Here is a 71732-nt window from a genome sequence, read left to right as displayed (position 1 = left end):
CGTCATTGATGAGGGACCCTCCACAGAAGTGGTACCCTGAGTTCAGGGACACCTGGTAGGGGACAGAGTTGACAGGGCAAGTGTAGCCTCCTACAATCTTGTCATCGTCGTTGTAGTGGAAGGCGGCTAAAAAAAAATATTTTTTTATATTTAATGAGAATAGTCCAGGTTGGGTTTTTCAACGCAAATTAATAGCACCTTTACCTTTATGGATAAAAACTACAAAAGAGGTACTGCAATATAGTTACATAGTTAGTCAGGTTGAAAAAAGTCACAAGTCCATCTAGTTCAACCACGAAAAGGGGAAAAAAAATAAAAATCATACAATCCCATATACACAATCCTATACCGACAGTTGATCCATATGAAGGAAAAAAAACCCCAGAAAATCATGACCTGATTTGATCCAGCAGGGGAAAAAATTCCTTCCTGATCCTCCGAGAGGCAATCGGATATTCCCTGGGTTACCTTTACCTATAGATATTAGTATCCAGTTATATTATGTACATTGAAGGAGAAGTATAGCCAAAGCTTGTCTGGCTGTACTTCTCCTATGGATCATAGGAGTGCAGTTCGTTTTGCACTCCTTTGACCCGTCACAGAAGTCGGTCCAGGCACCGCGCCATTGTGACAATAAAGTCTGGATCCGCCAGGTGCCTGGACTGACACCCGGCTCAGCCTCTCAGCGAGCCGCTGAGAGGCGGAGCCGTTGAGAGGCGGAGCCGGATACTCTGCCCCCTCCACAGCTCAGCACTTCAGTGAGCGAGGAGGGGGCAGAGCAGAGAGCTGTGACTGACAGCTCAGGGAGCTGTCAGAACTGAGCAATCGGCAGTGTTTCGATCGCTCTGTTCTCAGTGCAGAAAATTAATCTGCAAAAAAACACAAAAAAAACTTCTCTTGGAAAGAATCCAGGCCTTTTTTGTAAAGCAAGCTACTGAGCTGGCCAACTCTGGAGGGAGTCTATTCTACATTTTCACAGCTCTTACTGTGAAGAAACCTTTCCGTATTTGGAGATGAAATCTCCTTTCCTCCAGACTTAAAGAGTGCCCCTTTGTCCGACGTAAAGAGTGCCCCTTTGTCGTCTGTGATGACCTTAAAGTTAATAACTCAACACCAAGTTCACTATATTCCCCCTCACTATGTATTCATACATGTTGATCATTTCCCCCCTTAATCTCCTTTTCTGAAGAGATAATAAAATCAGTTCCTCATAGCTGAGCTCCTTCATGTCTCGTATCAGTTTGTTTGCTCTTCTCTGCACTTTCTCCAGTTCCCTGATATTCTTTTTGCATATTGGTGCCCAAAACTGAACTGCATCTTTCAGATGAGGTCTTACTAATGATTTGTACACGGGGATAATGATATCTCTCTCTCTGGAGTCCATACCTCTCTTAAGACAAGAAAGGACTTTGCTCGCTTTGGAAACCGCAGCTTGACATTGCATGTATGCTATTATTAAGCTTATGATACACCAAAACCCCCAAATCCTTCTGCACCATTTATTCCCCCAGTTGTACTCCCCCTAGTATGTATGATGCATGCATATTCTTAGCCCTCAAGTGCATAACTTTACATTTATCAAAACGAAACCTCATTTTCCACATAGTTGCCCAATTAAACAGTGCATTGAGGTTGGCTTGTAAGTTAGAGACATCTTGTAGCACAGTTTCTTGTAAGTTTCTACAACAAACTTCTCTATCCCCAATGGCCCTCCAGATTTTGTGACATACAAAGAACTAGATATAACCAATCTGGGCCAATGTAAGGTAAAAAACATCCCCGGAGTTCAGTTTCAAAACTGAACTTCAGCCAAAATTAACAAACAATAGCCAATTAAAAGATAAAATAATTAAACCCGCTTTTGCTGCAATATTCAGTTCAACGCATACATTTCCCTGTAGAACTTTTTTCTGCCCCTAGAGGCCCTTAGTCTAATGGCCAGCATCATTCAACCCACTTAATTTGAGCCCAGGTTCTCTTGTACTCACCCCCAGGCTATGACTGGACAGTAAAAAGAAAAGCAGCATAGTGATAGGCTCATCTCTCCGTCCCTCAGCATGTTTCTTGCAAGCACATGAACTGACTGGGCCCTTCTACTTCTTTCTCCCACATTCTAGCTCTGCTGTGCAGAGACTGCAAGAGGCTGATATCAGGTCAGCTTCAGGTACTTACATTACTAGTTTTTAAAAATACTTGTAACCATGTATTAATCATGACATAGCTTCATCAATCTTTGTCTTTTATATCTGCCTAGAGAAGAAGGCTAACTTCATTAAGTAAGAATTATTCACCATGTCCAAAGTGTTAAATTTATATCATGTTATTATGTAGTCATTAAAAGTAAAGGTTTCAGTTGAAAACCTACCAGCAAGGCCAAGGAGTGAGAGGAGCAGAAGACACTTCATGGTGAGAGAGTGAGAATTTCTGGGGTCCACAGGAAACTTTTATACCACAAATATCCATTATCATGTGGTGACACCTGGAAGTTCCCATGCCACCATGCCAACTGAATGGAGGAAAATTTGGCAGATATTGGCATTTACTCATGGTGGACATTATCAGTAACCTTGTTTCACTTCCAGCATCTCCTAAATCATATTATTCTGACACCTGATGCCTGCTGAAGGTCAATGGTTCTCAAAGTAGTGAAGGATGGATAAAGATGACAGACCCACATAATCACAGGCCTTACCCAGCAGAACAATTAAAGAGGGAGTATAATCTAAAATAAATGAAAGGACGGGCTACTTCTAGCACCAGAATTTTTATCCTGTAAACATGCATGTTTCTCTGCTTACTTTTTCATTGTATAGGCAATAAAATCAGTCCTATGGACTACAGAACAGCTCCCCGCTATGTTATTGAATGCCCTGAGCTAACAAGGAGGGGAAAAGGGCATGGTTTAAATGGGCTGGGGAAGCGAAATAAAGGATTTAATGGGATTTAAAGGGTTGTTGGTGGTCGTAAGTGGAAAGTGGGCAGGATATTACATGAGGATGGGAGAACCAATGTAAGCGAGGCAGCCATTTGCAAAGAAAGTTTAACCCCCCCATACACTTTTTGGTTTAGTCATGATATGTGGTATTATCTTACCGAGTTGAGTGATTGTTTTATGTAATTACATAGTGGGCGAGGTTGAAAAAAGACACAAGTCCATCAAGTCCAACCTATGTGTGTGATTTTATGTCAGTATTACATTGAATATCCCTGTATGTTGTGGTCGTTCAGGTGCTAATCTAATAGTTTAAATTCAAATTGATGTGAGGGTTAATGAAGAATTCCAGGTATGATTATTTTCACTTAATTACATTGGCCCTCGTACATAGAGTTGATTAACATTCTCAATGGCAGTCACCCGTTTTCTAAATGCATGACAACATTATTCTGAGGTCACACGTACACACACACACGTAGGCAAAGGCTACCTACCTCATTTTGCTGTGGTTAGCTTGAGATGCCAAAATTCATTTTTTAAATGATACAACATACCAGTTCAGAGGAAAAACATCCAAGATATTAAGAAAAGAAAGTCATTTTCCATTATTATATCTTTTATATTATTTTATTATATATTATTTTTAATATGTTATATCATTTTATATTGTTTTATATTATTTTTGTATGGGGGGGGGGGGGTCCATTCTGTCCTTTTGCCCACTTATAAATCCAGCAATGCCTCCTGAATGGCTGGCAGTGACTACTTAGACACACTCTGAAAAATGATTCACCGCAGAGAGATTTTTTTCCCATGGGCTGCTGTGAACCTAGCCTTAGTTATGGAGAAGAGGAGAAGAGAACGTCTTCTGTAGACCTAACACACTTCCTGTCCTGGGATGACAATGCTTCTCCTCCATAGATACGGTGCAGAGAATGATTGTGGTCACCCTAGGATAGAAAGTTTGTTACTGGAAGAATCACCAGGTAAAAATAAAGAAATAAACAGCTTGAATAAAGCCAACACATTTAAGAACTGGTAAGCCCAATTATGTTATAGGGAGCATCCAGAGACAATAAATGTAAGAGGTGGAAGAAGGGGCCACTTGGGGTAGAATAAGCTATTGCACAACGATCCCTTGGGTAGCAGCTTGCCATGTATCCCAGATATTGTAAAATTTACAAAGTGTGCCCCCTGTCCATACATATGTTTTTTAAAGGTGAGATTTTTATAGACTTTGGCAAACCATTCTCAAACGAAGGGGGAGAGAATGAGACCCATTTAAGCACCATCAACCTGTTTGGCAGCCCAATAGTAATTTTGGTCACAGATGGGTCTAGATTGGCTGAATCAAAGTATTCTAAAATACATGTAAGGGGCAAGTTTCTAATAAGTATACCAAGGACTGAATTAATTTGTGTAATCACATAGCCCCGATATTATAACAATTTCTCCAAATGTATGAGGTCACCTGGAACCTCTCTGAATTTGTTGCTATTGGGAATGTCTCTGACCTCTATCTTGTATAAAAAGGCTGGGGTTCTATAAACCCTATGAAAAAATAAAGAATTGCACCAATCTGTGAGAGGAAGATATAGGAACACATGGTAAAGATTGTAAAATATAATTCTACAGGTCAACAGGTATGGTACCCAAGTCTTTCCCCCACTTTTGTTTACAGTTCACGTTAAAGTTACCAGAGAGTGTAGGTGAATATAAAGTGTTGACATACACAATATTACCAAAAGTATTGGGACGCCTGCCTTTACGCGCACATGAACTTCAATGACATCCCAGTCTTCGTCCATAGTGTTCAATATTGAGTTGGCTTTCCTTTGCAGCAATAACAGCTTCAACTCATCTGGGAAGACTGTCCACAAAGTTTAAGAGTGTGTCTATGGGAATGTTCGACCATTTTCCGAGAAGCGCATTTGTGAGGTCAGGCACTGATGTGGACGAGAAGGCCTGGCTTGCAGTCTCAGTTTCATCCCAAAGGTGTTCTATCGGGTTGAGCTCAGGACTCTGTGCAGGTCAGTCAAGTTCCTCCACCCAAACTCGCTCATCCATGTCTTTATGGACCTTGTTTGTGCACTGGTGTGCAGTCATGTTGGAAAATAGAAAGGGCCAACCCCAAACTGTTCTCACAAATTTGGGAACATGAAAATGTCCAAAATGTCTTGGGGACACTTTGTGAGGGGACATCGTTGGATTGAGCGGTGTTAGAAAAGTGTTTGGGGTGAAGGGGATGGGAGATGGACAGACAGATCAAGGTTTTGTTACTTTAAAGTATATGTGAGCCCTCACCTTGCAAAAAAGCCCATTCAGTAAAAAATAGAAACGGGGAGGTGTCAGGACAAGTCTGATCATTGGAGGAGAGAAGGCTGCGTTCCCAAAACAGTCAGAAAACTGACCCATCTGTGCTGTCATGCTTAGTGTGGTCAGTTTTTGATAGCAAAGCAGAGGGATTGGCAGGAACACCAGGAATTTCAGAAGAGTTCATGGTACAGCAGGCACATATGTGTTTATATGAAGAGAATACATTAAAGTGATATTAAAGGCACAATAAAAAAAAAACAAACATGTTATACTTACCTGCTGTGCGTAGTGGTTTTGCACAGAGCAGCCCCGATCCTCCTTTTCATGGGTCCCCCCACCAAGAGAGCCCGCCCCTTGTGTTTTTTTTTTTTAGTGAGTAACCGGCAGCAAGGAAAAACACAGCAGTGGGAAAAGACAGCGGCATGAGAAGAAGGCGGCAAGAGAGACAGCACCGGGAGAGACAGCGGCAGAAGAAGATGGTGGTCAAAGAGACATTTTGGACAATTTCATGCTCCCAACTTTGTAGGAACAGTTTAGGGATGGCCCCATCCTGTTCCAACATGACTGCACACCAGTGCACAAAGCAAGGTCCATAAAGACATGGATGAGCGAGTTTGAGGTGGAGGAACTTGACTGGTCTGCACAGAGTCCTGACCTCAACCCCACAGAACACCTTTGGGTTGAATTAGAGCAGAGACTGTGAGCCAAGCCGTCTTGTCTACATCAGTGCCTGACCTCACAAATGCGCTTCTGGAAGAATGGTCAAACATTCCCAAAGACACACTCCTAAACCTTGTGGACAGCCTTCCCAGAAGAGTTGAAGCTGCTATAACTGCAAAGGGTGAGCCAACTCAATATTGAACCCTACAGACTAAGACTGGGATGCCATTAAAGTTCATGTGTGTGTGTAAAGGCAGGTGTCCCAATACTTTTGGTAAATATCTCAACACCTTACAGTGAATTAAAGAGGAGTTCTGCCCCCCCCCCCGAAAAAATTAAAAGTCAGCAGCTACATGTACTGTAGCTGCCGACTTTTAATATTAGGACACTTACCTGTCCAGGATTCCCGCAATGTTGGCACCCCAGCCGATTTTCGGATCGGCTGTTGGCTGCTGCCGCCGCTATTCCTGGTAAGGGAAACTGGAAGTGAAGCCTTTCGGGGTCCCAGGGCCGCGCTGTGGGCATTAGTTCTGAGGATGTTTCTGAACGTCGACTCAGAATGAGGAAAGGCCCACCTGGCCACTGTACATAAATGGCCGGGTAGACCTTTTCTCAGGAGGTTAATAATAAAACAAATTTTATAATTTTTTTTTTTTTGTGGAAGTCTGGGACACCCTCTGACAGGGGGGCCCGGGGCAGTTGTTCTTTTTGCCCCCTTATAAGTTTGGCACTGCCCAATGGTATTACTTACTGAATGATAGCTCCTCTAACTATCATCAGCTATATTAGGGAAGGGGTGAGGACAGTAGGGACATAATTTGATCAAATATGACCATGTTCACATTTAGTCAATGTCATTGCCCAAATATGATGAATGACCATATTTGGGCAGTGGTGTCACTGCTATCCTTGCCCCCTAGGTTAAGTGGCCAGGAATTCCCAGCCAGGTTAGCAATATTCTGGTGTTGGCAGCAGTTGCTAGGGATTCAGCGGGTGCTGACTTGCCAAAATTAAAGTAGAACTATAGGCAAAACTTTTTGTTTTAGTTTTTTTTTTTTTTGGACAGAGTGAGGGAGGGTTATAACCCGCCAGATTTCTTTTGCCATCTGTTTCCCTTGACTTCCTGTCCCAAAGTCAGAGGAAATTCCTGCAAATTAAAGGAATCCGTTGGGGTCCCCCAGGTCACCAGAACTAGTGTCCCCATTGGAAGATTTACGCTCTATTACTTTTCTGGGGACAACCCAAAATTTGGGACTTTCCTTAACTTTCACTTTCATTTTGAATGATAATGGTGAACATAATAAATAAAGAGGTTGAATCACAGCCAGTTCCCCACTTCACATGTGCGAGTCGCACTGCACTTTGTGAATGGACCTTTAACAAGGGGGCCCCCAGATCCCGCCCCCCATGTGAATGGGTATCGGGTAGTAAAATGTAAAAAAAAACAAGAGCCGGTTTTTGACAAGTCCTTAATTGTAAAATAGCTCTGAGCTGTCTTCTCCCTCAGCCGTCTTCTCCTGCTGCTGTCTCTCCTGCCACCATCTTCTCCTCTCGCCGTCTCTCCCGCAGCCATCTTCTCCTGCAGCCGTCTCTTCCACCAACATCTTCTTCTGCCGCTGTCTCTCCCGGTGCTGTCTCTCCTGTCGCCATCTTCTCTTGCCGCCGTCTTTTCCCACTGCTGTGTTCTTCTTTGCTGCCGGTTACTCACTAAAAAAAACAAAAAAAAAAACAAGGGGCAGGCTCTCTCGGTGATGTCTTTGGATGGCCATGCCCCATTGCTAGATAAGAGATGACAGACAGCGAGCGACAACACAACAAGACGGCCACAGAAGATCGGCTTTTTTATTTTATTTTGCAGGTAACCAGCGGCGAGGAAGAACACAGCAGCAGGAGAAGATGGTGGCGGGAGAGACAACAGCAGGAGAAGACGGAAGCAGGACAGACGGCAGCAGGAAAAGATGGCGGCGGGAGAGACGGCGGCAGGAGAGACAGCAGCAGGAGGAGATGGTGGCAGGAGTGACAGTAGCTGGAGAAGACGGCTCGGAGAGAAGACGGCTCAGAGATATTTTATAATAAAGGACTTGTCAAAACCCGGCTCTTGTTTTTTTTTACATTTCACTGCTTTTTGGGGTGAATGGGTAGGGGTATGATGTACCCCTACCCATTCACATGGGAGGGTGGCATCTAGGGGTCCCTTTGTTAAAGGAGGCTTCCAGATTCCGAAATGCCCCCTGACAACCACAGCCCAGGGTTGTCAGGAAGAGGCCCTTGTCCCCATCAACATGGGGACAAAGTGCTTTGGGGTGAGGGGCGCAGTGCCCATCGCCATAAAGGACCCACCCTTCATGTAGAGGGCATGTGGCCTGGTTTGGTTCAGGATGGGGGGCACTCGCTTGTCCCCTCACTTTCCTGACCTCCAGGGTTGTGGGGAAGAGGCCCCCTGCCCGAAAGAACCCCCCATGTTGAGGGCATATGGCCTGGTGTGGTTTCCTGACCCTTCCAGGCTGAATTCTCGGATAGGGGTCTGGTATGGATTTTGGGGGGGCCCCAAGCAATTTTTTAAATTACATTTTGGCGTGGGGGGTGGGTTCCCCTCCAAATCCATACTAGACCTGAAGGTACAAACAAGGCCAAGAATAAATCCAAGGGAAAAACCAAGCTTAACTTACCACCAGCCCGCAGACAGCCAAATAACCTGTCTAACAGTATGCGTTAAAAGCAGGGGTTTAAAATGCATGCGTAAGCAACAGAGCCTCGTCAAGGCACCCTGGTATCTGTGGTACCTAACACTAACTTATGTGCCCACTAACACTAACTGTCCCCACAGTGGAGGCACATGCATTCTGACGGATAGGTGAGAGCAGGTGGACTGAAAGGGAGCCACCCCTTCTTAAAGGTACAGGGGCACACTGAACACCCAGCATATAGCACAATGGATGCTAAGGGGTCACTGCGTTGCCTGACCAAAAAACACGACAGTGATACAAAAAAGACGCCATTTGCTCCCATCTATAGCTGGCTATCGCAGTAAGAAGCATTGGAAGGCTAACAACAAGTACAAACAAGGCCGAGGATAAATCCAAGGGAAAAACCAAGCTTAACTTACCACCAGCCCGCAGACAACCAAATAACCTGTCTAACAGTATGCGTTAAAAGCAGGGGTTTAATCTGCACACATTTGCAAATGCATGCGTAAGCCACAGAGCCTCGTCAAGGCACCCTGGTATCTGTGGTACCTAACACTAACTTATAAGTGTCCCCACAGTGGAGGCACATGCATTCTGATGGATAGGTGAGAGCAGATGGACTGAAGGGGGGCCACCCCTTCTTAAAGGTACAGGGGCACACTGAACACCCAGCATATAGCACAATGGCTGCAAAGGTGTCAGTGCGTTGCCTGACCAAAAAACACGACAGTGATACATAAAAGATGCCACTTGCTCCCATCTATAGCTGGCTATCGCAGTAAAAAGCATTGGAAAGCTAACAACAGGTACAAACAAGGCCTGGTATGGACCTGGGGGGGGGGGGGGGGGCAACACCGTTCTTTTCACGTTTTTCTTTTTTTGCTGGCTTTTTGTTTTTTTTTTGTTTTTTATTTTACATTCAGCTGTCAGTGGGGAATCCCGCTGACAGCTAATGACTCATCGGTTGTTAAGGATGCAGCCAGCCCCTTGCTTAGCAACCAGCTATATACTGTGAGAATAAAAAAATGCAAAGCTTACATCTTAATCAGCAGCATATGCTGACAATAGGCGAATGCCTAATAGCCAATGCCACATGAGCTTGGTTGTTACCATAATATATATATATAACGCCTCAAATGCAAAACATTACTGTATAGAATTAAAAGAATCAAACATTAGTACATGTATTTCCTGGGTATGATTGTGGTCAGCTCAGTAGCATAGTGGTGTGCCCTGCTACCTTCAAAGGTTCAAGCCACGGGTTTAAATCCTACCGATGGTATCACCTGCTGAAAACTTGCATTATATTCCAAAATCACACACTAGTTAACATGCAGGGTGTTTCCTTTTTTGGGTTTAATTCACTTGTGCACTGGCAAAATTGTGTGGTAAGTTGGCTGAGATTTGAACTCATAACCTGAGTGCTTTGTAGACATCAGTGCACACCACTAAACCATTGTGCTAAGTACACTGAGACCTGGATTGTAGTGTAGTGGTTGCAATTGCCGACACCCGGCTATTAAAAAGTCCAGACCAAAACAACGTGCAGCCCTCCCCCCGTCAATACCAGGCCCTTCGATTCTGGTCTGGATTTTAAGGGGAACCCCACGCCAAAATTAGAAATAAAAATGGTGTGGGGACCCCCCCAAAATCCAGACCAGACCCTTATCTGAGCATGCAGCCTGGCAAGCCAGAAAAGGGAGGGAACGAGACTGGTAAGATCGCCGCATGGTGGATCTCTGGACAGGTAAGTGTCCTTATAATAAAAGTCAGGAGCTACAGTATTTGTAGCTGCTGACTTCAATTTTTTTGTACAGGCTGGAACTTCACTTTAAGGTTTATTTTCTAATATTAAGTGAATATGAATTACAACTAGCAAAAGCAGAGACAGAAGAACTGGCATTGTAAGCAAAGATATAAAAGATTTGGAAAAGCTGCCTAAAAAGATTAAGGCCAACCCCGAACACCTGTTTCTTTCACTTTTTTCAGGTTGGCCCAGCATGTGGAAAAATGATGAAATTAGGAAGATGGGGATGTATAAAGGCTGGTATGAGGCTATGGAAGACACAACTGGCTGAACATCATGAAGACCCTTCTACTTCTCTGTGTTCTTGGATTTGCAGGTGAGTTTTACCATTCACTTTTGGTGTACTTTGCAATTCAATTATATTTTCTTTATACTTTACTAGTATTCTACTCCAAGAAATTCCCAGTTCAGTAATGATCTATGTTTGCCTAGAGACTGATTACTAAAATAATAAAATGTTTGCTGTAAGAATTAGTTAATACTTAGTACAAGCAAATTTGTTTCATACATATACACTTGAAACTTTTTTTTTTGTTTTAAAAGGCGCAGCGCTCAGGAACCTTAAGACATATAATATATATGATTAACATAAACATATATTATGACAATATAGGCCTACATTCTTTGTGCAACATATGTTCATTAGTAAAGTGCTCTCAAAATTTTCTAAATTAGCAAAAAGTGCTAATTATATGCTTCAAAATGGTCCATATAGTCGAAAAAGCTTTTTTGTGCAGTTAATATATATATTTTTTTTTTTATTATTATTTATTTATTTATTACAAGTGCTGTACTTATATCTCAGTTTTCACTGCAAAATATCCAGTTCCTCCATACATGATTTTAATACACTATAAACTTTTCCAGTGCTTGTGATTTTCAGGGCCACTCTACTCATCACCTTGTAAAAAGCATACCAGCCATGTATGTGACCCCTTAAATTAATAAGAAGGTCTTAATGCGCTCTTTTGCAAACCTCCGGCTTCACAGGTTAAGTCCAGCGAGGTGCTTGAGATCTCCTGGGCTTTATATCTGATATTTATATCTGATAGCTTTGTAGTTTATGCGGAAGACCGCTATCGCTGTAGTTCCGGCCGACACTGATCCTTCTGAGCTATGCATCTTGAACAGGAGACAATCCATAGACACCCTGGGATCTAAGAGGAGAGATGCACACAATGCAGCTGTGATGCCCTCTCCCCTACTCCTGCACAATCACAGAAGCCTTGGTATTATGTGACCACATTCACAAGATACAAAGGCTTCTGTTAATGGGCAGCAGAGGGGAGGGGCGGGCATAGCTGCTCTGTGTGCTTCTCTCCTCTCAGATCTTGGAGTGTCTCTCCAGCAGATAAGCACAATAAACCTGTCAAATGTAAATAATAGAGATAAGCCCAGGAGGTGTCATGCAGCTTCTTGGAATTAACTCATAGTGTATCTTCACGCGTTTAAAGCGTCTGAATTCCTGGAATTCAGCTTTAACTACAACCCCAAAGATCATAGGCTCTGCTAAGCAGGGCTACGGGACAGGGACAATAGGATTGTCACTCTGTTCTTCTTGGCTTTTTGAAAGATGGTGAGCTGGTAAGACCTGCCCAGTTTAATTAGCCAATCGGGAGAGAGATCTTGCCTGTAAAAAGGACAATTTTATGCCGCCTTATCCCTGGCAGGGTCAGCAAGCCAAGTTGGTAAAATATCAAGATTTTCTCAAGTTATCCTAATAAGGCAACCTAAAACTGTCCTTATTACAGGTGAGAGCTATCACCTGATTGGCTAATTAACCTGCGCAGGCCTTACCAGCTCACTATCATCCACAAAGCCAAGAAGAACAGAGTGGCAATCCTGTGGTTCCTGTCCTGCCTGGGCCTGGTTAGTGGAGACCATGACCCTTGGAGACTGTACTTAAGCTGTCTAACAAAAGAAGAAAGGGGTAAAGGATGATAAAGCTGGCACTTTTGCAAACACATTGGGGTTGATGTACTAAAATTGGAGAGAGCCAAATCTGGTGCAGCTCTGCATAGAAACCAATCAGCTTCCAGTTTATTTTGTCAAAGCTTAATTGAACAAGCTGAAGTTAGAAGCTGACTAGCTACCATGCACAGCTGCACCAGATTTTGCACTCTCAAGTTTTAGTAAATCAACCCCATTGAGACCTTCTTATTAATTTAAGGGGTCACATACATCTAGTGAGTTAGTTTTTCACAAGGTGAGGAGTGGACTGGCACTGAAAATAACAATCAATGGGAAAGGTAATATATTGAAATTGTGTATGGAAGCACTGGAGATTTTACTCTCAAAATTGAGATTAACTGCACAGAAAAGTTTTTTGGACTATACAAACTATTTTGAAGCACATATTTTGCACTTTGAAATGAACATATGTTGCACAAAGAATTTAGGCCTATTATGTCACTGTATAGCCCTGGCCAAAAGTTTTGAGAATGACACAAATATTCATTTTCACAAAGTCTTCTGCCTCAGTCTTGATGATGGCAATTTGCATATACTCCAGAATGTTATGAAGAGTAATCAGATGAATTGCAACTAATTGCAAAGTCCCTCTTTGCCATGAAAATTAGCTCAATCCCAAAAAAACATTTCCACTGCATTTGTGAAGAAAGCTGCAGGGCGCCCAAGAAAGTCCAGCAAGCGCCAGGACCATCTCCTACAGATGATTTAGCTACAGGATTGGGGCACCACCAGTGCAGAGCTTGCTCTGGAAGAGCAGCAGGCAGGTGTAAGTGCATCTGCACGCACAGTGAGGAGAAGACTTTTGGAGGATGGCCTGGTTTCAAGGGCCACAAAGAAGCCACTTCTCTCCAGGAAAAACATCATGGGCAGACTGATATTATGCAAAAGGTACAGGGATTAGACTGCTGAGGACTGGGGTAAAGTAATTTTCTCTGATGAATCCCCTTTCTGATTATTTGGGGCACCCGCAAAAACCTTGTCCATAGAAGAAAAGGTGAGCACTACTATCAGTCCTGTGTCATGCCAACAGTAAAGCATCCTAAAACCATTCGTGTGTGGGGTTGCGTCTCAGCCAAGGGAGTGGACTTACTAATAATTTTGCCTAAGAACACCGCCATGAATAAAGAATGGTACAAAAACATCCTCTGAGAGCAACTTCTCCCAACCATCCAAGAACAGTTTGGTAAAACAAAAGTAATAACTAAATGGATTGGGGGACAAAACAATTTTGGGTCCATAGCCAGGAAACTCCCCAGACCTTTATCCCATTGAGAACTTGTGGTTAATCCTCAAGAGGTAAGTGAAAAAAAAACAAAACACACAAATTCTGACAAACTCCAGGCATTGATTATGCAAGAATGGGCTGCCATCAGTCAAGCATTGATTGACAGCATGCCAGGGCATGAAAAAAAAGGGTCAACACTGCAAATATTGATGCTTTGCATAAACTTATTGTAATTGTCAATAAAATGCCTTTGACACTTATGAAATGCTTGTAACTATACTTCAGTATACCATAGTAACATCTGACAAGAAGACCTAAAAACATTGAAGCAACAGACTTTGTGAAAATTAATAATTGTGTAATTCTCAAAACATTTGGCCACAGCTGTAGGTTCATGTTGATAATTTATATGCGTAAGGTTTGTTTTAAGGTTTCTGAACTTTGCAAAAAAATGTATTACATCACTATTGTCTGGGTAAGGATTATCGTTTCCAAGTAGATAAAAACACAAAATCCCATGAGCTTGAGAGTGGACAGAGTAACAGCTGACATCATTCACATCTTGACTTTCTTGGATATATCTTGGCTTGCTGCCCTCATAAGACTGGGGAAGTCTAGGGTGCACCAACCTAGTGCATTATCCTTAAAACATAACTTTTTTCAAATAGAGGCAGTAAATATTATACTCACAAAATGGCAAATTCATCAAAAGCTCATCATAAAGAAACAGCAACATTCAGTCCACGATTCATCATATAACATGACAGGATAATTTGATATCCAACAGGTTAGCCTGTTGGAAATTGCAAATAACAATCATGTGATTTGCCCATTTGGAGCAAAGGTTTGCTCAAATCACCCATATACTCTCAGCATATAATCAGCTCTCCTTTGTCGTCTCTCTTCTCCGTTCAGTTCTGGGGACCAAAGTTTATACTCCCAAGTATGGAAGAACATGTGACTAACTTCAATTGACAGTTCTGTCATTTGTCTCCATAACCCTGTCTAAGCTATGACTCCAGTGACTCATAGCTTACCTTGGAATTTCCTTTACTTCGGACAGCAGAACGGAGTGGTAGGGGTGATACAGAGAGATGAGCATTTGCTGCTGGTGAGGACTACATTAAAGTAAATTGGTTGTTTTGTCTTACAAAGGCAAGAACAAGTTCACTTTCAGAAGCTGCTTCTGAGATGCTTTAGAATTAAAATTGATTTGTATAAACATGAGCTCCATATGTGGCAGGAGAAAAAAAATGTTTACATCCATTTCTCTCTGAGCTGATGGAGATCACCATTTTTTATGGCTTTAGACCTAGGACTTTTTCCCTGCTGTTACCGCCCCCGGCCGCCAGTGTGAAAGAGCCCTGTGGAGCACGTCAAATGCTCTGAGCTGCTTCTGCATCCAACTCTCTCTGAGCTGCTGGAGTTCACACTGTTTTATGGCATCAAACTTACGAGCAAGTCAAATGCTTTGAGCTGCCTCTACAGTACATCCATCTCTTTCTCTTTGAGTTACTAAAGTTTTATAGCATCAAACTAAGGAGCAAGTTAAATGCTTTGGGCTGCTTCTGAGTTTCTTTGAGCTGTTTTAAGTTGCTTTTGCAGTGACTGGTGGTGGTGGTAGAATCTTCTTTATATTATTGTCCCATAATCCCCTGTATGCTAGGCCTCAAAGAGAAAGGGTTGGAACTGTATGCCCATGAGACTCGAGTATCACCATTTTGAAGATGATATAAGGCACTGGAAACCATTAAGGAAGGCATTTAGGCCATAGCCAAGAGATGACCAGTGTGGTCATGATATTCCTTTTTAAATACCCAGCCTGGGGATAGGTCAGTGACAAAGCTTTATGTAACTTCATTTTATATTTCTTTCCAGCTGCAACCCCTTTCGATGACGATGATAAGATAGTAGGCGGATACGCCTGCCAAGTGCCATACCAGGTCTCTTTGAATTCCGGGTACCACTTTTGCGGAGGATCCCTGATTAATGAGCAATGGGTTGTATCTGCTGCTCACTGCTACAAGTCGTAAGTATAGTGATTTTTCGGAGAGCCTGAGCTACTGTGCTACTGGCCATCCATTTGAGGCCATATATCTGAAGAGATAGTGAAAGCAAGAACTAACCAAAAAAATGTAAAAGAATGTTGGCACAGCCACAACTGGTCTCGACCTTTTCAGCCTAAAAGACATGTATAAGAGCTGCTAATACATTTTCATCTATGTAAACTTTTTCATATCACTAATGAACTTATAAAATGTGCCCAAAGTTCTTAAGTTCCAAAAAGCCAATAAAATGCTCGTCTGCTTTTTTTCCCCTTGTTCAGACGCATTGAAGTCCGAATTGGAGAATATGACATTAGAGCCACAGATGGAACAGAACAGTTCATTCAGTCGGCAAAGATCATCCGTCATCCAAAGTACAACTCTTACACAATTGACAATGACATCATGTTGATTAAGCTGTCTGAGCCAGCCCAGCTTAATGGAGTAGTTCAGCCCATCCCTCTCGCATCTCAATGTGCACCTGATGGTACCATGTGTCTGGTTTCTGGCTGGGGGAACACCATGAACACCGGTAAGTACTGAAGACTACCCTTCTACCACATACTACCAAAGTACCCCATGCATGTACCACATTGCAAAATCTGAAGTCAAAGAGGAGACAATCCTTCAAGAGTTTACTGTGCTGTAATAAATATGGTAGCTACCATTGCTGGTCTTATGAAAATGCTAGGTGCTTGGCTGTCTTTGGATTGTAAAGTTTCTGACTCACTAAGCCCACAAAAGTATCCAGAAAGTAGAGTCAGAGCTGATCTTTCTTTACAGAACTCATACTATCAACATAACAGCATGGCATCTATCATTTCCAGAAGGTTAGGTCTGCAATGGGTGCCTCATGTTGGGTTTAGGTATGAGTACATGTAGGTAACTATGTCATTGATCACCGATAGGCGAAAGCTTGTGAATTTCCGCCAGCAAATTTCCTAAAACTAGACCTCCCAAGAAACATAGATACTGACTGTGCAAACATAGAGTGATTTTTATTGTCAGCTGACAATAAGTGTGTTTATGCTCTTGAGTCAAATTCTCGCTTATTTGTGCAGAGGATTTAAAGATCATTTTTTTTCTCTTCCAGCATCCGACCCAGATCTTCTGCAGTGTGTTAATGTTCCAGTTGTGCCTGCTGCAGACTGCTTGAAGTCCTATCCAGGGCAAATTACAGATAACATGATCTGCTTGGGCTTCCCAGAGGGCGGAAAAGACTCCTGCCAGGTATCAAGTGTGAACCTGATGTCATTAAAAAAAATTGTATAGAAACAGAAATGGAAAGACAGGAGTAGACTTTTTAAAAATAACTTTGGTGAAATACAATATTGTATTTAAAAAATAAGTAATGTACATTTTACACTCATGTAATCATTGGAGAAACAGACCAAAAACTGCTGGAAGGAGGAGGCCACTGCATATGTTTAACTAAGCCCCACCAATCCTCCCAGACAGCCAATATTAGAATGCAGAATGCATGTCTAGATGGATCCCTGAAGCCTTTGTTGTACTTAGTATTGCTTAGAAAACACACTTTTTATGTTTTAGCTACTCTTATACAGAAATTGTTTGCTTGTAGCACTTTGTGTTTTGATACTCCAACAATTACATTGGTGCAGTGCAGCATGAGAACAATAATTGATGGTTCCTTATGCTTAAGCCAATGGGGCTGATTTAGTAAAGGGATAAAAAATACTCACTCAGAAAGGAAATGCTCCCCTTACTTAGCTAATAAAGTGATATTTTGTGCACTTTAAATATCATCAACAATCATGTGCAGGGGAATTCAAGAATAACTAAAGACAAAACTTCTTTATTAGTTTTGGATAGAGTAGAGAGTGAATAGAATGCTTATCAGTTTTTAATGCTGTCTGTGTTCCTGTTGAGGAAATTCACCCTCTTTATTTATCCTGTTTACCATTACCATTCAAAGTGAAATGAAAAAAAAAAAACATTTTGCCTATATAGTGCTACTTTAAATAAAAAAAAAATAGGATTTTGTCTTGCACATGATCAGATAATTTAATGAACACACCTTGACTTTTTTCACTAAGCTAAATGAACATTATCCACTCCCTTAGTAAATAAGACCCACTGAATCAAATACCAATGTGTTGTTGCCAGATCAGGATCAGGACTTTGTAGTTATTAGTCCTGATCTGCAGTTACAATGCAAACTGCAAACTGCCCTATCATAAACAAAAACACTTCAACAGCTTGACAGCTCTACCGATTGTGTTATTTGTTTAGACAAACTAATTGTTTCCACTGAGCAATTCTGGGCAGATCATCAAAGTTATAAGCCCTAATGATGGAGGCCCTTAGGAATTCTGAAACGCGTTGACCATTCTTACCTTTTGCAAAGAGAAATACAATGTATTTGTACAAAAACTTTTAAGCGAGTCCTCTCTTCCTCTACTGTTGTAAATTAATAAGTGGTTATACTGGTGGTAAGGATCTGTTTAAATTGCAAGGTGCTTTAACCACTTGCCGACCGCCGCACGACGATGTACGTCAACAGAGCGGCACGGGCAGGCAAAAGGGCTTACCTGTACGTCCTTGCCTGCCCGCGGCTGGGGGGTCCGATCGGACCCCCCCCCGGTGCCTGCGGCGGTCGGCAAATCTCCCCCGGCGATCGGTGGTGAGGGGGAGGGCATCCATTCGTGGCCCCCCCCCTCGCGATCGCTCCCAGCTAATGGGATCATTTCCCTGCCTCTGTATTGTACACAGAGGCAGAGGAAATGATGTCATCTCTCCTCGGCTCGGTATTTTCCGTTCCGGACCGAGGAGAGAAGACTGTAATGTGAGTGCACCAACACTACACACACACAGTAGAACATGCCAGGCACACAAAACACCCCGATCGCCCCCCGATCCCCCCCCAATCACCCCCCCCTGTCACAAACTGACACCAAGCAGGTTGTTTTTTTTTTGTTTTTTTTTTTTCTGATTACTGTATTGGTGTCAGTTTGTGACAGTTACAGTGTTAGGGCAGTGAGTGTTAGGCCCCCTTTAGGTCTAGGGTACCCCCCTAACCCCCCCTAATAAAGTTTTAACCCCTTGATCACCCCCCATCACCAGTGTCGCTAAGCGATCATTTTTCTGATCGCTGTATTAGTGTCGCTGGTGACGATAGTTAGGGACGTAAATATTTAGGTTCGCCGTCAGCGTTTTATAGCGACAGGGACCCCCATATACTATCTAATAAATGTTTTAACCCCTTGATTGCCCCCTAGTTAACCCTTTCACCACTGATCACCGTATAACCGTTACGGGTGACGCTGGTTAGTTCGTTTATTTTTTATAGTGTCAGGGCACCCGCCGTTTATTACCGAATAAAGGTTTAGCCCCCTGATCGCCCGACGGTGATATGCGTCGCCCCAGGCAGCGTCAGATTAGCGCCAGTACCGCTAACACCCACGCACGCAGCATACGCCCCCCTTAGTGGTATAGTATCTGATCGGATCAATATCTGATCCGATCAGATCTATACTAGCGTCCCCAGCAGTTTAGGGTTCCCAAAAACGCAGTGTTAGCGGGATCAGCCCAGATACCTGCTAGCACCTGCGTTTTGCCCCTCCGCCCGGCCCAGCCCAGCCCACCCAAGTGCAGTATCGATCGATCACTGTCACTTACAAAACACTAAACGCATAACTGCAGCGTTCGCAGAGTCAGGCCTGATCCCTGTGATCGCTAACAGTTTTTTTGGTAGCGTTTTGGTGAACTGGCAAGCACCAGCCCCAGGCAGCGTCAGGTTAGTGCCAGTAGCGCTAACACCCACGCACGCACCGTACACCTCCCTTAGTGGTATAGTATCTGAACTGATCAATATCTGATCCGATCAGATCTATACTGGCGTCCCCAGCAGTTTAGGGTTCCCAAAAACGCAGTGTTAGTGGGATCAGCCCAGATACCTGGTAGCACCTGCGTTTTGCCCCTCCGCCCGGCCCAGCCCACCCAAGTGCAGTATCGATCGAACACTGTCACTTACAAAACACTAAACGCATAACTGCAGCGTTCGCAGAGTCAGGCCTGATCCCTGCGATCGTTAACAGTTTTTTTGGTAGCGTTTTGGTGAACTGGCAAGCGCCAGCGGCCTAGTACACCCCAGTCGTAGTCAAACCAGCACTGCAGTAACACTTGGTGACGTGGCGAGTCCCATAAGTGCAGTTCAAGCTGGTGAGGTGGCAAGCACAAGTAGTGTCCCACTGCCACCAAAAAGACAAACACAGGCCCGTCGTGCCCATAATGCCCTTCCTGCTGCATTCGCCAATCCTAATTGGGAACCCACCACTTCTGCAGCGCCCGTACTTCCCCCATTCACATCCCCAACCAAATGCAGTCGGCTGCATGAGAGGCATTTTTATGTCCTCCCGAGTACCCCTACCCAACGAACCCCCCCAAAAAAGATGTCGTGTCTGCAGCAAGCGCGGATATAGGCGTGACACCCGCTATTATTGTCCCTCCTGTCAATCCTGGTCTTTGCATTGGTGAATGTTTTGAACGCTACCATTCACTAGTTGAGTATTAGCGTAGGGTACAGCATTGCACAGACTAGGCACACTTTCACAGGGTCTCCCAAGATGCCATCGCATTTTGAGAGACCCGAACCTGGAACCGGTTACAGTTATAAAAGTTACAGTTACAAAAAAAGTGTAAAAAAAAAAAAAACACAAACAAAAATATAAAATAAAAAATAATAGTTGTCGTTTTATTGTTCTCTCTCTATTCTCTCTCTCTCTATTCTCTCTATTGTTCTGCTCTTTTTTACTGTATTCTATTCTGCAATGTTTTATTGTTATTATGTTTTATCATGTTTGCTTTTCAGGTATGCAATTTTTTATACTTTACCGTTTACTGTGCTTTATTGTTAACCATTTTTTTGTCTTCAGGTACGCCATTCACGACTTTGAGTGGTTATACCAGAATGATGCTTGCAGGTTTAGGTATCATCTTGGTATCATTCTTTTCAGCCAGCGGTCGGCTTTCATGTAAAAGCAATCCTAGCGGCTAATTAGCCTCTAGACTGCTTTTACAAGCAGTGGGAGAGAATGCCCCCCCCCACCGTCTTCCGTGTTTTTCTCTGGCTCTCCTGTCTCAACAGGGAACCTGAGAATGCAGCCGGTGATTCAGCCAGCTGACCATAGAGCTGATCAGAGACCAGAGTGGCTCCAAACATCTCTATGGCCTAAGAAACCGGAAGCTACGAGCATTTTATGACTTAGATTTCGCCGGATGTAAATAGCGCCATTGGGAAATTGGGGAAGCATTTTATCACACCGATCTTGGTGTGGTCAGATGCTTTGAGGGCAGAGGAGAAATCTAGGGTCTAATAGACCCCAATTTTTTCAAAAAAGAGTACCTGTCACTACCTATTGCTATCATAGGGGATATTTACATTCCCTGAGATAACAATAAAAATGATTAAAAAAAAAAAAACAGTTTTAAAATAAGATAAAAAAGCAAAAAAATAATAAAGAAAAAAAAAAAAAAAAAAAAGCACCCCTGTCCCCCCTGCTCTCGCGCTAAGGCGAACGCAAGTGTCGATCTGGCGTCAAATGTAAACAGCAATTGCACCATGCATGTGAGGTATCACCGCGACGGTCAGATCGAGGGCAGTAATTTTAGCAGTAGACCTCCTCTGTAAATCTAAAGTGGTAACCTGTAAAGGCTTTTAAAGGCTTTTAAAAATGTATGTATTTTGTTGCCACTGCACGTTTGTGCGCAATTGTAAAGCATGTCATGTTTGGTATCCATGTACTCAGCCTAAGATCATCTTTTTTATTTCATCAAACATTTGGGCAATATAGTGTGTTTTAGTGCATTAAAATGTAAAAAAGTGTGTTTTTTTCCCAAAAAATGCGTTTGAAAATCGCTGCGCAAATACTGTGTGAAAAAAAAAAAAAATGAAACACCCACCATTTTAATCTGTAGGGCATTTGCCTTAAAAAAATATATAATGTGTGGGGGTTCAAAGTAATTTTCTTGCAAAAAAAAAATAATTTTTTCATGTAATCAAAAAGTGTCAGAAAGGGCTTTGTCTTCAAGTGGTTAGAAGAGTGGGTGATGTGTGACATAAGCTTCTAAATGTTGTGCATAAAATGCCAGGACAGTTCAAACCCCCCCAAATGACTCCATTTTGGAAAGTAGACACCCCAAGCTATTTGCTGAGAGGCATGTCGAGTCCATGGAATATTTTATATTGTGACACAAGTTGCGGGAAAGAGGCAAATTTTTTTTTTTTTTTTTTGCACAAAGTTGTCACTAAATGATATATTGCTCAAACATGCCATGGGAATATGTGAAATTACACCCCAAAATACATTCTGTTGCTTCTCCTGAGTACGGGGATACCACATGTGTGAGACTTTTTGGGAGCCTAGCCGCGTATGGGACCCCGAAAACCAAGCACCGCCTTCAGGCTTTCTAAGGGCGTGAATTTTTGATTTCACTCTTCACTGCCTATCACAGTCTCGGAGGCCATGGAATGCCCAGGTGGCACAAACCCCCCCCAAATGACCCCATTTTGGAAAGTAGACACCCAAAGCTATTTGCTGAGTGGTATAGTGAGTATTTTGCAGACCTCACTTTTTGTCACAAAGTTTTGAAAATTAAAAAAAGAAAAAAAAAATTTTTTTTTTTGTCTTTCTTCATTTTCAAAAACAAATGAGAGCTGCAAAATACTCACTATACCACTCAGCAAATAGCTTTGGGTGTCTACTTTCCAAAATGGGGTCATTTTGGAAAGTAGACACCTGGGCATTCCATGCCACCTGGGCATTCCATGGCCTCCGAGACTGTGATAGGCAGTGAAGAGTGAAATCAAAAATGTACACCCTTAGAAATCCTGAAGGCGGTGATTGGTTTTCGGGGTCCCGTACGCGGCTAGGCTCCTAAAAAGTCCCACACATGTGGTATCCCCGTACTCAAGAGAAGCAGCAGAATGTATTTTGGGGTGCAATTCCACATATGCCCATGACCTGTGTGAGCAATATATCATTTAGTGACAACTTTGTGCAAAAAAAAATAAAAAAAATAAATAAATTGTCACTTTCCCGCAACTTGTGTCAAAATATAAAATATTCCATGGACTCAACATGCCTCTCAGCAAATAGCTTGGGGTGTCTACTTTCCAAAATGGGGTCATTTGGGGGGGGGTTTGTGCCATCTGGGCATTTTATGGCCTTCAAAACTGTGATAGGTAGTGAGGAGTAAAATCAAAAATGTACGCCCTTAGAAATCCTGAAGGCAGTGATTGGTTTTCGGGGCCCCGTACGCGGCTAGGCTCCCAAAAAGTCCCACACATGTGGTATCCCCATACTCAGGAGAAGCAGCTAAATGTATTTTGGGGTGCAATTCCACATATGCCCATGGCCTGTGTGAGCAATATATCATTTAGTGACTTTTTGTAATTTTTTTTTTTTTTTTTTGTCATTATTCAATCACTTGGGACAAAAAAAAATTAATATTCAATGGGCTCAACATGCCTCTCAGCAATTTCCTTGGGGTGTCTACTTTCCAAAATGGGGTCATTTGTGGGGGTTTTGTACTGCCCTGCCATTTTAGCACCTCAAGAAACGACATAGGCAGTCATAAATTAAAGGCTGTGTAAATTCCAGAAAATGTACCCTAGTTTGTAGGCACTATAACTTTTGCGCAAACCAATAAATATACACTTATTGACATTTTTTTTACCAAAGACATGTGGCCAAATACATTTTGGCCTAAATGTATGACTAAAATTGAGTTTATTGGATTTTTTTTAGAACAAAAAGTAGAAAATATCATTTTTTTTCAAAATTTTCGGTCTTTTTCCGTGTATAGCGCAAAAAATAAAAACGGCAGAGGTGATCAAATACCATCAAAAGAAAGCTCTATTTGTGGGAAGAAAAGGACGCAAATTTCGTTTGGGTACAGCATTGCATGACCGCGCAATTAGCAGGTAAAGCGACGCAGTGCCAAATTGGAAAAAGTGCTCTGGTCAGGAAGGGGGTAAATCCTTCCGGGGCTGAAGTGGTTAAAAGTGCAGAAAAACACTTTATATGGCTACAATTGGTATTTTAGTGGATGCACACCAATGTCTTTTTCATCCTCTTTTTGTTTGATCCAGGGTGACTCCGGTGGACCAGTGGCTGTCAATGGAGAGCTCCAAGGTGTTGTGTCTTGGGGAAGAGGCTGCGCTCTGCCCAATTATCCTGGAGTTTACACCAAAGTCTGTAATTACATCTCCTGGATTGAGGATACCGTCGCCAACAACTAATTTCTGATGTCATCATACTTTCCATTATTTCCACCTTCAAAATCTGAACACCGCGAAACCCCTGTCCGTCCACAGCTGTGCCCAGCATTGTCCTAGGCTGCAACAAGGTTTATTCTTCCACCTTCTTTGAGAGCTATAAATTGAGACCTTTCCACACAATATCATGGTTGTTGTATATGATGTCATCACATGATGGGCTGTGCAATGGGAACATATGAAATAAAATTTTCATTTAACACTAAAACTTGTGTCTTTTTTTAATTTGAAGTATTATTGGCAATACTCAGCTATGGTCTTGCCTCAACTACAGTCCTTCGCACTATTTGCACACATCATATTACTATATTATGGCAGGGTAGGGGGTCAATACGAGACAAATGATGAGCTTCAAAAAGGGCCTGTTACTTCCTGCTAAAACTTAAACAATCTGGACAGAAATCTAAAGTTAGCTCCAGTATGGTCTCTTTTTTTTTTCTTTTATTTATTGAAGCCCAAACTCAGCCCCCATTTTATTTTTTTTGGAATAGAGTAGGGAGTTAGAGCCCCAGGTTTGTTTGTGTCTTCATGGGAAGGTTTCCAATGACTTACTGTCAGAATAGGAAATTATGAGAATGCTTTCCAATGGACACAAAGACATTAACGGGAGGGGAAGATGGAAATCTTGTGTTTCTGCTAAGCAGGAACATGGATCTCTGTCTTCCCCCAGTCAAAGCACCTTTCCCACACAGATAGCAAGCACTCCCTAGGAACACATTTAACCCTTTGATCGCCCCTGATTAAACTCTTCCCTGCCAGTGTCATTAGTACAGTGACAGTGCATTTTTTTAGCACTGATCACAGTATTAGTGTCACTGGTCCCCAAAAAGTGTCACTTAGTGTTAGATTTGTCCACCAATGTCACCTTACTGATAAAAATCGCTGCCATTGCTATTAAAATACATTAAAAAATCCAATAAATATATCCCATAGTTTGTAGACACTATAACTTTTGCGCAAACCAATGAATATATGCTTATTGGGATTTTTTTTTACAAAAAACATGTAGATCAGAGGGGTGTTGATGCTTCAATCATCCTGACACCATATTTGATATGGTGTCAGGATGATTGAAGTGCATTATTCTATGATTACATTGTAATTTATAGTATAATGGGAAAAGTTCAACTCACCATAATGCTCACTTTGGCCTGCCAACAGATCCAGCTTGTCATTGTTAGTCTGCCACCAGATACAGAGTGTGACTAGCCTGCCACAGCCACCAGATGCAGTGTATCGCTAGCCTGCCACAGCCACCAGATGCAGCGTGTCACTAGCCTGTCACGGCCACAAGATGCAGCATGTCACTAGCCTTCCACAGCAACCAGATACAGAGTGTCACTAGCCAGCTACAGCCACCAGATGCATAGTGTCACTAGCCTTCCACAGCCACCAGATGCAGCGTGTCACTAGTCTGCCATGGCCACCAGATGCAGCGCATTACTAGCCTTGCACAGCCACCAGATGCAGGGTGGAACTTGCCTTCAACAATCTTTAGATTCAGAGTGCCACTGGCCTGCCACAGCCACCAGATGCAGAGTGTCACTAGCCTGCCTAGCCACCAAATGCAGCATGTCACTAGCCTGACACAGCCACCAGATGCAGCATTTCACTAGCCTGCCACAGCCACCCGATACAGAGTGTCACAAGCCTGCCATGGCCACCAGATGCAGCGCGTCACTAGCCTTCCACAGCCACCAGATGCAGTGTCACTAGCCAGCCACAGCCATCAGATGCAGCGTGTCACTTATCACTGTAGTCTGCCACCAGATGCATCGTGTCACTTATCACTGTAGTCTGCCATCAAATGCATCATATCACTTATCACTGCAGCCTGCCACCAGATGCAGCCTGTCACTAGCTTTCCACAGCCACCAGATGCAGCCTGTCACTAGCCTTCCACAGCCACCAGATGCAGCCTGTCACCGGCCTTCCACAGCCATCAGATGAAGAGTGTCGCTAGCACTAGCCTGCCACGGCCACCAGATGCAGCGCATCACTAGCCTACCACAGCCACCAGATGCAGTGTCACTAGCCTGCCACAGCCACCAGATACAGAGTGTCACTAGCCAGCCACAGCCACCAGATGCAGCGTGTCACTAGCCTGCCATGGCCACCAGATGCAGCGTATCACCAGCCTGCCATGGCCACCAGATGCAGCGTGTTACTAGCCTTCCACAGCCACCAGATGCAGGGTGGCACTAGCCTTCCGCAGTATTCAGATTCAGTGTCACTAGCCTTCCACAGCCACCAGATGCAGCATGTTACTAGCCTGCCACAGCCACCAGATACAGAGTGTCAATGGCCTGCCACAGCCACCAGATGCATAGTGTCACTAGCCTTCCACAGCCACCAGATGCAGCGTGTCACTAGCCTGCCATGGCCACCAGATGCAGCGTATCACCAGCCTTCCATGGCCACCAGATGCAGCGTGTTACTAGCCTTCCACAGCCACCAGATGCAGGGTGGCACTAGCCTTCCGCAGTATTCAGATTCAGTGTCACTAGCCTGCCACGGCCACCAGATGCAGCATGTTACTAGCCTGCCACAGCCACCAGATACAGAGTGTCAATGGCCTGCCACAGCCACCAGATGCAGAGTGTCACTAGCCTGCCACAGCCACCAGATACAGAGTGTCATTAGCCTGCCACAGCCACCAGATGCAGAGTGTCACTAGCCTGCCACAGCCACCAGATACAGAGTGTCACGAGCCTGCCACAGCCACCAGATGCAGCGTGTCACTAGCCTGCCACCAGATACAGAGTGTCACTAGCCTTTTACAGTCATCAGAAGCAGCATGTCACTAGCTTTTCACAGCCAACAGATGCAGTGTGTCTCTAGCCTGCCACCAGATACAGAGTGTCACTAGCCAGCCACAGCCACCACCACTGCCACCAAATGCAGAGTGTCTCTAGCTTTTCACAGCCACCAGATGCAGCGTGTCACTAGCCTTCCACAGCCACCAGATGTAGCGTGAAACTAGCCTTCCACAGCCACCAGATGCAGGGTGTCACTAGCTTTCCACCAGATACAGAGTGTCGCTAGCCTGCCACAGCCATCAGGTGCCGCGTGTCACTAGCCTTCTACAGCAACCAGATAAAGAGTGCCACTAGCAAGCCACAGCCACCAGATAAAGTGTGTCACTAGCCTTTCACAGCCATCAGATGCAGTGTGACTAGCCCTCCACAGCCACCAGATGCAGCGTGTCACTACCCTGCCACAGTCACCAGATGCAGAGTGTCACTAGCTTGCCACAGCCACCAGATGCAGAGTGTCACTAGTCTTCCACAGCCACCAGATGCAGTGTCACTAGCCAGCCACAGTCACCAGATTTAGCAAGTCACTAGCCTTCCACAGCCATCAGATGTAGCATGTCACTAACCTGCCACAGCCACCAGATACTACAAGCTTGTCCCCAAAATCCTTTGACAGCTCTTTGGTCTTGCCCATGTTGGTGAGATTTGAATAGAAGAAAGAGATTCTTTGGATAAGTGTCTTTTATACACATAACAAGTTGCCATTAGGAGAACCTTCTTAAATTTACAGGACTTATCTGTGTACCATATGAGCACATAGGGGTTGATTTACTAAAGGCAAATCCACTTTGCACTACAAGTGCACTGCTAATGCTAAAGGGGATCAAATACTTATTTTACTCACTGAACTGCAACTCAATTTATAACATTTCTATCATGTGTTTTTTTCTGGATTTTTTGTTGATTTATCATTTAAAATATACAGACATGTCAAGTCTCCTGCAAATTGTGTTATCAGTGTTATCAAATAGACAGCACCCCTGGCTTCCCTCTAGACATGTACTTCTCCCTTCCTGCCACTGGGGGCTGCTTGTATACGCAGTTTGCGCTACCCGAGGCTGACTGTTCTTCATGTCTTACCTACACCTAAGGTATGCCACTGTTTGCTAATGTGTATTGCAAATAGAAGTTTTCAGTAGATTATGCCAGAAGTCTTTATAATGTTTGATGTTGCAATGGCAGTCCTAGCAGATTCCTCTGTGAAGAGCTGATTGCTGGGGATATGGCAGGAGAACTTGCCATAATATGACATTATACATTTTTTTGCAAATTTAACTTGAAGCTTCCATGTTCCAGCACTTCGTTTTACATTCTCCCTTCTCTCTGATGCAGACAGTACTCATTAAAAAAACATTTAGTGTGCTTTCACACTGAGGCGTTGGGGGTGTCGAGGTAAAGCATGCCATTTTTAGCCGTGCTTTACTGTCGTTTTAGCGGTGCTATTCGGCCACTAGCAGGGTGCTTTTAACCCCTGCTAGCAGCCGAAAAAGGGTTAAAACCACCCACAAAGCACTGCTGCAGCGGCGCTTTGCCGGTGGTTTGGCGGTGCTTTGCCGGCACTGCCAATTGATTTCAATGGGCAGGGGCACTTTAGGAGCAGTGTATACACCGCTCCTACATCGCTGCAAAGATGCTGCTTGCAGGACTTTTTTTACTGTCCTGCAGGCGCACCGCTCCAGTGTGAAAGCCCTCGGGCTTTCACACTGGAGACACAGGAGAGGCTCTTTACAGGCACTGTTTTTAGCACTATAGCGCCTGTAAAGCCCTTTAGTGTGAAAGCAGCCTTACTAGTAAAAAAGAAAAATAAGAGACACAGAATGCCTATGTATGTCAAAAACGGCAAACTTTAATTTGTACTGATCAGGCTGCATTTAATTCCCTGAAATGAGTTTGCCACTTCCCTAAAATTCGTTTTTTGCAGGTTGGGATGTCTGAATACACCTATGATAAAAATTATAGACCCTTCATTTCTTTGTAAGTATGCAAGCTTAGTAAACCTACAGTTAGTATAGCACCAGTCCTATGGGGCGGACTGGGCTGAGAGGCAAATTAGTCTAGCGACCCCATAAAGTGGCCACACTGCTTCCAGTATGTGGGCGGCTGGCATTCCGCAACTGTGGAGGGGGGGCGCCGCTTCTAATTTTGACTGTCCTCTCATCCCGGACCACAAACCTTCCTCACTGTGCTATATGTTTTCCGCTGCACCATTGGCATGGTTATATCTTCTTAATCCTCTCCATAAAATTATCAGAAATAATCAGAAATTTCTTAAAGTAGAACTATAGGCAACACTTTTTTTTGCATTTTGGATAGAGTAAGGGAGGGTTATAACCCCTGTAAGTTTATTTTTTACCATCCCTGTCCCATTGCAGAGATTTCCCTTCACTTCCTGCCCCATAGCCAAACAGGAAGTGAATGGAAATCTATGCAAATTAAAGGAAATATTTACACTTTGGGCCCAATTTGGACATTTTCACTTAGGGGTGTACTCACTTTTGTTGCCAGCAGTTTACTACTTTACATTGTAGCAAAGTGTAATTTCTTCAGTGTTGTCACATGAAAATACCGTGTAGTATACATATATATGCACAGTGCAGTCAATGCAGAGTTTATAATACAGTGCATTGAAGTGGTTAACCCTATGACAGAATTAAGAAAAAAAAACGGCATGGGGTCCCCCCCCAAAATCCATGCCAGGCCCTTTGGGCCTGGAATAGATTTTAAGGGGAACTTCACGCCAAAATTAAAAAGAAATAGCGTGGGGTCCCCCCTTAAAATCCATACCAGGCCCTTTGGGTCTGGCGTAGGTTTTAAGGGGAACTCCAAGCCAAAATTTTTAAAAAATTGGCATGGGGTCTCCCCCAAAATCCATACCAGACCCTTATCCAAGCAAGCAGCCTGGCAGGCCAGGAAAGGGGGGGGGGGCGCGAGCAAACCCCCCAGGCCTAAACCATACCAGGCCGCTTGCCCTCAACATGGGGAGAGTGCTTTGGGGTCCCCCCAAAGCACCTTGTCCCCATGTTGATGGGGACAAGGACCTCTTCCTGACAACCCTGGCCATTGGTTGTCGGGGTCTGTGGGCGGGGGGCTTATCGGAATCTAACAAGAGGACCCCCAGATCCCGACCCCCCCATGTGAATGGGTATCAGGTACATTGTACCTCTACCCATTCACCAAAAAAGTGTCAAAAACCACAATAGACTTGTAACGGCTAGGTCTATCACAAGACTGTTTTTGACAATTCCTTTATTAAAAAAGAAAAAGAAAATAGTGTCCTGCGATGTCCATCCATCTTCAATCACACTGCCCGACGGACCCGAAAAACAGAAGAAAAAAAGCTCCGCCTCGATGGGAGGCCTCCCGGCAACTGCTGTTTCTTGGCGGTGACAGCTGTTATATAGGCAAGGGCGGGGCCACCCGGTGACGTACCCGAGTGACCCGCCCCCTTCTGATGTCATGTGACATCATGTGATGTCAGAGGGAATGGGGTCATCTAGCTACGTCAGTGGGTAGCTCCGCCCTTGCTTATATAAGAGCTGTAAAAAAAAGACAGCAGTCCCTGGGAGGCCTCCCATGGAGGCGGAGTTTTTTGGTTTTTATTTTCTATTTTTGGGGCCTGTCGGGCAGCGTGATTAAAGATGGATGGACATCGCGGGACACTTTTTTTTTTTTTTTCTTTTTTAAAGGATTGTAGAAAACTGTCTATTGTGGTTTTTATACATTTTTTGGTGAATGGGTAGGGGTACAATGGGGGGGGGGGCGGGATCTGGGGGCCTCCTTGTTAAGAATTATTAAAATCACTGCTCCTGAAAAAATGGTAATTTTAAAGACTTTTTTTTGCATTGCATGTCCCCTGGGGCAGTACCCAGGTCCCCATACACTTTGTATGGCAATAATTTGCATATAAGTCTTTAAAATGAGCACTTGATTTTTCATGTTCCTGTCCCATAGAGTTTAATATGGTTTGAATGTTCGCTCAAACTTTTGCCTGTTCTGGTGCAATCCGAACCGGGGGGGGGGGGGGGGGTGTTCGGTTCATCCCTAATGGTCAAGTATTTTACTTTTTCCAATTTTCAAAACTAGGGGGATTGGTCCATCGCCTTCCTGTCCTTTTCGTCTCGTTCGTCTCGCTGTAATTTTCTGCTGTAATAGACAGGAATTTTGAATATACCCGTACATACTTAAAGTATGGTTTTAAAAATTGGATTTTGTATATTAAAGTATTTTGGATATTTTTTATATGATGGTTCGATGTATTCTGTTATGAAATGTAAATACCAACAGGCCACCTATGAACACCCCTTTTTTCGTATTTGTTGGTTTTTAAAAGTACAGGTTTCCTCTGTGAAATGTACTATTCAGTGTTACTACACACCTTGCTGTCAAGTGTTTGCCTTTAGGAGGAACACCGCTAAACCTCTGCCCACTCCATCAGTCCAGCGTACCTCTGCCAACTCCCAGTGACAAAATGTGGTACCGTGGGCACCTAGCGTGGACCTCATGCAAGCTCTAGTTAATTCCTTCTCTCCGATACCATGCGGCCATGTACATAAGGTCTCCATACCTGCGGGTTTGGTCCTGGTTACTTTTGGGGGGACCAACTGCTAGGGAGGAACCAGAACACCAATTCCCTCGCTATCGGAGAACCGTTCACCTAAGCAAGGTACCATGCCTCATGACCGGCTGCTTGTACTCTGCACTAGAGACTGGTTACCTATAGAAACTGCATTCTTCCTCCTCTTGCTTTGCTTACTCTTGTTAACCGTTTGAGTAGTGGTTTTGCTTCATACTCAACACGTGCTTTACTGACCCTGTTCTTTTATATGCCAGGAACCATCAAGCACCCCTTTGAATGACTTCAGACCAGGCTTGGAACAGTTTGACAATCTTTACTGTAACTCTTCTTTGCAGAACAAATAACAGATACAACATAGTCCAGGCCTTAAACTAACTAATGGAGAGTGGCTGCCCAGGCATAATTTTAAAGATGTTAGTCCATAAATACCGATCTGCTATAAATGATAGTGTCTACCGGAACCCTGGCATCTTGTCTGGCTACATGCTGGCTCTCAAACTTCCGGACTCCATGAACTTGGTGTGTTCCCTCGCTCTTGAGCTCCCACGGCTGCCCCCAGAGTTGGACCTTTCCCCTATTTATGTTTCACAGGGGGTGGAAAGCCGGCCCAAGACCAAAAAGCCTGGGAACTGAGGTAATGAAAGTTAAATTGGTTGTAAACCCTTACATATACTCAGTGAAGTGAATAGCCTCAGATGATACACAGGGATGGAACAAATCCTCCTACATACAGTGCCTTGAAAAAGTATTCATACTCTTTTCCACATTTTGTCATGTTAAAACCAAAAATGTAAACTTATTATATTGGGATTTTATGTGATAGACCAACACAAACTAGTACATAATTGTGAAGTGGAATGAAAATGATAAATGATTTTCAAATTTTTTAACAAATAAATATGTGAAAAGTGTGGCTTGCATTTGTATTCAACCCCCAGGCAATACTTTGTAGAACCACCTTTTGTTGCAATTACAGCTACAAGTCTTTTTGGGGATGTCTCTACCAGCTTTGCACATCTAGAGAGTGACATTTTTGCCCATTCTTCTTTGCAAAATAGCTCAAGCTCTGACAGATTGGATGGAAAGCATCTGCGAACAGCAATTTTCAAGTCTTGCCATAGATTCTCAATTGGATTTAGGTCTGGACTTTGACTGGGCCATTCTAACACATAAATATGCTTTGATCTAAACCATTCCATTGTAGCTCTGGCTATATGTTTAGGGTCGTTGTCCTGATGAAAGGTAAACCTCCTCCCCAGTCTCAAGTCTTTTGCAGACTCTAACAGGTTTTCTTCTAAGATTGACCTGTATTTGGCTCCATCCAGCTTCCCATCCACTCTGACCAGCTTCCCTGTCCCTGCTGAAGAAAAGCAGCCCCGCAACATGATGCTGCCACCACCATGTTTCACGGTGGGGGTGCTGTGTTCAGGGTGATGTGCAGTGTTAGTTTTCCGCCACACATAGCATTTTGCTTTTAGGCCAAAAAGTTAAATTTTGGTCTCATCTGACCAGAGCACCTTCTTCCACATGTTTGTTGTGTCCCAAACATGGCTTCCCGCAAAGTGAAAATGGGACTTATTATGGCTTTCATTCAACAATGGTTTTCTTCTTGACACTCTTCTATAAAGGCCAGATTTGTGGAGTGCACAACTAATAGTTGTTCTGTGGACAGATTCTCCCACCTGAGCTGTGGATCTCTGCAGCACCTCCAGAGTTACCATGGACCTCTTGGCTGGTTCTCTGATTAATGCTCTCCTTGCCCGGCCTGTCAGTTTAGTTGGACGGTCATGTCTTGGTAGGTTTGCAGTTGTGCCATACTCTTTCCATTTTCAGATGATGGATTCAACAGTGCTCTGTAAGATATTCAAAGCTTGGGATATTTGTTTATAACCTAACCCAGCTTTAAACTTCTCCACAACTTTATCCCTGACCTGTCTGGTGTGTTCCTTGGCCTTCGTGATGCTGTTTGTTCATTAAGGTTCTCTAACAAACCTCTAAGAGCTCTACAGAACAGCTGTATTTACACTGATGTTGAATTACACACAGGTGGACTCTATTTACAAATTCCCGCTACACTTTTCATATATTTATTTATAAAAAATTTTGAAAACCATTTATCATTTTCCTTCCACTTCACAATTATGTGCCACTTTGTGTTGGTCTATCACATAATTAAAATAAAATACATTTAGGTTTTTGGTTGTAACATGACAAAATGTGGAAAATGCAAGGAGTATGAATACTTTTTCAAGGAACTGTAACTTTTACTTGTATATCTGCTGTCTTCCCTTTTCTACACCCTTTCAGAAGTGCAGATCATGTTAAAAATCTTGCTTCAACTGTCTCAGCATAGTGAAGAGGAAGGGGAGACTGCACTTACGCTGTGTGAGAGCTGATTAGTGGAAAGGAACCCCCCCCCCTCTCTCCACATAGGCAGAGGAATGAAGGAATATGCAAAGCTGTATTCTGAACAGACAAGCTCAGTGCTTATCTCCGTCTAAGCACCCTCCCCGACACATACTTTTAGCTCATGTTATCTCATGTGTCAGAGAACTTGTCAGAAGTGGCTCTGCTGATAACAGAGGATCGAAGCACCAGAGAGAAACGACACTTAGAGCTTTGGCGAGAGACAAGTAAACACTACAGATATATGTGCTTAGTTCAAATTTCGTGAATGGGGTTTACAACCACTTTAACTCTTCTGCAGCCTGGGCGATTTGACTACCTTGCTAGTGCAGTACTCTGTATTCAACTTGCCTACATGCATCAAAAACTGCTTTTGCCACCCTGATCCCTACTGCTGCACCTGAGTTCTGCTGCGGAATATGGGAGCCCACATACTTGGAGCTGCATCCGGAAGTCTGCAAAGGGACAGCAAGCGAGTAACCCACATAGAGGCTATTTAGTTGCAATTTTATTGTTCGAGCACTGCTGAATTCTAGGTCTGCTACTGACATGTCAGGGACTGCTTGAGCCAGGAGAGGCAGGACTCTTTGGGATGGAGGCCAAAGAAGCAAGAAGCCTTTGACCCCCATTATTGTCAAATTCCTTCTTAATTGGACTGTGCTACCCCTTTCTGGGACCCCATGAATTTGTTGAATGTGTTCCCCATGAATGTGTTGAACGTGTTCCCCTTGCTTGGATAGCAAAACTCAGTTTAGAGTGCCTCAACTTAGACTTTGGACAATGCTGGCTGCCAACAGACTGGCCAGTGGGAGGAGGGGATTAGAAGAGACTATGTTTTGTATAGCTGTGTGGATTTTCTATAGCTAGGGTAACCCTTAAAGTAATATCAATCCCTCAGTTTTTTTAAGAACTTTCAGCTGTGGTTTTAATAACTGACTGAGCCTGCAGCTTCTTCATTTTTTAATCCTTGCCTTTGTTTCAGTTTAAGCTGGTGCAATGATCACTGCCCCAAGTTTCTTGTTTTAGGGTAGTTCCTAAGGAGTCAACTGTTCATGCAGGGACTAGAGTCTGTTCACGCAGGGACTAGAGTTGTGCCTCCCTACACTGAGTGCTTGTTTGAGTACAGTACTAGTCCTCACTATAGGCCAGGACATTTACAAAGTCTATATGTCCCCGAACTAAAGTTGAAAAAAGTTTCTTGTTTTTAATGCAAGAAATTTAAATACCTAATCTGACTTGGGATCAACCTTTTGCCACCCATGTACAGCAGAGCTTAGACTGAGAAAGTGAAAAGTAGCATGAGAAGCCAATCAGTGGGTTTGTACTGCTAAAAAGGGACATGCTGATAGGAGGAGAGAGCAGCGGGACAGTGAGATGAGCTCATTAGTTTGCTGCTTCTCCTTCACTGTCCAACCACAGGCTGGAGGAGGGATAAGACCTGTTACTTTATTGCAGCTAGGAGAAATAAGGTATCTTACCCTACCAGACAGGACTGTGCTGTGAGGCACAGCTGTGGTAACCTCAGGACTGAATTGACAGAAATACAATTCTTTGCATGATGATGGATCCAATATATATATATATATATATATATATATATATATAAATATATAAATATATATATATATATATATATATATATATATATATATATATATATATATACTTTTTTTTTCATCTGTGTATTTAGTTGCTTGACCGAAGCTCAGTGTTTAGACAATCTGACCCTGATTAAAAACTATATATTTTTATAGGTTAAATATCAAAACAAATATCACACCATAGTTTTTAGGCCATTAGTGTTAGTTTATTCATTGATGCAGATAGTAATTCCAATTTGTTTCTGAGATCATTAGAAAGGATCCTTCTAGATAAAGGTTTAGTTAGCAGCCACAGTGCTGGCGATCCAGGAGTTGTAGTTGCAGACCCTGGTGTAGACTCCGGGGTAGTTCTTCTGAGCACAGCCGTATCCCCAGGAGACAATACCCTGGAGCTGTCCGTTACACACCACGGGGCCACCGGAGTCACCCTGAGGAGACAGATTTTTCAAATCAAATAGACATCTTCAAAATCTTAAACCACATTTAAAAGAATAATCTTCTTTTTTAGTAGATGTAAAACTAAGAGAGCTTGCATAACCACTGTAGCAGTTCTGTATGGTCAAATGATCTTATACCAGAGAACGTTGATTCCTTAGGAGAACAATGACGTATGGCAGGGTTTCTCAACCAGGGTTCCACAGTGTAAAATCTTCAACAGTTATATTAAACACAATGTTGAAGATTTTACACTATGGAAGTCTTATCTTTTTTGGGGTCCTTTTATGATCGATTTTTCCCTTGAGTGGCAAGCTCTTTTCAACTTGATCCCCCTGGAAGAACAGAGGCCTTTGCTGGGTATAATAGCCACAAGTGGGATAGACCTTCTGTAATAGGTGGTCATAAAGAGCTGGTAAGCGGCCAATTTATAAGGTAGAGACTTTTCTTTGGAAATCACACACTATTCCGGCGATCAGTAGTGCACTGTGGGATTGATTCCTTCATTGCTGTTTGGACTCTTTGTTTGCGTGTTTTGCTGTCTTTCTTATCTAACTGTTTTTCACAAGTTTAGCGCAACTTTATTTATGGACTATTGACTTATGCTGTGTGTGTCTCACAGAAAAGTTGCTGCTGTGAAGTCACTTATTTTATGTCTTATATTTAGATTGCACAGTACTCACCATTTATAGTTATATCTTGTCTAATACCTAAAGCACACTGAATTTTCCATTTAAATCAGCTAAATACATTCCAGATGATAAAAAAAGACCCCTTTCATACAGGCTTTCCGATCAGGTCTGCCTGTCAGTTTTCGGACGCTCCATTCACCCCTATGGAGCGGCGGATTTCAGCAGTGACAAGTCCGCTGACATTCGCTGCTATTTGATCCTGTCAGGGAAAACCAGATGGATGGAAACCCTATTTTCCATCCATCTGGCGGATCGAATAGGATCAATGAAAACAGACAAGCGATCCGTTTTTATCCGATCTCCCCATAGAAGAGAGCAGGACTCTGACAGGTCCGTCTCTGCACAGTGAGCGGAGATGAACATGTCATCCACCTGCTCAGCGGGGATCAGCGGATCAATCCCCCCGCTGAGCAAAGCAGAGTCCGCCGGGCGGAAGGTCCATGTAAAAGGACCCCAAAAAAAAAATAAAAATAAAAAAGTGTTCAATGTCTTACAGTTTATTTTCCTTCTAAATCAGCCATAGCCTGAGTAGAAATGCCTATCCCTTGCTAGCATATGCAGAGTGGGGCCCTTGCTTTCTGTGGGTATTTTGTGGTCTCTCTGCAGAGGTCTGACACACCCCAGCTGAGTCAGACCTATACTCGACAAAGCTCATGCTCTCTGCTGATTGGAGAACTCTGAGTCTAGCTCAACAGAGGGAATGCCAGACTTCTGCTTCCCCACAGAGAGCAAGGGAACTTCTCTAAAGCATGCTGGCAGGGGACAAGGTTTTCTATTGAGGATGTGCCTGTCTAAAAAAAAAAAAAAACAACATAGGGCTTTAAACATAGCTTGGATGGTTTGGATCACATGGAATGTATTATGATTTAAACTGAAAGTTCAGTTGGAGTTTAACCACTTGAGTTCCATCTGCCTTTTTAAAACAGCATTGGGATGATGGCTTATTATCCCCAGTGCGCCTGTGGTCTAGGGTTGCCACCTTTTCTTTAAGCCAAACCCGAACACTTTAGTGGGACGGGGCAATTTTTTTTTCTCGCAGTACACACTATAGTATTATAAAAGACCTGGGACACCTTTGGGCGGCCCATGGATAGTAATAATGCAGCGTGCGCAGTGCACTGTGGCGAACAGTGCTTGTGGCCAAATTGCTGTTGCTGACATCATCGCCTCGCCCCCCTAGGGATGCTGAACCTGCCCCCATACAGCTGCCCACAACTCCCGGATGGCAACAGATGTGACTATCTTGGTTAATTGGGGAGCCACAGCCCTGTCTGAATAATGTGTCCGGGTTTCAGGCGGACTGAAACCCGGATACATCATTCAAAACCTGGACTGTCCGGGTGAATCCTGGACAGGTGGCAACTCTACTGTGGCCTCTGCCTGCACTGGCACTAAAATCACCAGATGTTGGCGCCGAATAGCTCCTGGCCTTCCAGTCATTCTACAGACTGATCTATAGGAGCATGTTGTAAACATGAATGTAAACAGAACACTTCAATGTTGTGTTTACATGGGGAATGCAGTGACATGAGTATAGAGGCCACAACAGAGCTGTTACATCCCTGTCCAGCCTGTAGCTACAGAAGTAGATCTATTGCAGGCTGTTTGCAGCCAGCAATAGAACACTATTAGAAGTGATCTATTGCTGAACAGAAATAAAAAGGAAAATGAAAAAAAAAGGTAAAAAATTAAAATAGAAAATGAAATTATATATATATATATATATATATATATATATATATATATATATATATACATATATATATATATATATATATATATATATATATATATATATATATATATATATATGGTAAAACGGCACACGTGCTTCTCACGAATTGAGCTTCAGAGGCTCCAGAATGGCTGTTCTAAGCAGAGATAATTGGAATTGAAACACCCAGCATAGGTTCTGGAGTTTGGAGGCTTCAAAGAGTCATTGGAGGTACAGCAGGACCACTGAGGACCAGCAGGCTGTGTGTGAAGGAGGGGGCAGGGGCCTTTTGGTTTGTTACTGGTGTAAAATATGGTCCGGGGACACAGTACGCCTTTGCTGCCATTGTGCTCTTGCTGTGTGTCCAGTGTGCTCCTGTTCCTTTAAGGGGGATTGGGCTGCCTCCAGGCCCACCTGCCCCTCATCTATCCCATCCATTTAATGCATGTGCTTCCATTGTGGAGATGCTTATAAATTCAGTAGCGTTAGGACTGCAAGCATACACAGGGTGCCATGAAGAGGCCTTGCAAGCTTATGCATGCATTTGCAAATGCGTGCTAACTAAACCCCTGTTTTTAACGCAGACTGTTTGACAGGTTAATTTGGTCAGTTGGCAGACTGGTTGGTGAGTTGAACTATGGAATGTTCCGTTTTTGTCTTTCATGTGTTTGCAGGAGCACACAGCCTTTTTATTGCAGGAACACGCAGCATGGGTTCTGGATTTCGGAGACTTCAAAGAGTCATTGGAGGTAAAAAGTCTCTATCACTTTGCAGAAGTTTTACTGAGGACCAGCACACTGTGTGTGCAGGAGTACAAAGCATTTATAATCAAGGAACACCCAGCATGGATTCTGGAGTTTGGAGTCTTCAAAGAGTCATTAGAAGTACAAAGTCTCTATCATTTTGTCCAGATTTTAATGAGGACCAGCAGGCTGTGTATGCAGGAGAACACAGCCTTTATAATCAAGGGGCAGTCTGCGGTTCAGGGCTCCAACCGGGAGACAGGAGGTCCCCTGCCCAGAGGCGAGGGCATGGGCCAGTACTGCAGGGAGCAGCAGTGGCACATCTGCACTGACCAGGCTGACACCTGGAGTTTCAGTGGTGCAGAAGCATAGTGTGAACTGGATTGAGAGTCTGTATCCCAGAGAGCTGTGTAGCACGAGGTGAACCTCTAGTAACATGACGTTTTTGTGCTTTAAATGCTGTATGAAGCTGAACCCTGTATAGAAATCCTAATTTAAGAAACTTTATTTTTAAAGTGTGCCAAAAAGCCCTAAAACTGTATTTTCTGGCTTGACTAAACTTATTGGTAAGCACTACACTTGAGTGAAACCCCATGGAATATGTATTTATATATCTTAGCTATTTGGTACCTCAAAAGTACATGTACATTTGCAGATGTAGTACTTTGTTTCTCCACCCTACTTGCAAATAGCTCTACAAATACAAAAACAATCAAAGATTACCTGGCAGGAGTCCTTTCCGCCAGCCAGATAGCCAGCACAGAACATATTTTTAGTGATTTCTCCAGGGTAAGAGTTTTGACACTGGCTATCTGTCAGAATTGGGGCATTGAGACACTGCAGTTGATCTGGATAATTAGCTAAAAGGGAAAAACCCAAAAAGAAAGGTCAGCAAAAAATGAATCTTCTACATTTGACTTATCCAAGATTTACTTGTGAATCACAAGTCTAGGAAATAATATTTTGTGACTTACTTCCACTGCTCAGAGTGTTTCCCCATCCAGAGATCAGACAGCTGGTGCCGGCAGCGGCACAGCCAGAGGGCAGAGGTGCGGCCTTGACGTAGGAGTTGAGGGTGGCGGGAGAGGCCAGCTTGATCAACATGATGTCGTTGTCGAGGGTTCTGGAGTTGTAGCTTCCATGTCTGATGACCCTGGCAGAGTTGATGAACTGCTCAGTGCCCTCATTCAGGGCAATGTTATGTTCTCCCAATCTGACCTGAATGCTCCTAGAAAAATTAGGAAAATGTAAATATTTATCACATGCTAAAAGGATCTTTAGGCCTTTATGTAGTTAATTGAATGTCTTTTACATGGCACCAGCGTGCTTTTAAGTGCTCAAGTTTAGCAGTTTGGTTGAGTAATAAGGTAATTGATTGGAGAAGGTTAAAGCTTCACTTCTGGGCATTTTTTTAATGGGCCCCCCCAAAAAAACAAAAAAAGTATTTAATCCACTGCTCTTGCCTACAGTACCTCATCTTTACCACAAGATGTCCTCAGTCTTCCCAGCATCACTCAACCCAAAAGATCAAAGGTAGACTGTGATAGAAGCACATCCTAGCCCCACCCCTGAGGGTCGTGTATTCATATAGAGAGCTATGCTAATATCATCATGTCAGAACTACTTTCTGCATGTGTCAGGACCACCCATAGCAGGGAAAAAAGCCTAGCCCCACCCCTGAGCACCTTGTATTCATGCAGAGAGCTGTGCCGATGTCATCTTGTCAGCACCACTTTCTTCATCTCTCAGGACAATCCACCAAAGGGAGAAAACCCTAGCCCCATCCCTGAGCACCTTGTATTCATGCAGACAGTTATGCTGATGTCATCATGTCAGCACTACTTTGTGCATCTGTCAGGACTACCAACTGCAGGGAGAAAACCCTTGCACCATCCCTGAGCACCTTGTATTCATGTAGATAGTTATGCTGATGCCATCATGTTAGCACCACATTTGGCATATGTCAGAAACACTCACTGCAGAGAGTAAACCAAGGAAGAGAGGATTCAGCACATCAAGCAACTGGCCAAAAGACAACAGGGATGGCCATTCAGGGAGGAGATGCAGACCCTAGAGTTGGCCGTCTGTGTGCAAATGCAATCTGCCTAGTTATGATTCTCCCCTACACCACCATCTACCCATCAAGGTGTGATATTTGCATAACTCCTCCCAAAAGCCAGCCCAATGCTTGCATTAGGGCTGAGGGCTCTTGAAAGAAGTACTGAGCCACTGCGCCCTCCCACCAGCCACAATCTGCCTGCATTGCATTGGGAAGCACAGCGACCCAGTGATGATATCACGGGGGCTAAAATAAGGTATGTAAAAAAAAAATAAAAAAGCTTTTCTTTTTTTTCACTAGCAGGCTGGTGGGGATTGGGGGAGGAACCAGGAAAACTTCATCTTTAAAATAACTTGTGAACAAATATTCTTTGACTATTTCAATAAAGCAAAGAAAACAAAAATGAATTGGACAAAAAACATACAGAATTTAAAGAAGAAAAGAAATTGCTCTTACGATTTGTAACAGTGAGCAGCGGAGATCACCCACAGGCCGTTCATCAGGGTCCCTCCACAGAAGTGGTACCCAGAGTTCAGAGAGACCTGATAAGGGATGGAGTTCTTGGTGCAGGTGTAACCTCCAACAATCTTGTCATCATCATCAAAGGCAGCTGCAGTCAAAAATTGAATTTAGTAATGCTTATTGTCCAACCAGTATAACAGCAGATTGCTTAAAGCTGAAACGCAGGCCCTCCACTAAACACAGATGAAATAAAAGGGGGTCATGCAGCAAAACCCTGCAGAAGACCTAATTTTGCTTTGCTGCAGTTAATTATACTTACAGATCTCGTCCTTCCTTCAGCCTTTGACTGGACAGTGAAGGAGAAGCAGCAAACTGATGAGCTCACTAGACATGTGCGGTTCGTTTCGTTCCGAATAAATATTCAGACAAATTTTTCGCTATTCAGAGATTCGGATATTTCTGAATACCCAAATTACAGTATAAACGCAGTTTTCCAAATGCTCCGAATAACGAGCATTCGGAAATTGAAATTTTGATTGAATTTTACATCAAATTCCATTTGGATTCAAACTGTAAACATATTTTTGAAATCTAATGCCCCGTACACACGGACGGATTTTCCGTCAGAAAATGTTCGATGGGAGTTTGCTGTCGGAAATTCCGACTGTGTGTAGGCTCCATCGGACATTTTCCATCGGAATTTCCGTCACACAAAATTTGAGACCTGGATCTCAAATTTTCCGACAACAAAATCCGTTGTCATAAATTCCAATCATGTGTACACAATTCCGACGCACAAACTTCCACGCATGCTCGGAATCAAGCAGAAGGGCCTCGTCGTACGTGTTGTACGTCACCACGTTCTTGACATTCGGAATTTCCGACAGGATTTGTGTGACCATGTGTATGCAAGACAAGTTTGAGCCAACATCCATCGGAAAAAATCCATGGATTTTGTTGTCGGAATGTCCGATCGTGTGTACTCGGCATAAGCCTGTGTGTTATTAGAGTACCATTTTGAAATAAGGCTGTTTTTGTTAAACCAAAGGTGATTTAAAGAGTCATTGTAATCATTTGAAGATCTTTCTTTTGTTTGTTCACTTTGCCACATTCTAATTGAAAAAAAAAAAAATAACATTTTTGATTCGACCGATTCGAAATCTATCGATTTGAACGTTTCGAATCCAAAAAAAAAATTGGTAAATTCAAAGAAAATTTGAAAAAAGACAAAACGGTTTCCGAATAGGAATCCCAAAAATGCATTGAATTAAACTAAATAGCTAGATTAATGAATCTAAACTAAATGAAATTTTTTTTTTTCGTCATGCACATGTCTAGATCTCACCTCTCTGTCACACTGCTCTTTCCTCCTATCAGGATGTCTCTTGCTAGCACATGGGCATTGCAGAACAGCTAACTGACACCTTGTGTTGCATTTCTCTCTCCCATTATAAGCTCTGCTGTACGTCCCTCTCTCAGTCTGCTGTGCAGGGACTTGCCAGCTATGCCGCTGATACCAGGTCAGATTGCATTAAAAAACTAAATAGAATGACGTATTAATTAATACAGATTTTCATTAATATGTGTCGTACATTTGCCTGGAATTCAGCTTGTTATAACATAAAGCAGAGCAATGAAAGGGCAGAGATTTTAAAAGGGCATTTATAAATAGGAGTGTTCTATATTTTCTTTATTTACCATTTTAATAACATTAGCCAAAAGTACTACTTTGCACCAAAGCAAAACAGCCAAATAGGATATTTCCATTGAGTAATTTTTACCAGACAGACCAAAACTGTTACTTAGGAGACTATTTATGGAACATTCATTATTGGATGAATGTCACAAACATTTGGCCAGACTGCACAAATTTTAGGCATATAGTAGGCAACCTGGGGCCCTCCAGCTGTTGCAGAACTACAAGTCCCACCATGCCTCTGGGAGTAATTGTAACTGCCAGCCTTGCAGTGCCTCATGGGAAATGTAGTTCCACAAGAACTGGGGGAGTACTGGTTGCCTACCCCTCTAATACTACAGTATGACTTCCTATAATCATCATCTCTATCTAGTGGCCAAAATATGGTATTGCATTGAAATATACTGCATTTTGGCCACCTGACGGAGATGGTGATCATTGAAGGTTATAGTATTAGAGAAAATACAGGGAAAATGTTTGCAGCCTAGACAAATGCTTGTGACATTTATTTTTTAAAATAGATCTCTTAGTTTATGAGTCATTAAAAAAGAAAAAAACTCATAAAACAGCAGTATATAGTACAGTGTATAGTACAATTGAAATTCATACCTGCCAAGCCCAGGAGGGCTGCAATTACGAGAAACTTCATGGTTAATCTCTGAGATGGTGAGTGAATGTTTTAGCTGTTTGTATCGTGAATTTATACCCTGAAGGAGAAGCGCAGTGGGATTCTGTCCAAGGACACACGGCCTTGGCAATTACAAATGCAATTAAATAAATCATATTGTGGCAAGTCTATGGACAGTCGCCCTAATTGCCTTATGGCTTGATGTATAAAATTCCCATGTTATGTATCTTACCAGTTTTGCTAAAAACATTTAATCCAAAATGCCATAAAACAATGTTTTTTTTATACAGTGCACGCTTTCAGAGGATTGTTACAAAGTATGAATAAAAAATAGAAATATTGTGAAAATAAAAATAGCAAAGACCAGAGTTTAAAAACATTGATAATAATATTAAATATGATACCAGTTTTGTTGTGTAAACTCAGAGAGAAAAATTTGATTAGATGCCCGTCATTCAATGCTATTCTTAGCCTATTGTACATTGGGGTGGGCCGCACTTGGAATGGGGAAGGGGGTACTTCACACCTCACACTATAAAATCATTTGGTGGTGGCAACAAACAGTAAATTCCTGGGGTTGCCCTCTCAGGTGGTGACAACACCCAAAAAATTACAAGAATCGGGATTACAGACTGGCACCCAAGAAATGTATTCATATATAACTCTCCATATATATATATATATATATATACAGTATCTCACAAAAGTTAGTACACCCCTTACATTTTTGTAAATATTTTATTATATCTTTTCATGTGACAACACTGAAGAAATGACACTTTGCTACAATGTAAAGTAGTGAGTGTACAGCTTGTATAACAGTGTAAATTTGCTGCAACCTCAAAATAACTCAACACACAGCCGTTAATGTCTAAACTGCTGGCAACAAAAGTGAGTACACCCCTAAGTGAAAGTGTCCCCATTGGGCCCAAGTAGCCATTTTCCCTCTCCCCGGTGTCATGTGACTCGTTAGTGTTACAAGGTCTCATTGTGAATGGGGGCAGGTGCGTTAAATTTGGTGTTATCGCTCTCACTCTCTCATACTTGTCACATGGCACAGAACTCTCTGAGGATCTGAAAAAAAGAATTGTTGCTCTACATAAGGATAAAAGGCCTAGGCTATAAGAAGATTGCCAAAACCCTAAAACTGAGCTGCAGCATGGTGGCCAAGACCATACAGCAGTTTAACAGGACAGGTTCCACTCAGAACAGGCCTCGCCATGGTCAACCAAAGAAGTTGAGTGCATGTGCTCAGAGTCATATCCAGAGATTGTCTTTGGGAAATAGATGTATGAGTGCTGCCAGCATTTCTGCAGTGGTTGAAGGGATGGGGGGGTCACACTGCATGAAATTGGTCTGCATGGCTGTCATCCCAGAAGGATGCCTCTTCTAAAGATAATGCACAAGAAAGCCCACAAACAGTTTGCTGAAGACAAGCAGACCAAGGACATGGATTACTGGAGCCATGTTCTGTGGTCTGACAAGACCAAGATAAACTTATCTGGTTCAGATGGTGTCAAGCGTGTGTGGCGGCAACCAGATGAGGAGTACAAAGACAAGTGTGTCTTGCCTACAGTCAAGCATGGTGGTGGGAGTGCCATGATCTGGGGCTGCATGAGTGCTGCCGGCACTGGGGAGCTACAGTTCATTGAGGGAACCATGAATGCCAACATGTACTGTTACATACTGAACCAGAGCATGATCCCCTCCCTTTGGAGGCTGGGCCACAGGGCAGTATTTCAACATGATAGCGAACCAAACACATCTCCAAGACGACCACTGACTTGCTAAAGAAGCTGAGGGTAAAGGTGATGGACTGCCCAAGCATGTTTCCAGCCTAAACCCTATTGAGCATCTGTGGGGCATCCTCAAACAGAAGGTGGACAACTGCAAGGTCTCTAACATCCACCAGCTCCGTGACGTCATTATGATGGAGTGGAAGAGGACTCCAATGGCAACCTGTGAAGCTCTGGTGAACTGCTTGCCCAAGAGGATTAAGGCAGTGCTGGAAAATAATGGTGGCCACACAACATATTGACACTTTGGGCCCAATTTGGACATTTTCACTTAGGGGTGTATTCACTTTTGTTGCCAGCGGTTTAGACATTAATGGCTGTGTGTTGAGTTATTTTGAGGGGACAGCAAATTTACACTGTTTTACAAGCTGTACACTCACTACTTTACATTGTAGCAAAGTGTCATTTCTTCAGTGTTGTCACATGAAAAGATATAATAAAATATTTACAAAAATGTGAGGGATGTACTCACTTTGTGAGACACTGTAGGATCCTGGAGAATGATTGCTGCTAGATATCTAGATAAAGGAAGGCCCATAGACGTGGTGTATCTGGATTTTGCAAAAGCATTTGACACAGTTCCCCATAAACGTTTACCTTACAAAATAAGGTCCGTTGGCATGGAACATAGGGTGAGTACATGGATTGAAAACTGGCTACAAGGGCGAGTTCAGGGGGTGGTGATAAATGGGGAATACTCAGAATGGTCAGGGGTGGGTGGTGGAGTCCCCCAGGGTTCTATGCTGGGACCAATCCTATTTATTTTGTTCATAAATGACCTGGAGGATGGGGTAAACAGTTCAATCTCTGTATTTTCGGACGATACTAAGCTAAGCAGGGCAATAACTTCTCCGTAGGATGTGGAAGCCTTGCAAAAAGATCTGAACAAATTAATGGGGTGGGCAACTACATGGCAAATGAGGTTCAATGTAGAAAAATGTAAAATAATGCATTTGGGTGGCAAAAATATGAATATAATCTATACACTGGGGGGAGAACCTCTGGGGGAATCTAGGATGGAAAAGTAGCTTGGGGTCCTAGTAGATGATAGGCTCAGCAATGGCATGCAATGCCAAGCTGCTGCTAACAAAGCAAACAGAATATTGGCATGCATTAAAAAGGGGATCAACTCCAGAGATAAAATTATAATTCTCTCACTCTACAAGACTCTGGTCCGGGCTCACCTGGAGTATGCTGTCCAGTTCTGGGCACCAGTCCTCAGGAAGGATGTACTGGAAATGGAGCGAGTACAAAGAAGGGCAACAAAGCTAATAAAGGGTCTGGAGGATATTAGTTATGAGCAAAAGGTTGCGAGCACTGAACTTATTCTCTCTGGAGAAGAGACGCTTGAGAGGGGATATGATTTCAATGTACAAATACTGTACTGGTGACCCCACAATAGGGATAAAACTTTTTCACAGAAGAGAGTTTAACAAGACTCGTGGCCACTCATTAAAATTAGAAAAAAAGAGGTTTAACCTTAAACTACGTAGAGAGTTCTTTACTGTAATCATAAAGCAAAGAATGCCCCTTGGATTGGGACTTTGACAGACCACCAGACCCGTTCAAGTAAAAAAATATATGTTTTATTGATATACTTTAAAAAAGACGTGGAAGCGTCTATGGCATACGATGTATAAAAAAAAAATAAAATATTCAAAAAAAACAAAAAATCATTCCATACAGAATAGAGACAAAATCAGAAACAGAGAAAATATACAAGGTGACAGTAGTTAGTATACTCTCATGGGGGTAGTGTGCCCCAATACCCGACGCATTTCCGGTAACTCTGGTACCTTCATTAGGGGTTTGAAAGTTGTGAATGTTGTATATATGTATGGATTCCCTAAGAATGACTCTGTGTTCAAGTAGCACCCATGGCCCCTCAGATCAAATATTGTATTATCATTTGTGCCAGACCGAGATTGTATAAAAATAGTATATGTGTTGAGATAATGGTATCAAAGCAAATGATAGATGAGCCAACTGGGGGAGAACCGTTCATCAAAACCTGTAACGTGTCGGCTGCATGCCGGGAGGATAAATATCCAGGGACAGTCCCATGGTGGTTGGCTCATTAAACAAATCCTTTGAATATGTGGGTCCCAAAGGGGGGTGTCTACCCCTGTGAGTGTTAGTGCTAGAGGGTTCTTTACTGTAAGAGCTGCAAGGCTGTGGAATTCCCTTCCACAGGCGGTGGTCTCAGCGGGGAGCATCAATAGTTTCAAGAAACTATTAGATCGAGTTGCGGTGTGTCAGAGTGACACGTTCGCGCGATTGACGCTTATCGTGCTGGACGTCATATAATGGCCAGTCAGGATAACAGAACCACCGCCCGGCCGTCATTCTGCTATAGGCCGGGTGGGAAGTGGTTAAAGGGATTGTAAAAGTTAGTTTTTTTTTTTTTTTTTATTAAACATGTCATACTTACCTCCTCTGTGCAAGCGACCCCGATCCTCCTCTTCTGGGGTCCCTCAGTGGCGCTCCTGGACCCTCCTCTTCTCGAGTGCCCCCACGGAGAGCCGCATTCCATGGGGGCACTTGTGTGGGCGTGCTCCCAAATCTTGCTGCTGCGTCTATTGACACAGACAGCAGGACTCGGCCCCACCCCCCGCTCCCGTGTCACTGGATTTGACTGACAGCAGTGGGAGCCAGTGGCTCCTGCTGCTAGCAATCTATCCAATGAGGACCCGAGACAGCGGCAGAAGTGCAGAAGTTTTTTTACCTTAATGCCTAGAATGCATTAAGGTGAAAAACCTCAAGGGTTTACAACCCCTTTAATTGCTATATATCACATCCAAGCTACATATGATTATGCAATAATATAGTTGGGTGCATGTAATGTACTATGCTCTGTGTATGATTTTGATACACATTATTTTTTTTTTATTTTTTTCGGCAATCTTTTAAATGCTTTTAATAGTTCAAGCAAAATAAAATTTATGAAGTTTTATTGTTATAGTCCTGTGTTTCTCAACATTTTTTTCATTCAAGGCACCCTTTAAAATTCAGCACATCTCGTGGCACCCCATGTAAAAAACTAAACTAATAGTTTTAGATAACGCAGCAACATCCACACACGTAGGACACCCAACATTCAAGGTGATTTATTCTTCCAAAGCAAACACACCTTTGCACACTGGTACCGACTAGTATTCTAGTATGTTTCTCTTTCTCTCAGCTAATGTGACCCCAGTGCTGACAGAGAGGGGCAAACAAGGATGCTGTGCAGGTGCCATGTAACTAGAAGGTTGTAATGGTGCCCAATGAAAACCTGTGAATTTGTGTAGGCTTGATCCACCTGCTGGCTTGTATACAATTTTTTGGCAATGTTTAGGCATTTTGCCAAGGCACCCCTGAAGGAACCTGAGGGCACCGCAGGGTGCCTGGGCACCCTGGTTAAAAAAGGCTGTTATAGTCTGTGGTGATTAATTCCTGAGGTTGTGAGCACCTGAAAAGTCCTGCACTTCTGTACTTTTGTGACTGTTTAACACTTTTTGGGATGTGGTGCCTGTAATACCCAGTCCCAACCCACCAAATTTTGGAGGTGCATGGATCTGGGGCATGCACCATGTATGGAGGTGCAATGCGGACACTCTGGCCTCAGAGCAACTTCAGTGGTCACACAGACAGCACAGTGGCAATCACTCCCTTTGTGATTGACAGCAGGTAGTGGACCAATCCTTAGCAAATAAGCAGCCTGCTGTTGGCTACAGAATACACCAACTGCCTGCTGTCAATTACAAGGAGAGAGAAGATCCCTGATTGGGAACTAGTTTTTGTGAATCCTCATTAGGCTCCACCCATTGCAGCATCACTGGTTGCTAGGAAGCTGTCGGCTGTGAAGCTGACAGTGTCCTTAACAACCAGTAACAGGGAGAGGCTAGCTTCAGCAAATATTGTGCTCTGCTACACTGCGTTTAGGGACAGGCTCTCTGCCTGTCTCTGAATGCCAACTTAGAGTTGGTCTTAATTGTGTTCAGTTTCATTATCTATCTAATATAATTCCCTATTAAAAAAAAAAAGGTTAAATTGTGTCAAGTAGATAGATACCAAACATACCAAGCCATACAGTAAAATTGTGTAGAACCAAGAAATGGCTAAAACCATTTTCCAAAATTGTCTACAAGGGGGATATTTTCTATGCAGCGCATTAGTTTAGATTTTACAGTAAATGATTAATTATGTCTCTCATTCCAATGTGTGCGATGTGGTAATGCCTAAAATGTTGCGGATTTCTTGTTTACACAAGCATGCATACCCTACACATGTATTTGCATTCATATTTGCCCATGCATCAAAGCAGGGGTTTTTTACATTTTTAAATTTATTTTATTGTTCTTTCATTTTATAAACACTTTTTTTCATTTAGTTTAATTGCCATAACCAGCATTTGGGCGGGGGCCAGTTGGTTCTGAGAGGTACATCGAAACCGAGGAAAGTTATTATTTGGTCCAGTGGAAGTAATAAATAACACGTGGTGAACCGCGGCAAGGTACTTGCTTAACTGTTTCCAGGCAATTTGGTATCACTAACACAGGCAACACAGGTGCAGATGCTCTCAGCAATGTTAGTGACACACTGGAATAGTTCCAGCTCTTAAGTTTTCACCTTGAAAAGGCTTACATTACCAGAGCAGCATCTATGGTATCTATAGTATGGATTGTAAGGAGGACCTTACACCAAAAAAATCCTTGGGTCCCCCCAATATCCATATAAAACCCTTATCTGAGCATGCAGCCCAACAGGCCAGGAAAAGAGAAGGGGAACGAGCGAGTGCACCTGTTCCCCGGAATAAAACCAGGCCATACGCCCTAAACGGGTAAGGTGGTACTTCTGACAGAGCACCCCATGTTTGTTCATCTCAGGTCCTGCCCCCCACCCCCTATATACATGACTACCACTACTCATTTACCAAAACAAGTAAAAAGTAAATGAAGACACAAGACAGTTTTGCCAAATTATTCATTAAAAAAGAAATAAAAATGTTTGGTGAACCCAAAGAGTCAAACCCCATTAAAGATACAGTGATACTAAAGTCTCATTTTTTTTCTTTAAAAATAGAAAACATGTTATACTTACGTGCTCTGTGCAGTAGTTTTACACAGAGCAGCCTGGATCCTCCTCTTCTCAGGTCCTTCTTCGGTGCTCCTGGCCCCTCCCTCCTGTTGAGTGCCCCCCTCAGAAAGCAGCTTGCTATGGAGGCACCCGAGCCCAGCCACAGCTCCCTGGGGAGCTGCATAGAATGTATTAAGATTAAAACAACCTTCTGCCTTTACAACCACTTTAATGGGGTTAAATTATATTGTTGAATATTCTGGCCATTTTTTGGACTGGGCAGGAATGGGGTAATTACTAAGGCAGTGAAACTGATCAAATCACCTGTGCAAAATAATGAACAGCCAATCATGGCGGTCATGTGGTCTTAAACCCTGCCCCGCCTCCTGGAGTCATAAACCTCTTAAAGGTCTGGGAGGTGCTGGCGCTAAGCAGTGGCATCACTAGGGTTGGTGTCACCCGGTGGCGAAAAAATTGGTGTCACCCCCTCCTCCACCAACTACCTCAGTACAGACCCCCCTCCTCTAACTACAGACCCCACTCCATCAATATAGCCCCCCTCCCTCAGTACAGACCCCCTTCCATCAATATAGACCCCCCCACTAAGTACAGACTCCCCTCCCTCAGTACAGACCCTCCGCCATCAGTACAGACCCCCGCTTAGTGCAGACCCCCTTCCTCAGTATGGACCCCCCACTATGTACTGACACCCTCCCTCAGTACAGACTCCCCTCCCCTATTGCAGATCCCCCATCAGTACAGACACCCTCCCTCAGTGCAGAGTCTGCAGACCCCCCTCCATCAGTATCAACCTCCCACCTCAGTGCAGACCCCCCCATCAGTACATACACCCCCCCTCAGTGCTGACCCCCATCAGTATGGAATCCCCCTCTCAGTGCAGACCCCCCATTAGTTTAGAATCCCCCCTCAGTGCAGACTTCCCCATCAGTATAGAATCCCCCCTCAGTGCAGACCCCCAATAGTATAAAATCCCCCCTCAGTGCCAACCCCCATTAGTATAGAATCCCCCTCAGTGCAGAGCCCCCATTAGTATAGAATCCCCCCTCAGTACAGACCCCCATTAGTATAGAATCCCCACTCAGTGCAGACCTCCCATTAGTATAGAATCCCCCCTCAGTGCAGAGCCCCCATTAGTATAGAATCCCCCCTCAATGCAGACCCCCCATTAGTATAGAATCCCCCCTCAGTGCAGACCCCCCATTAGTATAGAACCCCCCCTCAGTGCAGACCCCCTTCCTCAGTATGGAACCCCCACTAAGTACTGACCCCCTCCCTCAGTACAGACCCCCCTCCCTTATTGCAGACCCCCCCATCAGTACAGACACCCTCCCTCAGTGCAGAGTCTGCAGACCCCCCTCTATCAGTATCAACCTCCCACCTCAGTGCAAACCCCCCCATCAGTACATACACCCCCCTTAGTGCTGACCCCCATCAGTATGGAATCCCCCTCTCAGTGCAGACCCCCCCCATTAGTATAGAATCCCCCCTCAGTGCAGACTTCCCCATCAGTATAGAATCCCACCTCAGTGCAGACCCTCAATAGTATAAAATCCCCCTCAGTGCCAACCCCCATTAGTATAGAATCCCCCCTCAGTGCAGAGCCCCCATTAGTATAGAATCCCCCCTCAGTGCAGACCCCCCCATTAGTATAGAATCCCCCCTCAGTGCAGACCTCCCATTAGTATAGAATTCCCCCTCAGTGCAGAGCCCCCATTAGTATAGAACCCCCCCTCAGTGCAGAGCCCCCATTAGTATAGAATCCCCCCTCAGTGCAGACCCCCCTTAGTATAGAATCCCCCCTCAGTGCAGATCCCCCATTAGTATAGAATCCCCCCTCAGTGCAGACCCCCCATTAGTATAGAAAATCCCCCCTGTACATGACCACACACATATACATAAAGTTTACAGACCTCAGAACAGCGCGGACAGATACACACAGCCGTGTGTGTCCCTCGGGCTCCTCCTCCTCCTGTGTGGATGTAAACAGAGAGGAGGGGGAGGCGGCTTCAGTCCACTGCGCTGAGGGACACAGCGCAAGACCTAAGGCACAGATCAGGTCAGCGGGCACTGTTAGAGGTGCGTGCCGCTACCTACGGGTGTCACCCCTCGGGTGGGTGTCACCCGGGTGCAGACTGCACCCCCCGCACCCACCTAACAACGCCACTGGCACTAAGAGGTTAAAGTGTTACTAAACCCAGGACCCTGCATACACTATATCTGGTCTCCCACAGTACACAGAACATGGCAATGCAATAGTTTTAGTAAATATAAACTGTTAAATACCTTTTCTCATCAGCAGTACACAGCAGTCTTGTGACTTTTATATGTGTCTGGCTGAGCACAGATTACAGCTTGTAGGAGGAGTTTTCATTCTCCTCTGACTGTAAATGAAAAACACAAGGCGCCACTCTAAGTGCAGAGATACCGTAAGGTTTATTTTACAAAACTAGGAAAGGTGGTACTCACAAAGGTACATGATTAAAAACATGTTTGCAGTGTTGCCGGAGTGTCCTGGAGTCTGTATGGTCCCGGTTTGGATGGCGTTGGCCTCTGAGGAAGGAGCATAGCTCCGCAAACGCGTTGCCTACATGTCCCGCTACCCGGAAGTGACCTCATCTCACTGACTCCCTGGCTCTCAGCGTGCGTTCCAGCGGCAGGAAGCGACGGCATTCACTGCCGAACCTGTCCATTGGATACCAACGCCATCCAAACCGGGACCATACAGACTTCAGGACACTCCGGCAACACTGCAAACATGTTTTTAATCATGTACCTTTGTGAGTACCACCTTTCCTAGTTTTGTAAAATAAACCTTACGGTATCTGTGCACTTAGAGTGGCGCCTTGTGTTTTTCAGGCTGAATGACCCCTGTCCCTCTGTCTGGACAATGCTGATTGGCCCTGTGCTGAGCACATGCACCCTCCCAAAAAAAAAAAAAAAAAAAAGAACTCTCTAGCAATACCCACCAAACTGAGCATGTGAAAAGTTTCTCCAAGACTCTGTTTTGAATGGGGACTTGTCAGGGCTGGGCTCAGCCCTTCCTTCTCTGAGCTGGCCACTCAGCTGTCGGATAATTGCCAGCTCCTATCTCTCCACAGTTACTCAGCTGTTGATGATATCCTGCTCGTCAGTCCTGCCTACTTAAGCCGTCCAGTCCAGAGGATCTCTGCCTTCGCCTTGGTCAACATCAAAGAAATCTCTTGCGATCCTGTTCAAGACTTGCTTTGCTGACATCCCTTCTGGCTCCAGATCCTGCTTGCTGTTCCACTACATTGATCCCTGACTTCTGGCTTGGCTGACTATCCATTCCGGTTACTGAACTTTGGCTATGTTTTGACTACGTTTGTTCTTTTTACTTTTATTATTAAACAAGTGTGATTTAACTATACTTCTGTCTCGGCCTGATTTCATGGTTTCTGACAGTAGGCGAAGGCCATGAATTCAGAAGATGCAGTCAATCCACTTGTTTGTAATATTTTTCCAGATTGGATGAACTGGATAACTGCATGGATCAGTTTGCCATGACGTTACAAACACTCCTGAGTCGCATGGCTCACCTGGAATCTCCCACTGTGGCCGCCCTGGTACAACCTATGTTGCAGGCCGACCCTGCTTCTGCTCCAGTCTCTGTGCAGGCACCCGTCTCGAGTATTACCTCTATGTCTGGTTCAGCTCTGCTTCCCCAGCGATTTGGGGGCGATCCAAACCAATGCAGAGGGTTTCTCAACCAGGTTGAGATATACTTTGAGATGCCACCCCAGGCGTTTCCCACGGACAGAAGCAAAGTAGGCTTTGTGATATCTTTGCTTTCTGAGAGAGCCTTGGCCTGGGCAAACCCTCTATGGGAGATGCATGTCTTGAGCTATCCTGAGTTTGTGGCTTCGTTTAAAAGGGTATTTGGTGTTCCCGCATGCTCTGCTTCTGCTGCCAAGTGCCTCATGTCCATCGAACAGAGTACGAGAACTGTTGCCAACTACGCCATTGAATTGCGTACTCTGGCAGCAGAGGTTGCGTGGAACAATGAAGCCCTCGTGGCTTCTATTTCTCATGGTCTCTCGGATACCATCAAGGATGAGATAGCAGCCCGTGATATACCCACTGAGCTGCAGAAGTTGATCACTTTGCCATCCTCATTGACTCCAGACTCAGAGAAAGACTCTCTTTTAAGGAGCACTTGCGGAAGCCTCCTGTACATTTGTCTCCATGCTTTGCAGTCCCACCCATGCCTCCCTCACCTCCCATGCCTCCTGGTACCGAGTCGGTCAGTGAAGGTGTACCCATGCACTTGGGTTTCACGCATCTGTCTGCAGATGAGAGAACCTTTAGGAGGAGGAAGAGATTGTGCCTTTATTGTGGCCAGGCAGGTCACTTTTGAAGTCTTGTCCTACCCGTCCAGGGAACGCCCAAACCTTGAGGTCCTGTCACGGACAGACCTTAGGTGGCATTGTTTCATCCCCAGTTATCCAGAAGGATAAGCCTCTGGTTTTGGTCACCCTTTCTTGGGCTGAGTCATCCGTCAAGATGCAGGCCTATTCATTGATGCTGCCTTTGTATCAAAGCACTCAATTCCACTGCAGCTGTGTGACACTCCACTTGCCATTGAGGCTCTTGATGGGAGACCTCTACAGCCTGCCCATGTGACTCATGAGATGGCTCCATTGAGATGAGATAATCCAATTCCAAGTTATTTCCTCACCTAAGTTTCCGCTGGTTATTGGTTATCCTTGGTTACAGAGGCACAACCCCTCTTTTGATTAGCTCCGTGCTGAGGTTCTCTCCTGGTCACTGCAATGCAGTGAGACATGCTTCCAGAAGGTAGCGAAGGTCCTGTGCACCTCTTCACTCTCCTCCCTGCCGGAGGAGTACCGTGATTTTAGCGATGTATTTGACAAAGGTCAAGCTGGTAGTTTGCCTCCACACTGGCCATATGATTGCGCAATTGACCTTCAACCTGGTGCCATACCCCCTCGTGGCCGGGTTTACCCTTTGTCGGTCTTGGAGGATAAGGCCATGGAGGAGTATGTTGCAGACGCACTTTCTCGAGGTTTCATCCGCAAATCCTTGTCTCCTGCTGGTGCTGGTTTCTTCTTTGTGAAGATGAAAAGTGGTGAACCGAGACCTTGTATTGATTATAGGCGGTCTCAATCGTTTCACGATTAAGAATGCCTATCCGATTCCGTTGATTACGGAATTATTTGACCACCTCAAGGGAGCAACTGTTTTCACAAAGCTTGATTTGAGAGGGGCATACAATCTTGTGAGGATCAAGGAGGGTGACGAGTGGAAAACTGCGTTTAATACCAGAACAGGCCATTATGAATACCTCGTAATGCCTTTTGGCCTTTGTAATGCCCGGGTAGTTTTCCAGGAATTTATTAACGATGTCCTCCGAGATTTGTTGCAGTAATGTGTGGTGGTTTATCTCGACGATATCCTCATATTTTCCAAGTCCCTGGAGAGCCACCACAGGTGCCTGTTGTGTGCTTCAGAAACTAAGAGAGAACAATCTCTATTGTAAACTGGAGAAGTGCGAGTTCCATCATGAACAGATTAAATTCCTGGGTTATGTCATTTCCACTGCTGGTTTTTTGATGGACCCAGACAAACTTTTGTCAGTTCTACAGTGGCCCCGACCCATGGGTTTATGTCCTCTGCAGCGTTTCCTGGGCTTTGCCAACTATTATCAGAAGTTCATTCGTAACTTTTCCTCTCTGGTCAAGCCCCTGACTGATATGACCAGAAAGTGATTTAACTGTACTTCTGTCTCGGCCTGATTTCATGGTTTCTGACAAATATCTACTGTGACACCTCCTCCACTTGCTTTCATATTTAATGTTAAAGGCCATGTGATAGACTCACCTGCTAGCCTCTTGCCTACTGACTATGGGACCTGGCTTTTAAGGGGACACTATTCTTTGTGAGGCATATGCCTGGGGACGCTTGGAGTAATGTTACTTTTGATTCAAGTACATGTCTCCCCAAGACACACAGACTCTGGGATACATGTTAAGGGCCTATATGTCACATTTCCAACAAGGACTGCTAGTGCTTCACACGGTGGGACTCATAGCAGATGCTGATGTCATCAGCAAGCCACCTGTCTGGGGTTGTCTGCTATAATGTGTTTATTGCAAGTAGGTCTAGTGTGCCTCCTAAGAGCCCATTCACACAGGGGCAACACGACTTCCAGCACGACTTTGGGAGGCAACTTGGACACGACTTGAGTATGAATCACAGCACGACTTGGGGCAACTTACAACACAACTTGAAGTCGCCTCCAGGACAGGGAACTTTACAAGTGGCCAATCAGAGCTTATCAGCTGTGTGTGAGAAGGAGGGGGGCTGGCTGTTTAGTGGAGGAAATTACTTTCTGTTTCTTTTCTGCTTCCTGTAAAGTTGCCTCAGTATGAACAGTGATCAGACTTGGAGGCAACTTCCATTGAAATCAATGGGTACAAGTTGCCTTCAAGTCGGATTAAAGTAGTACAGGAACCTTTTCTGAAGTCGGAGCGACTGCAGTAGTGTGCATTAAGACAGATCCATTCACTTACATTGATTTTTTCGTGTAGAGCGACTTGAGGCGACTAGGGGCGACTTGGGGCGACTTGAAGTCGGATCCAAAGTTGCCCCTGTGTGAATGGGCTCTGAGGGTCTTTCACCCATTGTTATTTGTGCTAATTAACTCAGCCATTATCTGAAGGTGTTCTATGTTTATACTTATGATAATGTGTATTGTACATTCTGAGCTTGGAGCCAGATGACTCAGATGTGAGACATCTGAGTCATCCAGGTGGTTAATTAAGGATCCTCAGTGATGGGATTAACCATGAATCAGCTGTACCTCGTTAGATAAACCATTGTGCAATGTTTTGGGTAAATATTTGGGTCATTGTTAATGTGGTGAGTGACCTCCTTCTCAAGTGTATAAAAAGCCTGTATTCTTGTTCAAATAAACAGTTCTTATTTGGTTTACTCCAAAACTGTTGTTGCCTAGTTGACATTTTGTTATGTTACAGCCTTATTCCAAAATGTGGTGAGTGACCTCCTTCTCAAGTGTATAAAAGCCTGTATTCTTGTTCAAATAAACACATTATAGCAGACAACCCCAGACAGGTGGCTTACTTATGACATCAGCATCTGCTATGAGTCCCAAAGTGTGAAGCAATCCTTGCTGGAAATGTGACATATTTAGGAACAGCATATGGTGTTTGTTCACTTTTCATTTTTTTTTCTGAACAGGTCAACTATCCCTATAACCATAATATATCAAATTGGTGCTGGAGGTGTCATAAACAAATGGGAACACTATATCACATGTTCTGGACTTGTCCAAAGATCCACCCGTTTTGGCAAAATGTAAAGGCCCTAGTCTTCCTCCTTTTGCAAATTAAAATTCCACTGGATCTGTCTGTGTACCTGCTGAGCCTTACCCCACAGAGGATGTCTAAGGTTACCAGTCAGTTATTGTTTCTCGTACTTACTACTATTAGTTGCTTAACTGCATCCTATTGGAAATGGACACATGGACATACAAGGAAGGTGTTAGGAGTATTTTGTTAAACTACATGACATGCATAGTGCATCTGGAAAGTATTCACAGCACTTAACTTTTTCTACATTTTGTTATGTTACAGCCTTATTCTAAAATGTGGTGAGTGACCTCCTTCTCAAGTGTATAAAAGCCTGTATTCTTGTTCAAATAAACACATTATAGCAGACAACCCCAGACAGGTGGCTTACACATTTTGTTATGTTACAGCCTTATTCCAAAATGGATTAAATTAATTATTTCCCTCAAAATTCAACAAACATTACCCCACAATGACAACGTAAAAGAAGTTTGTTTGAAATCTTTGCAAATCTATAAAAAATAAAAAATGAAAAAATCACATGTACATAAGTATTCACAGCCGTTGCCATGACACTCAAACTTGAGCTCAGGTGCATCCTGTTTCCACTGATCATCCTTGAGATCTTTCTACAACTTGTTAGGAGTCTGCCTGTGGTAAATTTCAGTTGATTGAACATGATTTGAAAAGGCACATACCTGTCTATATAAGGTCTCTCAGTTAACAGTGCATGTCAGAGCACAAACCAAGCCATGAAGTCCGATGAATTGTCTGTAGACCTCTGAGACAGGATTGTATCGAGGCACAGATCTGGGGAAGGGTACAGAAACATTTCTGCAGCATTGAATGTCCCAATGAGCACAGTGGTCTCCATCATCCGTAAATGGAAGAAGTTTGGAACCACCAGGACTCTTCCTAGATCGGTTTTAGTCAGGGAGGTGACCAAGAACCCGATGGTCACTCTGACAGAGGTCCAGCATTTCTCTGTGTAGAGAGGAGAACCTTCCAGAAGAACATCCATCTCTGCAGCACTCCACCAATCAAGCTTGTATGGTAGATTGGCCAGACGGAAGCCACTCCTAAGTAAAAGGCACATGACTGCCCACCTGGAGTTTGTCAAAAGGCAACTGAAGGACTCTCAGACCATGAGAAACAAAATTCTCTGATCTGATGAAACAAAGATTGAACTCTTTGACTTGAATGGCAAGCATCATGTCTGGAGGAAACCAGGCACCTCTCATCACCCGGCCAATACCATCCCTACAGTGAAGCATGGTGGTGGCAGCATCATGCTGTGGAGATGTTTTTTAGCGGCAGGAATAGGGAGACTAGGCAGGATCGGGGGAAAGATGAATGCAGCAATGTACAGAGACATCCTTGATGAAAACATGCTCCAGAGAGCTCTGGACCTTAGACTTGGGTGATTGTTCCTCTTCCAACAGGACAACGACCCTAAGCACAAAGCCAAGATAAGAAAAGAATGGCTATGGGACAATTCTGTAAATGTCCTTGAGTGGCCCAGTCAGAACCCAGACTGGAACCTGAGTGAGCATCTTTGGAGAGATCTGAAAATGGCTGTGCACGGACGCTCCCCATCCAGCCTGATGGAGTTTGAGAGGTCCTGCAATGAAGAATGGGAGAAACTGCCCAAAAATAGGTGTGTCAAGCTTGTAGCATCATACTCAAAAAGACTAGAGGCTGTAATTGGTTTCAAACAAACTTCTTTAACGTTGTCATTATGGGGTATTGTTTGTAGAATTTTGAGCAAAATAATGAATTTTATCCATTTTGGAATAAGGCTGTAACATAACAAAATGTGGAAAAAGTGTAGCGCTGTGAATACTTTCTGGATGCACTGTATATTATAATTGTAGAATTCGTTTTGGGAAGGAAGATGTGAAGTTCTAATAGGAAGGGGTCGATAGAAATGGTGCATCTGTGTATGTGAAACAAGATCTTACATAGAACAAGATTTGATTTCTGTGTTTTTTTATGTTAAGCTGTATTTTGATATGATTGTTTAAAAACATTAAAATATTGTCTAATAAAGATACATTTAAGGTTAAAATTGCAGATACAACATGACATGTTTATTTTTAATTGGCGGCAACAGTGTCTTGGATCCAGGAGTTGTAGTTGCAGACCTTGGTGTAGACTCCAGGATAGTTCCTCTGGGCACAGCCATATCCCCAGGAGACAACACCCTGCAATTCTCCTTTACACACCACAGGGCCACCGGAGTCACCCTGAGGAGAAAAACATGCATTTCACAATTAGTATCCATCAAGTAACTATTGGTTCCAAAGCATTTCTCACAGTTGGAAGTGACAGACAAATATCCGCTGCTCTCTAGTCTCTCAGATTTCGGGTGCTGGCTGAAAGCAAGCCATGCATGCTCCAAATCTAGGCCAAAGAACAAACAAATCAGCTGCACACCGATGACATATTCAACATCATGACCAGAAAAGACCTTGGTCTTAGTCCTCACCCAAAGCCCTCCCTGCTGACACGTTTCATCACAAGTTTAGTTGTAGACTAAGCCTTGAGTGGTGAAATGTGTCCCAGAAGGAGGTCTTTGGGCAGGACTAAGGTCTTTGTTGGAATAAAGTCTTGATGTTGGATACATCATCTGTGTTCAGCAGTTTCGTTTGTTCATTTCTCACAATCCTCACAATTCCACCAGTTGTTTGCTCCCAAGAAAAAAAAAAAAACATTTGTCACATATAACATTCTAACATCATGGACATTTAAAGGGGAAAAATTTAGGTTCAAGAAAAAAAACCTGAAAGTTTTGGGAAAAGACAAAAAATGGAGGTTGATAAAAGAGGCAGACAACTGAGAAGGAAAAGTTAGTGAAGGAGAGTGCAGTACATATATACTTATACGTACGTACATATACGTACTGTACAATAACAGCAATTAAAGCGGATTTAAACCCAACCACAAAAAAATGTAATAAAATATGTAGTGGCTGCATTCGTTTTCTCTTTTAAAAGATTTTTCACCTGATGATTCAGTAACACACCTCCTGTCCTAAGTTGAGAATGTTCACTTACTACACTATATCTATGAAGAAAAACATTGTTGACCTAGGACAGGGAATGCACCTGGACTACTGAACACCTTCCACTTTCCCCGTCTCAATCGTATCATGGGGAGGGGTCCTGTAGTCCAGAGAGAAAACTGAGAAGGCCTGTTAAGACTGCTTGAGATTTCTCTACAGCAGAGGACATAGGAGCTCGCTGGATTTTGGGCAAGGTCCCCTGGTTGTTTTCTTTATTTGCAATGTGTGTTTACTATAGAGAAGATATACTGTATATACATAAATATATATATATATATATATATATATATACACACACACACACACACAAGGGTTCTTCAAAAAGTTACCACACTTTTTTAAACTCTATTATAGTATAATATATAATATAAGACCCCTCGTATATACACTATATTGTCAAAATTATTGGGAGCTATTTAAAGTAAATAAATGATGTATAATTATGTGTAATGTTTCTTTTCCCTTGATCTTTTAGACGTAGCAAATGCATAGCAGTTACGTTTTCCTAACGTCTTGTATAGGGTTGCCACTTGTCGGGGATTCACCCGGACAGTCCGGGTTTTGAATCATGTGTTTGGGTTTCAGTCTGCCTGAATCCTGGACACAATATTCAGACAGGAATGTGGCTTGGAACAAGGCTTGACAGGAGGGGGCGCCCGAAGGTGTCTCATGTCTGTTATCCTATAGTGTATACTAAAAAAAAAAAAAAAAAAAAAAAAAATGTGACTGTGCGCCTCTAAAAGGTTTGGCTAAAAGAAAAAGTGACAACCCTAGTCCTGTAGGTCCCTTTGCTAAAAACAAAGACAAAACACATTACCTGGCAGGAATCTTTCCCTCCTTCCAAGTAGCCAACGCAGATCATGTTATCTGTGATTTCTCCAGGATAGGCACTGTTGCACTGAGCATCAGTCAGGACAGGAGCATCAACACAATGCAGGAGATCTGGATAATTGGCTGACAAAAAAAAGAAAGAAGAAAGAGGTTGATGTAAAGCCAAACTCCAGGCACAATAACTATTTTAAATATGTTCTCTAATACCTGCAAAGGATATAAAGCCATGTTGTGTGCACCAAATGCCTTTGCAAATCCAGATATTACCTTGTAAAAGTAGCAGTGATATAATTGTTGTGCTGTACACAGCCTGTGCAGAGAGCAGAGCTGTGGGAGGGGCCAAGTGGGAGGGGCCAACTATACTTACTACAGGCTGCCTACAAAAAGCTACAGGAGGGGGCAGAGACAAGACCAGTCACCCTGCACAAGGAGAGAGAGCAGTAGTAGCCAGCCCTCCTTTACCGGGCCCAGGCCCCATCAGTTCAAAAGGGGGGACCCGGACACCTCCTGGTCACCTCCCGAGCAGGAGTGATGGCTGCACTGCCCTGCTCTATGGCTGCACTGCCCTGCTCTATTGCCAACTCTTGTGCCCCCCCCCCCTGCAACTCTGCTGCCTTCTTCTATTTCTCCCACCGGCTGCGCTACAGGGGGATTGGTATCTGCGCCCCCACTCCCCTGCTGACCAAGCTCCCCTGTGTGCCCCCCCTCCTTCCCAGCAGGGCTGCTGGCTTTCCTACTCTCCTCTCTCACCAGCAGCTGCTGAGGGCACACAGGGGGATGTTTCAGGATGGAGAGCGGAGGGAGAGAGGGCTTTGGGTCAGGGCATTAAAAAATGTCTTGTTTCCTGAATGAACACAGTGAGTGATTGGTACTGATCACTCACTATGTTCATTCATCACGGATGCATAGTAAATTGTATTTACTATGCTTCAGTTTGTCAATGAACAGGAAACCTTAGAGCACTTCCCATTTATTCACTATCCAGTGCAGCTCAGACTGGGCAATCCCTTTTCTCAATTCCTTTCTCCGTCTCAAATGTGAGACATCGAGGGTCTGTTTAGACACCTGATAATTCACCAATACCCCCAAACAGGGCTGTTAAAAAAATGTGAAAAAAAAAAGGAGGGGGCCCTGTCAGGTATGCTTTAAGGGGCGCTGGGATTTCTAACAGCAGCCCTGGCGGTCTTTATTACAGGAGGCTCCTGTACAGAGGAGGCCATGCATCGTATATGGAAGAGGTATTTCTACGACTTCTGTATATGACAGCTTCCCACTGTCATCGGTCCCTAAGGCACTAGGGGTGTCCCTAGAAACCACTGATGTCATAGGGAATCCCCGCCCTCTTTAACCACTTTATCTCCGGAAGATTTGCCCCCCTTTCTGACAGCCATTTTTTATGATAAGGCATTGCGTTAATTTTACTGACAATTGCGCGGTCGTGCCCTTTTTTCACCACAAATAGAGCTTTATTTTGGTGGTATTTGATCACCTCTGCGTTTATTTTTTTGCACTATAAACAAAAAAAAGGCTGACAATCTTGAAAAAAAAAATTTTTTTTTCTTTCTTCTATAAAACATATCCAATAAAAAATAAATGAAAAAAAAAAATCAGATTTCTTCATCAATTTTGGCCAATATATATTCTGCTACATGTTTTTGGTAAAAAAAAATTCCCAATAAGCGTATATATTGATTGGTTTGTGCAAAAGTTATATCGTCTACAAACTATGGGATATTTTTATTTATTTCATTATTTAAAATTTTTTTTACTAGTAATTGCGGACACTCTGATGCTAACTGTACTAATGACACTGGCTGGGAAGGGGTTAACATCGTGGGCGATGAAAAGGTTAACTGTGTGCCTAGCCAGTGTTTTAGTGTACTGTGGAGGAGGTGCTTTTACTATGAGAAGACATGGATCCATGTTGCTGCTTTGCAGGAACACAAGATCCATGCCTTCCCTACTGACAGAATGGCAATCTGCCTTGTTTACATAGACAGACTACCGTTCTGCCTGTGTAACGAATGATCGCCGGGAACCTGTGGACATTGAATCTGCGGTACCCACTGATCGACTCCCACTGAATATAATAACAGTGGGAGCGAGGCGCTGGAAGAGCCGGATCACATATATATATATATATATTGCGGCAATACCTCACATGTGTGGTTTAAACACCATTTACTTATGTAGGCGCGACTTATGCATGTGATGGCTTCTGTGCGCAAGCATGGAGGGATGGGGTGCTTTAACCACTTGCTTACTGCGCACTTCAACCCCCTTCTTGCCCAGGCCAATTTTCAGCTTTCAGCACTGTCACTCTTTGAATGACAATTGCACGGTCATGCAACACTGCACCCAAATGACATTTTTATTACTTTTTTTCCCTCAAATATAGCTTTCTTTTGGTGGTATTTAATCACTGCTGTTTTTTTTTTTTTTTTTTTTTTTGTTGCTAAAAAAATGAAAAGAGGACGAAAATGTTGAAAAAAACCAAAGCATTTTTTCAACTCTTCTGGGAAGGCTGTCCACAAGGTTTAGGAGTGTGTCTATGGGAATGTTTAACTTATGTATACTTAAACTAGAGAAGGAGATGCATTTTTTTAATCATATTTACTCTGCCTGCTAATTTCTTCTTTTTTCTTTACATTCAAATGCTCAGGAAAAGGCAGTAGATGTGCAAGTCAAATAGTTATGCAGAGTAGATGTAAATCTATTGGTTTCTGGAAAAAAAATCTGAATGGCAGAAAATATTCAACATATGTAAGAAAATTATAGATCCTTCAGACTTACAGCCGCTGCTAAGTGTATTTCCCCAGCCAGAGATCAGACAGCTGGTCCCAGCGGAGGTACAGCTGGATGGAAGGGGTATGACTTTCACATAGTTATTGAGAACAGCTGGAGTGGAGAGCTTGATCAGGAGAATGTCGTTGTCCAGGGTCCTGGAATTGTACTTGGGATGTCTGATGGACTTGGAGTTGCTGATAAACTGTTCGGTACCTTCACTTACAAAGATGTTGTGTTCTCCCAGTCTGACTTCCACCTTTCTTTAGATAACAAGATCACAGTGTACATGTAACAACAGTACTCTTCACATGAACATGCCATAACATTTGTATTGTATTTTTGGCAAAAATTGCTATTCATTGCTAACTTCACTGGAGCAATAGTGAATTACAGAAAACATATTCTACTAAATTATCTCTGGTGAATTTCGCCAAATTAATTTCTCCAAAAATAGATTTTTTACAATTGTTTAGTTCATCCACACACAAGATGTGGTAGCCATAGATATTAATATTATTAGTGTTGTAGTTGTTAATAATAATTATAATAATAATAATCACAACAACAATTATTATTATTAACAACAACACCAATAATAACAATAATGTTATTAATAGTTATTATTATTATTATTATTATTATTATTATTGCTATTAGTAATAATAATATTCACAGAAATATTATTAGCAAAATACTGACAATCACCTGGATCATCACCTGTCATCTGGATTACTACAGACCAGTATCAAAATGATAAAGCATATACTGAAATATTCTACAACAAAAACAAAACCCGAATGACACCCGGAGCTATACATCCATAATTACTATTGCAATAATAATAATAACTATTAATATTATCATTGTTATTATTATTGTTAATAATAATAAATCATATTATTATTCATACTATTGTTGTTGATAATAATAATAATAACAACAACAATAATAATAATTATTATTATTAACAACACCAATAATAACAATAATACTATTATTATTATTATTGTAATATCAATTATGGGAGTATAGCTCTAGGTGTCTTTCGATTTTTGTTTTTTATTGTAGAATATTTCAGTATATGCTTTATCATTTCGATATTGGTCTGTAGTAGTTCAGATGACAGGGTGGTTTTCAATATTTTTTTAATAATATTATTGTGAATATTATTATTACTAATAACAATAATAATACAAATATAGTTAATATATTATTGTTCATAAATAATAATAATAATAATAATAATAATAAAATAATAAAAAAAGTTTCAAAGAAAATATATTTTCCTCTAAACTTAATGCAGTAGTAAACCCCAGGTGGTTAAAAAAAAAATATTCCCTGCAAGGCAATGTCATAATGTGCTAGTATGCATCGCATGCTAGCACATTATGAGAAACTTACCTTAAAAAGAACACCCTCCAGCGCTGCAATTTCACAGCTGAGAGGGCTGACATCTTCCCCTGATCTTCCTCTGAGTATGTGGCCTCCGGCTGAATGAGTGGCTGGGGCGTGATGACTTCACTCCCTGCGGTAGCTGCCGTTTATGGCATGGGCTATGAAGGTCCGGTACTGTAGGACAGACCTTCAGACCGCATGCGCTGGTGATGTCATTGGCCGCATGCACTCTTAAATTATCCTAAATTGTGCAAGTTTAGGAGATATTCACAGTATCTACAGGTAAGCCTTATTATAGGCTTACCTGTACCTACAAGTGGTGTAACAGAGTTTACACCCACTCTAATCTTATCTTATCTTATCTTATCTTATCTTATTTTTTTTATTTTTTCTACTATTTAACATATTATGGGGCAGAATATATAAGGGGAGATTTAGTAAAACTGGTGCACACAGAATCTGGTGCAGCTCTGCATAGTAACCAATCAGCTTCCAGGTTTTATTGTCAAAGCACAAATGAACAAGCTGAAGTTAGAAGCTGGTTACTATGCACAGCTGCACAAGATTATGTGTGCATCAGTTTTAGTAAATCTCTCCCATAGATCTATTCATATCAATCCTTATTTCCCAACAAAGCTCACATTTCCCCACAACACACATTTGCACACTACAAGCAATATAGTATAGTATGTTTTTAGTAGGAAACGGGAAGCAGCAGATGGAAACCCACACAAGCGGGGGGAGGACATAACCACATGCAGATAGTATGGGACTTGGACCCAACACTGCAGAGAAAGAATGCTTTCAATGCACACTTCTAAACAATTCCAACTCCAGGGTATTCTTTTTCTCAACATCCACCATGGCATTTAGAAAACAAATCTGAGGCTGCAATGCTTACTATCAGTTCTGACCTTTCTCCCACAGTACCTGTTGTCCACCACAAGATGTCATTGTTCTTCCAGGTAACATACTGCTGTAGTTTTCAAGGTGAGAAGGGTTACCGTTGAGATTGGGGGGGGGGGCACAGAACCAAGAACTGGGCTTAGGGTGTGCATTAAACGAAACCTCAAAGTGTTTTGGGCACTTAAAACCCAAGTGCTAAGCAGAGCTTAGCACTTGGGTTTTAAGTATTGAATATGCAATAAAAAATAAACATAACATACTGTTGGGAGGGCCTCATGGGGTTCATTTTGGGAGCTGCAAAGCCCGGTGTTGGGCTTTAAAGTGTTACTAACCAACTACAGTAAAATCAGTCTGTATATGCAGTAAAGAATGCTTGTTATACTCACTGTGGGACCTTAAAAGTAGTGAGTGTACAGTTTGTATAACAGTGTAAATCTGCTGTCCCCTCAAAATAACTCAACACACAGCCATTAATGTCTAAACTGCTGGCAACAAAAGTGAGTACACCCCTAAGTGAAATTGTCCAAATTGGGCCCAGAGTGTCAATATTTTTTGTGACCACCATTATTTTTCAGCACTGCCTTAACCCTCTTGGGCATGGAGTTCACCAGAACTTCACAGGTTGCCACTGGAGTCCTCTTCCACTCCTCCATGATGACATCACAGAGCTGGTGGATGTTAGAGACCTTGCAGATGCTCAATAGGATTTAGGTCTGGAGACATGCTTGGCCAGTCCATCACGCTTACCCTCAGCTTCTTTAGCAAGGCAGTGGTGGTCACTCGTTACAACCAAGGTATGCAGAATACCATCTCTGAACACACAACACATCAAATCTTGAAGCAGATGGGCTACAACAGCAAAAGACCACACTGGGTGCCACTCCTGTCAGCTAAGAACAGGAAACCGAGGCTACAATTCACACAGGTTCACTAAAATTGGTCAATAGAAGATTGGAAAAACGTTGTCTGGTCAGATGAGTCTCGATTTCAGCTGTGACATTCAGATGGTGGGGTCAGAATTTGGCGTAAACAACATGAAAGCATGGATCCATCCTGCCTTGTATCCATGGTTCAGCTGGTGGTGGTGTAATGGTGTGGGGGATATTTTCTTGGCACACTTTGGGCCCCTTAGTACCAATTGAGCATTGTTTAAATGCCATGCCCTATCTGAGTATTGTTGATGACCATGTCCATCCCTTTATGACTACAGTGTACTCATCTTCTGATGGCTCCTTCCAGCAGGATAATGCACCATGTCACAAAGCTCAAATCATCTCATCACTGGATTCTTGAACATGACAATGAGGTCACTGTACTCCAATGGCCTCCACAGTCACCACATCTCAATCCAATATAACAACTATGGGATGTGGTGGAATGGGAGATTGGCATCATGGATGTGCAGCCGACAAATCTGCAGCAACTGTGTGATGCTATCATGTCAATATGGACCAAAATCTTTGAGGAATGTTTCCAACATCTTGTTGAATCCATGCCACGAAGAATGAAGGCAATTCTGAAGGTAAAAGGGGGTCCAACCCGGTACTAGCAAGGTGTACCTAATAAAGTGGCCGGTGAGTGTATATAGTCACAAAGCAAATCCACTTTGTGTGCACCCTATTATAGCCAGTTATAACCTTGCAAAGGTAGCATTGAGATCATCCCTGGGCTGTACATAGCCTGTGCTGAGAGCAGAGCTGTGGGAGGGACCCAGCAACTTCACCTACTACAGGCTGCCTGCAGAAAACTACAGGAGGGGGCGGAGACGAGACCAGTCACCCTGCACAAGGAAAGAGAGCAGCAGTGAGTGGTCTTTATTACAGGAAACTCCTGTAGACAACGGTTCATTTGGATTTCTTCATTCATTAATTCATTCATTATTCATTCTTTACTTACTGTTTATGGCAGTGAGCAGCAGAGACCACCCATTGGCTGTTGATTAGGGACCCTCCACAGAAGTGATAGCCGGCATTCAATGACACCTGCCAGGGCACAGAGTTCTTGGTACAGACATAACCTCCAACAATCTTATCGTCGTCAAGGGCAGCTGCAAGGAACAGCATGTTGAAAATGACACGCTAGAGGCTCATGTATAAATATCCACATATTCCTGACTCCCAACATGATAACATCTATTATCTGGCACAACTTGGTAAAGGCATAAAGCATCTAGGAATAAAAATGATTTGTTCTTTAATGCATTCATTCCTTTTAATCGTTTACATCTTTTAGAAGTTTGCAAGGAAAATACGTGATTTTATGTCTTTTGCTGCCAGAACCGTTTTTACTTTTTTTGCACATATGTTTAAAAAATCATTTTAGGCCTGAAGATTAGGTAAAACCTCCAAAATGATATATTTTTTTGGAAGTAGACACCCTGGAGAATAAAATGGTGGTAGATCCAATCTTTTATGTCAGACAATATTTGCGCAACGGTTTATCAAGCACACATTTTTTAGTAACAAATACACAATAGTTCATTTGTGGGAGCACTTGCAGTTGCCTCTTCTATAGGCCAAGCAGGAGAGTTTCTAGCAGCAAGTATCTACAGGATTCCTGTAGCTCTCCAATCTCTAGGTCCTAAAGGCTTGATGGGAGAGAAAGATCTCAAAGCACCATACCCACAGAGCAAAAGCACAGCAGAGAAAACCATTTGGCAGGAAACATCTCAAATATTTAATACATTTCCAGCACATATCTCTTTCCCCCTCAACCCCCAATATCCAGTGGTTTGCTGACCCAGATAGCAAGCAATTTTGCTACAAGTTTGAAAATGACTTGCTAAGCTATTGCTAGACTTGCCAGGCTTTACAAGTTTGTTGCACAATTGCAGCAAGTCCGCATTGCATGACTCCAGATCAACTTTCTTTGCAAACATTCTGCAAGTCTGCTGCAAGTTCTGGTTCCGTTATGTTGTGCAATAGTCATCCCACCACAGGGGTCACTGTGACTGAATTTGCATGCTATAGACTTGCAGAGCTCTTGCTGTAGACTCGCCAATGCAACTTTGCTCTTGCTAGAGACTTGCCATGCAAATTTGCTACAAATTGTAAAAGTGTCAACTAGAACTTGTGCTTCAAGTGCTCCGCAATTGTACAACTTGCCAGTGAAAATGTGCAGCAAGTTAACAGACTTACAATTCAACATTGCCACAAATTTGTGGCCAGTTATCCTTACGATCTGGGTGAGTGATTAAATATTCATAACTGTCAGGAACATCATGTCAGCCATCAGAGAGTTCTGTCAGCTATAAGGCTCGTGCACATAAATGTGCATGTTTTTTCCTGAATCTGCTTGACCCGGATTTCATCTGATCTGCCTCTGGATTACCCCTGCTTGTTTATGTCTACTTGTTATCTGTGTTCCCAGACCTCGGCCTGGACTCTTGACCAAGATTTAACCTATCAATTCTGTACCTTGTTGCCAACCCCTGCTTGTCCCTGACCTTGATCCTGCTCATGATTTGGTGCCCTCCTGCTTGGTTGTTATCAAACTCAGTTGTGACCCGGCTCTGCTCTCTACTGGTCTGAGTGAAGTTGGGCTGCCCTCATCTCAGGACTTCTGCTTGCCTGGAACCAGATCTCTCATGTTCAAGTCTGCGGTCCTGTCTCAACCTTCATTGGTGCTCAGATGGGAATTGTGCAAGAGGCCACCCTCATTATCTCGAGCTCCTCATAAAGGTACGTGACAATAAGACAGCTGTAACATTCTCAAGCATAGTATGTAGGACATGCTCAACAGCATCTGCCAAAGAAAAATGGCTCTGTGTGCTTAGGAAACACAAGGATACGAAGATAGGATATCAGTAGCCCACTGCTTCCTATAGTTCCCACAAAGGTACAGAAATGTCCCTACACTTGAAAATAATTGGATGATTTTAATAAATACAGCTTCATCCTATTCACTAAAATATTAAAACTTCCCCTTTCCTTTCCTAACTGATTCATTCTCTTCCATCTGGAAGTACTTTCCTTGACTAAGCCCTTCAGGAAAATTCCAATATTGCTTTATTTCCACCAACTAAACCATGACCCTTGGACAACTCAGAAACTGTATTTATGATTTTAAAGAAATTCACTTTGGTATTTGAATATAGTCAAGTGAGCAAATGAAAAGCAATTCCATAATTAAAGGAAAAAATCTGAAAAGGTGTAGGACAGGGGTCTCAAATTGGCGGCCCTCCAGTTGTTGCGAAACTACAACTCCCATGAGACATTGCCAATGCTGACAGTTACAAGCATGACTCCCACAGGCAGAGGAAAGATGGGACTTGTAGTTTTGCAATAGCTGGAGGGTCGCCAGTTTGAGACCCCTGGTGTAGCATTTATATCCATACAAAGTTAGACTCACCAGCTGCCCCAAGGAGCACAAAAACCACAAGAAGCTTCATGTTGGAAACCTTAGCCTTATCTGAATATCAGCACTATTTATACATTATTAGAGTTTGAAACTCCCTCAAGTTACTATTTAGAGCAGTGAATGTGATATAGATGAAGGCATATTTATGGGTGTCCTTGCTCACAAACCTATTTCTGAAATGTAAGCCAAATGGAAATTATCCCACGAGTGCTAGTATCTGATCAAGAAAAAGACCATATGGCATTTTCCTTTTCATAACAAACACAGCTCTCTTCATCTAGAGACACTGTAGGTTTGCCAAAAACATAACAATTTTTGCCTGGAATTACAATTTAATCCTAATTCCACGTCTAATGTTCCTTTAGATAGTTTGTTTGGGGCAAGGGGGTTGTA

At 43.1% G+C, this 71732-nt stretch overlaps 4 protein-coding genes across 6 annotated transcripts in view; 1 reads left to right on the top strand and 3 right to left on the bottom strand.

The window, feature by feature from the left end:
* Nucleotides 1-2405, bottom strand: part of LOC141105819 (trypsin-like) — a 7470-nt gene extending 5065 nt beyond the window's left edge. Inside the window, exons 1-2 of the mRNA XM_073595953.1 lie at nucleotides 2366-2405; nucleotides 1-126 (exon numbers count right to left, since the gene is read on the bottom strand). The exon at nucleotides 1-126 is cut by the window's left edge and continues 34 nt beyond it. Coding sequence (XP_073452054.1) covers nucleotides 1-126; nucleotides 2366-2405 — 166 coding nt within the window. The remainder of the gene's footprint in view (nucleotides 127-2365) is intronic.
* LOC141105817 (anionic trypsin-2-like) overlaps nucleotides 1-24112 on the top strand; it is a 33698-nt gene extending 9586 nt beyond the window's left edge. Inside the window, exons 2-6 of one of the 2 annotated variants that reach the window (XM_073595949.1) lie at nucleotides 10588-10721; nucleotides 15480-15630; nucleotides 15928-16178; nucleotides 16740-16876; nucleotides 23760-24112. In XM_073595949.1, coding sequence (XP_073452050.1) covers nucleotides 10682-10721; nucleotides 15480-15630; nucleotides 15928-16178; nucleotides 16740-16876; nucleotides 23760-23909 — 729 coding nt within the window. In that variant the 5' untranslated portion in view covers nucleotides 10588-10681 and the 3' untranslated portion in view covers nucleotides 23910-24112. Of the gene's footprint in view, nucleotides 1-9460; nucleotides 10722-15479; nucleotides 15631-15927; nucleotides 16179-16739; nucleotides 16877-23759 lie in introns of those variants that run through there. The other variant, XM_073595950.1, reaches the window with a different exon arrangement.
* An 11427-nt stretch (nucleotides 24113-35539) lies between these two features.
* LOC141105818 (trypsin-like) lies at nucleotides 35540-46683 on the bottom strand. 2 transcript variants are annotated; one of them, XM_073595952.1, is made up of 5 exons: nucleotides 46638-46683; nucleotides 41444-41597; nucleotides 39903-40156; nucleotides 39652-39788; nucleotides 35540-35772 (listed from the first exon to the last, which is right to left on the bottom strand). In XM_073595952.1, exons 1-5 carry the CDS (start codon nucleotides 46681-46683, stop codon nucleotides 35623-35625), a joined length of 741 nt encoding a protein of 246 aa, XP_073452053.1. In that variant the 3' UTR covers nucleotides 35540-35622. The 2 variants fall into 2 exon arrangements, with proteins under 2 accessions (XP_073452053.1, XP_073452052.1); XM_073595951.1 differs by lacking the exon at nucleotides 46638-46683 and adding an exon at nucleotides 43755-43855.
* A 13410-nt stretch (nucleotides 46684-60093) lies between these two features.
* LOC141105831 (trypsin-like) lies at nucleotides 60094-71388 on the bottom strand. The gene is made up of 5 exons (XM_073595964.1): nucleotides 71331-71388; nucleotides 68877-69027; nucleotides 64686-64939; nucleotides 61879-62015; nucleotides 60094-60243 (listed from the first exon to the last, which is right to left on the bottom strand). The coding sequence occupies exons 1-5, from the start codon at nucleotides 71368-71370 to the stop codon at nucleotides 60094-60096; spliced, it is 732 nt and encodes a 243-aa protein (XP_073452065.1). The 5' UTR covers nucleotides 71371-71388.
* Between the last annotated feature and the right edge of the window lie 344 nt (nucleotides 71389-71732).

This window comes from Aquarana catesbeiana, linkage group LG08, assembly GCF_042186555.1.
Source record: "Aquarana catesbeiana isolate 2022-GZ linkage group LG08, ASM4218655v1, whole genome shotgun sequence".
NCBI classification, from domain to species: Eukaryota; Metazoa; Chordata; class Amphibia; order Anura; family Ranidae; genus Aquarana; species Aquarana catesbeiana.
Note: the sequence above shows the minus strand (reverse complement) of the source record. Positions and strands in the feature narration are given on the sequence as shown.

What these genes read in the sequence shown, in the direction of transcription:
- LOC141105818 (XM_073595952.1), bottom strand. Translation starts at nt 46,683, where the DNA reads ATGCATGCCAATATTCTGTTTGCTTTGTTAGCAGCAGCTTGGCATT. An exon ending in AAACACTCTGAGCAGTGGAA is followed by an intron (nt 39,789 to 39,902) that starts GTAAGTCACAAA and finishes TTTCCCTTTTAG; the next exon opens with CTAATTATCCAGATCAACTG. An exon ending in GCGGAAAGGACTCCTGCCAG is followed by an intron (nt 35,773 to 39,651) that starts GTAATCTTTGAT and finishes CTGTCTCCTCAG; the next exon opens with GGTGACTCCGGTGGCCCCGT.
- LOC141105831 (XM_073595964.1), bottom strand. Translation starts at nt 71,370, where the DNA reads ATGAAGCTTCTTGTGGTTTTTGTGCTCCTTGGGGCAGCTG. An exon ending in AAATACACTTAGCAGCGGCT is followed by an intron (nt 62,016 to 64,685) that starts GTAAGTCTGAAG and finishes TTTTTTTGTCAG; the next exon opens with CCAATTATCCAGATCTCCTG. An exon ending in GAGGGAAAGATTCCTGCCAG is followed by an intron (nt 60,244 to 61,878) that starts GTAATGTGTTTT and finishes TTTTCTCCTCAG; the next exon opens with GGTGACTCCGGTGGCCCTGT.